The following is a 72,089-nucleotide window of genomic DNA, read 5'->3' as shown; positions in this document are numbered from 1 at the left end:
TCATAGGTTTCTGTATTTTCCTTTTTTGTCATCCTCATGAGCATTTTATCTATGGGAATCTTTCCCCTTTTTTTTCCCTTTTAACATTGCACAAGACAGATGTTAGTGTTATTGGTATTTCAGCAAGGCTACGTTATAGATGGCATGCAGCATGGATCAGGATTGCTCTTTTAGCCTGTAAAAGACTGGGCCTGTGTACATAATGAAGTTGCTGAAGCATGAATGATAATGGAGTTCTTAACCATTTCACATTTTCAAGCTATGCTTAGGGAATTTGCTTCCAACTAAAAAAATGCAAGGGAAAATGTGTTGGACTTTTTTTTTTTTCTCATGAGGATTTTACATATATAGAATGCCAGGTTTTACTTTGTTTCCTTTAAATCTGGCTGCTGTCCTTTTTTAAAGACATTTCTTTGGATGAATGTAGATATCAAATCCCAGATTTTCTCCCTCCAGTCATCTGAATTTAATAAAGTGCATATTGTATGCCAAAGCAATTTACTTTAATCTCTGAAAAGCCTCTGAGGACTCAGAAAACTTCTAAACTTCACATCAAATTTGCTTAATTCTGCCATTTCCTTCAGGTGGGACAATTTTCTCTCACTCTACCTTATTAAGAGATTGCTTAGTTCATAAAAAATAATTTGTTTATTCATCATACTGCAGGTGAGAACATGCTGCTTTCCCTAATGTCTCTGAAGCCATACCTTAAAAAATTTAACAGAGGATCACCCAAATTCAGTATGGATTGGTACATGGTCTCCAAATGGATTGATGAGTCTTGAAACTAGGTGGTCTTCATAGCTTGCTTTGCTGTTCTCGTCACAGGATGATCGTAATGGAAGTGAGCAAAGGAGACCTGGAGAGCAGATATGGGGAAAGGACTGTTGCTTCTGGGTGTGTACAATGCCTACAGAAATGTTTTAGAGTCAGTAAGCACCATCACAGACATAAAAACAAATTATTAGAACTGGTTGAAGTCTTTCAATGTGACTTTGGTCAAAAATTGGATTTAGAGTGAAAAGTTTGGCAAAAGTAGCCCAATTCTGACCAGAAAATTTTGGCAGTCAAATCAATGGAAACAATGACTTGAAAACAAAACAAAACAAAAGAAAATTTAGATAGTATTAAAAGCTTCCCATTTTCTTGAGTGGAAGTCTGAGTTTTTCCTTTCATTAAGCAATTATTGATCTCAAATTGGATCACAAACATAAAAATTGAAATTTTAGTGACATGGAATTTTTTGTTTAAATTTCAGAGCTTCAACAGGATTTGTAGACAGTGATACAATGAATTGTCACCTCGAATATTTTATCAGAGTCCATTCAAGATATCTGAGAAGAAGACCTGATCTCCATGGGTAAAACAGTATTGTGTGATCCCATTTTTAGAAATAGTCTGGTACAGAAGGAGAAAAGGACAAGTCAACAATTATATATTAGGCACCACAATACATGAAAGGTATTAAGCTGTTAGAGAGCATTCAAAGGAGGGCTATGAGGATGGTGAAGGGTCTTGAGGGGAAGTTGTACGAGAAACGTCTGAGGCCCCTTGGTCTGTTGAGCCTGGAGGAGACTGAGGGGAGACCTCATTGCAGTCTACAACTTCCTTGTGAGGGGAAGAGGAGGGGCAGGCACTGATCTCTTCTCTGTAGTGACCAGTGACAGGACCCGAGAGAATGGCCTGAAGCTGTGTCAGGGGAGGTTTAGATTGGACATTAGAAAAAGCTTTTTCACCCAGAGGGTGTTTGGGCACTGGAACAGGCTCCCCAGGGAAGCAATCACAGCACCAAGCCTGACAGAGTTCAAGAAGTGTTTGGATGATACTCTCAAGCACATGGTGTGACTCTTGGGAATGGTCCTGTGCAGGACAGGAGTTGGACTTCAATGATCCTTATGGGTCCCTTCCAACTCAGGGTATTCTACAATTCTATTCTATGATTCTTAGTAATTGCCCTCCACCATCCCCCTAATTTCTGTGGAAGTGCTTTGATTCCTCCGGCTGTTGCTGCTGTTGTTTTGGGGCAGATTTCTTCTCAACTTCTAAAGACTCCTTACCAAGCCCTAACCTGGTTGGTTTTTTTTTTTTTGACATGGAATTAGCAAGAGAAATCCAAAGTAATGAATCAGCTTGCTTAGAAATAATGACTTTGGCTTAAAAAGGTAAGGGGCTGGATGAAAGAAGAATCCAGCGTTTATCTGCACTCTAGTTTTGGAAATTTTAGGGTGAACTGAGGACAGATTTTGTTCATTTTCCCACAGGATGAGGTATAGAAATATACTTGTTTAAAGTTAAGGCTGAGATTCTCACAGTGCTCCAGCCTGGACTATGATGCTTCTGCATTGGGTTGAGGCCTCAAAAAGTCTCCTGGGCCAACTTCTCCTCTGATTTGTTCATACGTCTACAAGCAGGGTAGACATAATGACAGCAAGTTATGCAGAAATTCAACCTGAAGGTCAGAAAAAGAACACTAAAGTGCCCAGCTTTCTGTGGCTTCTGGGAGTTACTGTCCTGTTTATTTGCAAATTCAAATCCCTCTAACACACACACCTTGTTTATGTTGCTTTGGAGGCAAACATCACGTAAGTATTGGGACAACTGTTCTGTGAAGTAACATCATGCTCAGGGGACTTCAGTATTTCCTTATGGCCTTCAAGTAGATCTTACAGATTTTTGATGTTGACCATTTCAGACTCCTGGCCCAAGCTTAGACTAAGAGGCTTCTTTTATTTCTAAATACTTTCTTGACGTTGCTACTGCTTGCTTCCTTTTTGTGTACTGTAGATGGAGGTCCTAATAGGACAGTTTCTAGGAGAAGTAACCCGTTCCGGAAAGCATTTCTAGTTCAGAACAGTCTTATTTGTCTCGGAAGAAACATGGAATTCACTCCTCAATCTACTTACCATGACATCACCAAAATGCAGAGGAGGGATAGGAGATCCTCTGAAGTCACCTGGAGTCACAAGGACGAACCTCTGCTACCCGTTCTCCCAGTCACGCTCCTTTGAGTAGCAAGATATCTTTATATATGTATATATGTATATATTTATATCTTTACCTTGTTGATACTATCAAGCTCTTCACTGAGTGGCATTTTTTCAATATTTTGTAGCCAAAATATTGAAAAAAATGGATTTAATTACATTAACTTATTTCAAAAAGATCTTCCCTACACTGAATTGTGCAGTTGCAAAGAAGGTCTCTTGCAAACATTGGAAATGTGCAGACTTCTCAAGAAAAGGTTTTGAATATTCTTTAAAGGGAAGTCATAAGTATGAAGGTAATATCCACACCCCTAATAATACATGTGCAGGGAACCTTAGAGGATTTCTGTCTTAATTGGACTGTTTCACTTCAGTAAGTTCATAGTATGAGCAGGAAGTACACAGAGGACAATGCGCACAAAACATTTAGAATGATAGCTTGAATGCTCAAGACTGAGAGGTCCATAGATGGATATAATGAATTCATTCAGCCCTAGAATTGCCAGAAGAAATATGACAGAAAGAATATGAACTTGTTTGTATTGTAAGGACTGTACTGTGCAAGACTTTCCTTTTATTCTTTGGCAAAGATAAAATTTACGCCTTTGTAATTGGACAGAAATTACTTTTTTGCTTGAGCTTTTTGGCAGGAGGAGGGGGCTGTTGTTTATGTTTTGAATATGTATTAGTGAGAAAAGGATTTTTTGTAAAATTTCTGGAAACATCTGCTCTGTACTTAGCTGTTATCAAAAGGCAAGTAGATTAGTAGGAACTGTTGGGACAGAAATAGAGAACAACATAAAAAGCATTATCATGTCATTATATGAAACACTGGTGTGCCCAGGGATAGCACGTGCAGTTCTGGCCCTCTTCATCATCATCAAAAAAAAAAGGATATTATAAAACTAGTAAATGTGCAGAGAACAGTGACAGGAAGGGGATCTGAAGGAATGATTTCTGTACAAGTAGAGATTAAATAGCCGTGTTCTGCAAATTGTTGGAAGCTGGATGAGATACTGTAGGGATATACTACCCAATGCTTTTCTTTGATGTTTTCTCTCTAAGCATCCATTCATGGCCACAGCTAGATGCACAATACAGAGTGAAATGGACCTTTGGTCTGAAATTGCAGATATTCTTATGAGTAGAATGTCTCCTGGCACAGCGTTCCTTACCTATGAGGAGCAATGTGTGTGTGCACGTTCATATAATGTAAGAGATCAGATCAAAATGTGGATGCTGTGAAAGGGGAATATTCAGTTATGGGAACTTAAAAATATTCCTGCAAATTCTGAGTATTTGGTAGCTGTTGAGGATACTGTGAACAATGACACTGGGCCTCCTTCCAGGATTAATTTTCATAATGCTGCATAAGTGCAACTGTCTGTCAGTGCACTCTGCTCTGTACAGGAAAGTGGTAAAGCAAACTGCCAGCACCAGGGCTGGCAGAACTATTTACAATATACTGTGACTAGTAACCTCAGTTCCTAACATGGGGCTCTTTCCCCCACCCCCTCTGCTAGCTGGGTAAATGATAGAAACTGAAAGTATTAGATGGGACTCCTCTGGAGAGCAGGGCTGCCATGAGTCAGCTGTGGAGAAGGCAGATGCTGTCTGTTAGAGGCCTCCAGCAATACAAAAGCATTGTCAGACCACAAGACAATGTGGTCTTTCGTGAGCCCTATGAGCTCCCATGCACTCCCGAAACAGTGGCGTTTTTCACAGGAAAATGCTGAATGACACTTGTGTCAGCAAATGTCAGCAGTGAACTTGACTGGCTGCTAGATACCATGACAGAGAACAGTCAGGCTAGAGGGCTGCGAATCACGGGTGGTCCTGAAGTTGAAAGGAACAGAGTAGAAGTGATCAAATAGACAGCAGTTAACACCAGCACTGGCTGAGTAGTTTTAATCTGGGAAAGTCAGAGGTATCAGGCCATAAGGATGTTATACTTTAGGGGACAAAGAGAAGAAATTGAATTGGCATAACCAGAAGTGTCTAGGCCATGTAGAGCTGACTCTCAGAGTATGGCACCTCAGCCTGCCCACCTCTGTCTTGTTCTGTTAGCTGGTTCATGAAGCCAGCCTACTGCCTATGGGGGCAGGCCTCTGTTTGGAGATACAGTACATCCCTGCAGTGCACCCTGTGAGGTCCTCTCCCTTCAGGCAGACAGACCTTTCCTGCCAGGAGGCTGCCAGCTCTCTAGGTGAGTCCTCCTTCTGGCTGAGATCAAGTGACATGAAAAAGTCACAGAAGATCATTTTCAGAGGCATTTTTGTGGGAGATTGTCTCTCAGGATGGGTAAAGATGAAGGATGGAGTGTCAGTGAGTATCTTCCTGGGAGTGGCACAGGGCATGTGGGTGAAGCAGGCTGTGAGGCAGAGCTGTGGGCACTGAGCACAGCAGCAAGAAAGCACGAGCATGCTCAAAATGAATGTCCTGAAATCCGTGCTAGCATCCTCATCCCTGCACAGCTCACCCCCATCCTCACAGACCTTTGGCATCTTTCTCCCTTCAGGAAGGAAATATAGTCTGTCTGCCCCTCCTGAAACCACTGCACAGCCATGGCAGGATGCCACACTTTTCACATCCTTCCTCTGTATTGAGAGGGGTAGGAAAAGACAGAAAGATCTGGTGTGGTGCTAAAAATGGTTTGTTTTTAGCAGGGCTGTGTTTCCTACAAAGAATGTGTCAATAAATTTTAAATGTAATAAATGTTCTCTCTCACTGAGATGGATCATCTTCTGAATAAAAATCTAGGATAAAAAAATTGAGTATTTGTTTATACTAAAAGATTGAGGAGTTGCTCTTTAGTTGCTAACAACAATAGACCAAAACAACCCAAATACCACCTCTTCCACACAAAGCATATGAAGGCTGCCTATAAGCAAGTCAAATCATAAAATAAAACTTTCTTGTACCTTTACATGCACAGGTACAGTAATCATTGATTTTTATGAGATGCAATTAATAAAACAAGTGATATTTCTGTTGAACAAGGAACTATGTGCAAACCATGTAGACAGCCATGTCATATTTTGAACTAAAGCAAAACCCAACAATTAGATTGTAGATATAATTGTCCTAGGAAGAGCCAAAGAGGGATTTTTTCCTATGAGCTGTTGTTAGGAGATTGGGATCTTCCCTTTCTCTACAAGATGCATTAACCTCTGCTGCAACTCGTTGTGCAAGTACAATTCTTCTTTTGATCCATTAGCAGAATATGCAGCAAGTAGGTCTATCTCACTGCCAGGCTTAGTCGCATTAATCCTGGCACTTGTCATTAGACATTTACATGCAATGTTATCCATTCTCTGCGTGTTTTGCTAGACAACAGAGGGTCAGAATACATATTTATCACTAAGGATAAGCAAATTCTTCCTCTGTTGAGCACTCCTGCAATTGAACTGAATCTCATGAGCCACATGCCTAATTTGATTGCAATGTGGGTAGACACTGTAAATATTTCGTTGAACAAATCACACTGGTTTCTCTAGGCAAATTCTACTTCTGTTAATATTTGTAATATTGTTTTAAAATTTCTGTTAGCAGTAAGGAAGAGAGATGGTCAAAACTTTTGGATTTAGAGGCATAACTCACCAGGCACAAAAGATACCTGCCTAGAGCAACCTAGTACCAGTGGCAGCAGTGAGATGAAATTTTTACAGTTGTTTTCCTTCTTTTCATTATTTCTGTAATCTAATAATTCTGTAGTATTTTCAGTTTTCCACCACAAAAGAAAACATTTTTCCACTACTTCTGAATAATATGATTACATTTTAAGGCAGCTTAATACTTCTTTTAGCTCAAATAAAAACAACATTACAAGAGCAAGTGTTGCAAAGGAACGTATTAATCTCATTTGGAAAGTATATTTTATGTATAAGCATCACAGATGCAGAAATAGGTAAAATTCAGGTACAACACCCCAGTGCATCACTTTTCACTGCCTTTTGCCTATTTGAAAGAAGAGCATCTTTGGAAGTGTTTACAGCTCAAATCCTTCCCTTTGTAAGAACAGCTACGATGCAATCAGTTGTTAGAAATCAGAGGAGGAAAAGTGGAGAACCTTAGTAGAAATGTTAGATATTACCGAATAGCTGGAGACCCAACTATGCAACTATGTTCTGTGCCTGTGATATTTAATCAGAAGCTTTCATTTCTAGTAGTTTAATGTGTCTTAAAAAAAAATACAAAAACAAAAACAAAGAAACAAACCAAAGAAGCTCTTAACTTGCAAATTGAATATTTTTGCTTACTTTGGTATGTAATTTGCTTTATGTTGTTACTACACCTCCATCGACCAACCATTGACCATTAGCCTGATCGTTACACTTCCCTTTGAAAATAATCACAAAACAGTGTCTTTACCTCCATTCCCAGCACTTTCATTACAGTTTTAGTTCCTATTAAACCTATTAAAACAGTGTCAGCTATTGCTGTCAAGGCAGTGCCTTGGAATTCTATGTGAAAATCATGCAGACTTGCTGATTTAATGATTAAGTTCAGTAGATACTCTTTTTAAATGTTGTTCTACATAATGTTAAAAATAAAGACATAAACTCAAAAATTTGACTAGTATTTCTCTTCTGCTTTTAAAACAAAACCCCCGAGTGTTACACTTCTGACTTTTCATCAGCTTTTCCAAATTCTGTTATCTGATAGAAATAGATTTGTAACAGTTACTGGGATTTGTTTTGTCACTGCTGGGTAGTTAAAATTGTAAGCTTCTGACCTGAAACCAGATTGCAATAAAACCTTAATTGATACATTCTTAGTATATGTGTATTCCTTGGCAATTAAGTTCCTTAGTATAAACCCTACATTATTAATTAAATAGCTCTTTTTTAACTAATTGTTTATTAGTTTTTTCTTGTATTTCATTACTGATTTTGTCATTTAAAAGAGCAGATCTATTTCATTACTGATTAATTATGGCTTTTTGATTGCATTTTGGACTTTATGGTATCAATTTTCTTTCATACTATCTTGCTGGAATTCTTGATTCCAAGTCTTTCTGTTCAAAATTAATTCTAGCATTAGGATTCTAGCCTTTTTCACTAGTTGCCTAATTAAAGTCCCAGGTGATTTAGACATGTGCTTAATGCTTAATCTGAGTTACATAATCTGACATGTAAGTGAATTTGAGTGTGTATGTGCTTTATAGACAAGAAGAGGGACTGCTGAATTAGGCCAGGCTGAGAAATAGGAATTAGTCTGATGAATTCTCTGGTGGATAATGAGTACCTTCTGTGGCAAGATGGCACTTCAAGATCTGCAAGATTTTTGCTGTGTGGTATATGATAAATCACAAACTTTTTGTTTCTTGTTATTTCCATCTCACAAACATACGATGAAAAAGGCCTGAACCTTTCTGGATTCCCTTTTGTGTGTTTGGAAAGTAGTTATGCTTTGTTTTACTCTTGGTAAAAGAAAAAATATTCTTTTATATATTGCCTTCCCTAGTACATTTATTGAGAGAAAATCTACCAAGTTTTAAAATAAGAGACAAACATGATGCTACAAAAACATCCTGAGAAGTGCCTTAAACTGCAAAATTTTAAATTACACTTAGCTCAGTTGACAGGGTAAGATTTATAAGTAAGATCATTTATTAGAACAGTGGGTCAATATTAGCTGGTCTGTATTACTTCTACAAACCTTGTCCTGCCTAACAGCTGTTAGGCTGTTAGGGTTAAAGAAAATTATCATTTGGATTTAAATAGTATTTTTGGTTGTCAAAGAACATTAAATACTTATTAAACTATCAATTTTATTTCATTAAATATAAAAAAATAAGAACATTTTTTGAGCTGAGAGTAAATGGGTCTTGGTCATGATGTAGAAAGAGAAACTACTCAGTTTTCAAACGAATACTGCAAATACTGGGCAGATGTAGAGATTTGTTGAACCGATTGCCACATAGTGTAAATGGATGGATGTTGTGAATGTCAACATTTTGCACAGGTTCAAAAAGGTTTCAGACAAAGTCATGGAGGAAAAATCTGAGAGAGGCTACTAAATAAAAAAAAAGTATCACCTCTAGCTCATGTAACTACTGATCTGCAAATTTTAGGATAATGGGGAAATACTTAGTGGAAGCACACATCACCAACTTAGGTTGGCAGCCACTAGCAGGATGCCAAGATAATGTGACTCCATTGTTACAGAGCTAATGCAGACACTCCTGTGGGTGATTCAGTACTGTGAACTGGGCTCACTCCCTGTTTCACTCACCAGCGCTGCTTCCATCATCATCTGTGCTGTTCTCTTTGTTCCTGGGATCCCTTTTGGAGTGAGGCAATGGTATTCTCACAGTACCACAGGCAGCTGGCTGGAAAAACAGCACCCAAACCCAGAAACAACCTGAGTAAGGTAGCTCCAGGATTTATGGTGGGAGGAAGTTAGGAGTCAGGAGAAAGGAATGGAGATGTTGACTTTTGGAGATGCATGGCAGAGGACCACAATCCTACTCTGGGAGTGGAATGAGACTCTGATTAGGGGCACCTTACATATGTCTTTTGTGACTAATATTTTTCTATGGACACACATTGCCTGCCCAGATAATGTGCAGGGAAAGAAGAAGAGACTGTCATTACCTATGCAAAGTGCGTGCAGGAAAAGCGGAGAAAAGCAGATGTAAACCAGATATTTTTTTATTTTGTAGATGCAAGTGGCTGCTGAAATTCTGCTCTGATGGCCCTTCCTGGCCTCATGTGTTTGTTTGACATCTTTCCTTCCTGATCCAGAGCCAATGATGGTGCCATACTGGGCACACAGAAACCAGCAGGCTGCAGCCTCTGGCCTTCTCAAGTTTCTGGCAGGAGTATTCTCCTACCAGGGGCCAATGGTTCTACCTCCCAGACACATGCCTTCATTGAATGATGTGCCACGATGGAGAAAGAAGCAGGCTGCTGGTAGGATGGAAAGTGTGAGAATATGTCAAGCATGGCCACAGCAGCAAACGCAGGGTCAGCAAATGCAGCAGCAACGGACAGGGTATTGACAGCGTGAACATTAAATAAATAATTCTATACTCTTTGTTGAACTAGAATTCTTCTACATGCCATTGACATGTGAAATCTGGAAGAAATATGAAAGAAAGCTCTAATTGTAATTTATATTAAAAGTTCAGAAAATTATTAATGAGAAATTTTATGAGTAAATTTCCTCCAAGAAACACAGATATGACAAGTTTTTAAATGAGTTTCATTTAAAAATGACCAGGATACTGTGTCTTAATTTCTTTTTAAAATATGCAAAACTCCTGCTTTTGCCTTCTGATTAAGAAATAACAAAATTCAACTAAAATAAATAGTCACAGACAATATTGCGAAGAAGTATACATACAGCTTTATAATGAAAAGTGACTGTGATGTAAATAATATTTCTGACTTTCTTTAATCTTAAACAGAGAATATTATGTTTATATTAAAAACCAGAATTAAGAGTTGTGCATCTTCTCAATTAATTTATGTCCCTTTAAATGATGCACCTCCTTCCTGCCTCTATTTTGTTTCAATGTTCATCCAAACCCTCAAAATTAGTCATTAACTTGAAAAATAACTAAGAAAAAGTAACTACTACAAAGAGCTGCGTCAAGCTACTAAGGACAAGTTTTTAACTGTTCTCAACTTCTCTAAAGGTCTAAGTTGAATATGATGAAGTCTTGCACAAGTAACAAGTGTTCTTGAAAACTTTTACTTTACTTATTTCCTTGTCTCCTAGAATGAAAATAAAGACCCCAAACCAATTTTAACACAAACCCACATTCGTGAAAAGTTGAAGGTGAGAGTACAGTTAACATATTAAAAGATACAATAATGAAAACAAACATTATAAACGTACAACACATAATTGCTACTATCATACGTGAAATCAATTCAAATGGGTGAAGGCATGGAAAAGTACACAAATGCTTTGCTGGACTCTAAATTACAATATCATGGCTGAACTGAGATTAATCTTTAATGTTATGATGGATATCACTAGAGTCTAGACACTTTCCCAAATTCTTTTTCAAAGCGTCAAAAACACAGAAGGAAACTGTATACTATCAAACATGGGACTCTGGGTTTTGCAAAAGGCAAGTATCAGGAACACCTTCTCTATGCTAGTTTAACTAAAATCAATGTATAAGGTGCAGCTATTTCCTCTGAACTTGCTCTGATGTTGGAGCTGATATTTCTGTGTTAAAAAAAAAAAAAAAGAAGTTGTTTGTAAGACTTCGCAAATAAGAATATTAAAAAAGAAAAATGTCTGACCCCTCTTTGAGGAGAAATATAGACCAAACCCAACTGAAAAAAATAGAAGTCTCTAAAGTGTAGCCTCAGCAGGCCTCTTCTACATGTGTTGCAATTCTCCCCCCACCCTGCCATTTCTCCACAGTGGTGTCTCATCTTGTGCTGAGATTAGGAAAAGTGATCAGATGGAGAAAAGAATAGTGTGAACATAGCAAAATAGTGATGAAGTTAGTGTATGACAATCACTTGTACACTACAAATATTTTTAAAAGTTTAGGAAGCTAATAAAACCATATGCTGAAGCTGATTCAGTCTTATACAACTATCTGGAAGAAAATTTTAACTGTAAAGAAATATTATTAGTCATATTTATAATACAAGATAATAGTAATTTTATGTTCTTCACATGGAATTTTACTATATTTGTATTCTTCAGTCACAGATAAATGTACTCCATTTTACAGGTGAAATAGGGTTTCATATAATAGATACATTATAATTATGATAAAACATAGAATAAGACCATAGAATCATGCAATAACGTAGGCCAGAAAGGAAGTCCGGTGGCATCTGGCCCAAACTGCTGCTCAGAGTGGGGCTGACTTTGAAATGAGATGTAGCTCTCTTTGACCATGTTGTATGTGGGCTTTTCTGGTTGAGTTTGGAACATTCCCCAAAGAAGAAAATCCCACGGCCTCCCTGGGCAACCCCTTTTTATGTTAGTTCACCTCACTGTGAAATAGTTTTCCTAATATAAAAATGGAACTTTCCTTCTCTCAAATCTGTTACCATCATTCTTTTGCTGACTAATTCTGGTTCTGCCTTCTCTATAATGTCCCACTAACTAGCTGAAGTCAGCAATAGTTCCCCTCAGCCCTCTCTTCTTTAGAGATCCCTTGATGCCTTACACATGTGAAGAGAGAATGATTGTTTCCAACTTCTTTCAAGTGCATGTTTCTAAACTCACATTTTGCAAACCTTCCTCCTTTAAATACCAGGTAACACAGACCATTCTACTGAACTTGTGAGTCCCTAAAAGTGTGTAGAGCTAAGTAAATTCCCTTTAGCCCCATATTGGTATTCTAATGATGGTGCACTCAGTAGCATGCTAAACTTTGATGGCTGTACCTCATTTTGTGTTCAATAAAAGATAACATGAGAGATCATTAGAGTAACTATGTCAGATTAAATGTATTTTCTTGTACAAAAGTCAAGTCCCTTCAGGAATCATTGCAATTTACTTTGTCTCATGGAGAACAATATTTTCCCGCTAGACCTCAACACAAAGGGCCATTACAAAATGTAATTCATATTTCATATGTTCAGAAACGTTCAGCACAAATTACAAATGGAGACTTTAGTGAAGTATTTATGTTCTGTTACCAACAAGATATGTATAAGTAATATGTGTCCCAGGGCTTCAGCCTACACCGCTTACATTTATTTGTTACAGACTGCACTTATACTTTGCAGTTAAACATAAGGTAAGTCATGTTGCTTCTTAGGAAACATAGAAAAGTGCAGCGGACAAAAACATTACTGTTTCTGAGATTTTCCAACAGCTGCAAAATGAAGAAGGTGCTGTACATCACTTAACTGCCAGAAAAGCGATATTCTACCCAAACTTCGAAGGACTCTTCAGTGAACTTCACCTCTTTCCCCTGAAAAACTTGAGGCTGAGTGAGTGCATTTAGAGACTAAAATGAAGCCCTTGGAGAGAATTCTGTAGTGTCCAGAATGTGCAAATACAATATTTTTAGTACTTAAAAGGTATACAGAGCTTGTGGTCTTCTAAACAAAAAACACAGGTCAATAAAAAATCCATGTAGCAAATGGTTTAAACACTGTTGCATATATGGATGAATGTACCGTGTTAAACCTGTCAGAGGGCCCAGAGTGCTATCTTCTCATAAAGCAGTAGTTTATTTTGGTTTTTTAAAGTTTTGATTTGATGAAAACTTGTACATCCAGAAGTAATATTCTGCTAGACAGAATCGTTAGACAAATATTTCTGCTAGGATTATTCTGCTATTCTTTTTATAGTGCTTTCTTAAAATCACAGTTTATATAGTGTTAGTAACAGGACAGTTTAAAAGTCCATAGACATTTGAGTTTTGCAGTTCTTGAATTTCAATTTGAAACAAATTGTAAGTACTGAAAATTATAGCAAGACCAAGTCAGTAAAAGTAGAGTATCTGACAATTATAATCTCATATTTTCATTGCTAAGCAATTATAAATTCAAGAAAGTAGACATCTCATCCTGCAATATTAATTTGGGCTCACACTCACTAGCTATTACTGTCACAGCATTTTTCCTTCATTCAGGTGAGTCACCTATCAGAGACCATATTAATGTTTCTCTTCGAAGGTTATGATAGTCAGTAGTGCAGCCAAGCAGTAAGGTGCTTTAGTTTCTAATTCTTTAATCTAATTTTTAACTTTACTCTCAGATTGCACAACACAGAGAGACAATCCCTCCCTATTTACCGTCCCACTCTGCTCCTTCCTCCCCCAAGGCAGCAGTAGTGTCTGTGCACGTGTGCACGTGAAATTACATGTGGATGTGAGTGTGCATGCACCATTTTGAAAATAATTCTCAGAGAGTCCATATCAGCATGGAGGTACAGCACATCAGCACCATTTGTGACTGATATTTTGTGTTTTGTCAGAGGACAAGGCCAAAATAATATCACTCTTTTTATCTGGGTATGGTGACAACTCTAGCACTCCCCTGTGACACACATGCCAATAATGGTAATGACTTGCTAATCTCCTATGAATCACTCAGGAAAAAAAAAACAACTAATAAGGCTGTTTGGTATAAGTGAATAGGAGAAGAGCAAGTTGCATTAGAAATGGAAGTAGCACTAAGACTCATTTCATATTATTATCTTCACTGCCCATATTTTTGAAAGGATGTATGGAAACTGAAGAAAACAATCAAATGCAAGGGCAGGAAAAAATACTGTAAAATATGAAATTTGAACTGCTCAATTAGTTTATCAAAAGGAAGACTGAAAAATTACATGAGGGCATTACGATAAAAGGGAGAAAATATCCAATAGTTGACGATTTTTAAAACTCCAGTGTATAATCTTGTAATTAAAAATGCAAATTAAAAATATGCAAATGGGAAGCAATGGATTCTCCGTCCTCACATCCAAAATTTATAGATTACTTAAAAATATTTTGTTGTTACACAGGAAACATCTTGGGAGAGAGTTCAGTGGATCAAATTTCAGCACCTTATGTTGTAGGTGAAGGGAGAACAACATGATCATCATGTAGTCCCCCATAATCTTATAATATCTGAGACAGGGTTGAGAAAGCTGAAGAGGATCTCGGTTGTTTGTACACAACGGAAGTTGTGTACAATATTTTAAAAAACATTAGTGGTTACATTTGTAAATTAAACATGTGCTTACATTTTAATAAGATTTTCTTACTGAAGCACGGTATCCATTCGCCTCTGCTGTAGTGTTAATCCTGATGCGACATAACAGTGGTGATTTCTGTCAGGAGCAAGAACATGATACAGATGTGAGATGAAATAGAGGTTTCAACAGTTTTGCAGAAGACAACAAAAACATAGAAATTGCTAAATAAACAGTCATAAGTATGGTATGATACAGACATTCCATGTTACATAGAAGCAAACAATTTCTTCCACTGAAGTATCACTGCTAAAACAGCAGATGATACCACTTTAGGCTTCATTTTTGGTTAGTGATAAGGACATTTATGTGAAATGGAAAACAGAAAGAAAACTTAGTTTACTGATCACAGGTCAATTCAGCTTTAGCTAAACGTAAGGCTAAATATAAACAGACCTGTAGCTAAGTAAGAGGGTAAACCTGAATAAACATGGGAACTGGATAGTGAATTCAGGTAGAATGAAGTCTCAGGGCCTTCAACATCAAACCCAAGGTGCTGATGTTATTAAAATTTGTCTCAAAAGAATTGGAAAATAATTATGGGAAAGGACTCCAGAGCTAACTGGATATGTAGTCATTTCAAGAAGGATGTCAGCAATAAGCAGAGACTCAACATGAAGTAGACCTTGCAGAGAACAGCAAGACAAATGACAAAGAACTAAAGAAGAAGTAAATCTGCTAGACCTTCTTCCTCTAGATGGAAGGCATTTTCAGTTTAGCCTCAAAACTAAGTAAATACTTTGATTCGGTCTCAAATAATGTGATGTTTTAGTGAGAGCAAAAGGATGGAAAATGTTAATAAGATTATTGAAACATAAATAGCTTCAACTGAGACAGGAATAACACTCAAGAAATATTATTGCATTCAAGCTGGGGAAATCAAATAATCTCAAAGAACTAGTAAAGGAATTTCCAGTTAAAACATCGCAAGAAAGATTTTTCAATAGTCTTGCAATCAGATGAGGAGAACAATATTGGGGTATGAACTAGTGTTTTAAAAGATTGAGAATATGATTAAAATTATTGCAGGCCTTGGAACCTCATCTCAAGGTGAAAAGAAAGAACAGATGAAAGAACAGATGAAAAAATTTCAAAAACAAAGAGAAAATTAGAGAAAGTGCGATCAGAACAAATCAAAACAAAGTCTCATGGGACTGACAGAGGGAGTAGATTTTGTCAGTTTGATTTACATCTGTGGGCCTGAGGAAGTGCCATGTGGGAAACCTCAAGCAAAATTGAGAAAATGAGATTTATTGGAAAAAGTGTGAGGAAGGTAGGAAGGGAGGAAAATAGATGAGCAAAGTCTGGAACAAGTAGTGTTGAAAGGGGCAGGTTGAAGTATAAGGTTGAAATGTTACTAGTTAGGCTCATGAACTTTCAAGTCAACCTTTGTTAATATTTTCTTCATTGAACATCAAAACTCTGTTGGAGTTATTTTGAGTTTATTGGTGCAGAGCCAAAAGCTCCATCAATACTGAAGACTTCTGGACTACTACAGGGATAGGCAGTAGACATGGAGAAGGGCTATCGACATTGCATTTTGGTATTGCAAGGCTTTACAATGGAGGTGATTCTTCTCACCCATGTCCAGAAGCAATGAACTGTAACTGGATCTGATGCACAGAGAGGCTAAGAAGACTAGAAGAACAGAGAACCCATCTTTATGGAAAGGACACTGCAGAAGGCTGACGTGTTTATCTAAGTAGATTGAAGTATGGAGGAGGCTATGATTGCAATCTCTTAATATATCAAGTGTGTAAACACAGTGAAGGGAAATAACTTTTTTAATTAAAAGGCAATGTTGGCGTAAGAAGAAATAGACATAAAAATATTATAGATGCATTTAGATCTGAAATTATGAGGTTCCTAAGCATTACCCTAGTTCTTCTAGAGAAGTCATTGCAGTTAAAAAGGCCTAACTTTGAAGGTAAACCAAATATATTTATGAAATCAGTTTTAGGATACTATTGTCTGTGATATCAAGGGCCAGGACACAAGGAAGATCCTAGTCCTATGTTTCGGTGAACCGTATTTAAGGTCTTCATTAGTTAAAGGAATAGACTTATGTCTACAGAACAGCATTTATATGCACTTTTCTCTGTGTTTCTAGGAGTACAAGCATCTGCAATTATTGAGGGAAAAAAAATAGATTTTTTTTTTCCCCAGCTAGGAATAAGGATAAACGGAGTGCATTTATTACCAAAGACATGTAGTCCCTGCTATGCTTTCTGCCACTGTAGCTTATGAATGTATTTCTTTACTTTCGGAGTTATTTGCAGTAGAAGAAATTTGTTCCATATGAAGAAAGAGCTGTGAAGTTAAGACTGCACTGGAGAGCACAAGAGTGATATCAGATGGAGACATTTAGTACAGACATACATTGGGTAGAAAGTAGAATCTCTGGGGCCAGGTCTAGGTGATGATGCTGTTTCTGAATTTAGTATAGCCAGACCTGTGACACATGTAGTGCTGCAGCCTATGAAAAAGCACCAGAGCAAACTACAGACGCAGGATTATTCGTAGGAGTCTGTGTTTGCCTTTCACACAGTGAAGGTATTGTGAGAAGTTGTGAGGATTATGAAGTTAATATCAGCTGTGAAGGACTACTGAGGTGGATAACCGGTGCATCCTCTGGGTTCCAAAGAATAATGGAACAAGAAATGTTAGAGGTAGATTATATCTGTTATCTGAGTGGCCCTAATTACAGGGAAGAATTCAGAAAGGTCCTTAAAGAAAGGCTGAAGAACGTTCTGAGAAGATTTCAAAATTTACAGGGGAGAATGTATAAATTCAGAATGAGAGGATGCTAGCTCAACAGAATATCTCACAACCATGACAGTCTCTAAGGGGCTATTTTAAACTGCTTTTGAAAAATTAATATCAAATATATGAGTTTTAATCACTCCAAGATCTGTCTTAACTCCAATACCACTGGTGCAGACTCACAGGGAATGCAGCATGTGCCGTTGTCTCCAGAGATACAGCTTCTACATGCACCTCCTGTGCTGGGGATCCACGGGGAAAAAATTTCAGTTAGTACTTTGGTTTCCTCTTTGGCACAGCAGTCAGGATGGTGTTGTGCCCTTAGCAGTTTTGTGTGAAGAATTCATCCAATTTTCAGAATTGACTGTAGATTAACTGGAGCAATCTTGTGCTGCATCACAGAAGAAACACCATATCTTTAATCCTTACCTGACTACAATGTTATGTAGCAAAAGCAAGAAATTGGGAGTCTAGGGAAAAAATTGCATGGACCCTTTTCTTTTTTAATTTAGCTTTATGGATGTCTGTTGAAATGAATACACTCACACATGCACACACACAAATTGAGTGTTCTTGTCCACCAGAGCTTAAATACAATCATACCTTTACAATGGTTTGTTTAGACATCTCATATGCTATGATTCTTCCTTTCTCACACTGTGAGGATTTAGGATTGGAAATAAGATTTTTTTTTTCAATAGTTAAATTGATAACCAGAGATGGAGTGGAATTTGTTTGTCAATCAAAAACACTGAAAAGCAATTTCTTTCCAAAAGAGGTAAAACAGTTCTTACATATGTAATTGTTGTCAGAGGGAGAGGATGAATTTGATAATGCCAAAAGAAACTTGTTTGGTTAAGTGAAGGGTATTGTGGAAGGAGAAAATAAGTAGAAGAAAGTAAGTTTTGGCAGGGTAAATAATTGAGATTCTATTGCTCATGTTCAAGTTATTTTCCTTTTCATATATCTCCTTCCTGAAGACATAGTTAAACCAAATATAATTAATCACAGAATCATAGAATCAAATAGGTCAGAAAAGACCTCCAAGATCATCAAGTCCAACCCTTGATCAAACACTGTCATGGTTACTAGACCATGGCACTAAGTGCCACATCCAGTCTCATCTTAAAAATCTCCAGGGACGGTGAATCCACCACTTCCCTGGGCAGCCCATTCCAATGTCTGATTACCCTCTCTGTAAAAAATTTCTTCCTGATATCCAACCTAAACCTCCCCTGGCACAGCTTAAGACCATGCCCTCTTGTCCTACTGCTGGTTGTCTGGGAGAAGAGACTGACACCTACATGGCTACAACCTTCTTTCAGGTAGTTGTAGAGAGTGATGAGGTCTCCCCTGAGCCTCCTCTTCTCCAGGCTGAACAACCCCAGGCTCCCTCAGCCTCTCCTCATAGGACTTGTGCTCGAGTCCCTTCACCAGCCTCGTTGCTCTTCTCTGGACCTGCTCCAGCACCTCAATATCCTTTCTGAACTGAGGGGCCCAGAACTGGACACAGTACTCGAGGTGTGGCCTTACCAGCGCTGAGTACAGGGGAAGAATCACTTCTCTGGTCCTGCTGTCCACACTGTTCCTGATACAGACAAGGATGCCATTGGCCTTCTTGGCCAGCTGGGCACACTGCTGGCTCGTGTTCAGCTTCCTGGTCCCTTTCTGCCTGGCTGCTCTCCAGCCACTCTGTCTCCAGCCTGTAGCGCTGCAGGGGGTTGTTGTGGCCAAAGTGCAGGACCTGGCACTTGGCCTTGTTGAACCTCATCCCGTTGGAATCAGACCATCTCTCCAGCTTGTCCAGGTCCCTCTGCAGAGCCCTCCCGCCTTCCAGCAGGTCAACACCCCCCCCCACTTGGTATCATCTGCAAATTTGCTAATGGTGCACTCAATCCCCTCATCCAGACCATCAATAAAGATATTAAACAGAACTGGGCCCAACACTGATCCCTGGGGGACACCACTAGTGACCTGCTGCCAACTGGATGCAGCACTGTTCCCCACCACTCTCTGGGCCCAGCCATCCAGCCATTTCTTAACCCAGCATAGAGTGCACCTGTCCAAGCCATGGGCCTCTAGCTTTTTCAGGAGTATTCTATGGGAGATGTTGTCAAAACCTTTGCTGAAGTCCAGATAGACCACATCCACAGCCTTCCCCTCATCCACCAGGCAGGTCACCTGATCATAAAAGGAGATCAGGTTGGTCAGACAGGACCTGCACTTCCTAAACCCTTGCTGGCTGGGTCTAATCCCTTGTCCATCCTGTAGGTGTTGTGTGATTGCACTTAGGATGATTTGCTCCTTGAAAAGCGTATGGGGAAGTAATTAGAACATGGGGGAATGTGTGATGTTCCCATTTGAAAACTTTTTGGTGCTATTTCTTCACAGGTAGCACATTTGCAGTCTAATTTCTAGCTGAACTTTCTGGTTAAATTGTCAATGTAGTCTAAGTGTGTCTTTGAAGACATTGGAATAGTCAGTACTTTTAGAGGCAAATTACTTATTTCAGCTTTGAAATATGGGATTAAAAAACTTGTCTATGGGAAAATATTCTGAAGAAGAAGAAGACCAGGAACTAGATCTCCTCTTATACCAAACACAGGCTATTGATTCTGCTGAAAATATTTTCAGGCACTACCCACTGGAGCTATCATCTCTCAGTGCTACTGTACCTCCCTCCACCTCAACCACACACCATGCATTCCCTTCCACTCCTTTGCATGCGCAGAGGTGATCCTTTTCTGCAAGCTGATCTGCCCAAAACTTAATCACTGGTTTTGTAAGGCTTCAGTTGGACCTGGCTGTTCATTTGTTTGCATTAATGCCAGTGCAAGGGAGAGCATAGACGCGTGCTCTCAGTTCGGCATCAGCACCACAGCACATGAAAGGGTTCATGGACACCCTGCTGCAGTGGTTCAGTTGTTCATTTTGGAACATTCTCTCCTCTTACTGTGGGGAGTACAGACAAATCTAAGTCTTAAAAACTATTCTAATCACTAAGAGAAGGAATATTTGGGAAAAAGAGAAAGGACAAATTCCTGATTTATTGTCTTTCCAGCATTTCCTTCTATAGCATAATCATACATTTTTGAGGAATATGAGAATGTTATAAACACTGTATATACTTCCATTATGCAGAAAAACAACATCAGTACCAAGCAGTGGATTCATTCTCACAAGCTCGCTCTTTATCGTAGTGGTTTCAGACAAAGTGGAACGACTCCAACTGGGGACACTTTGAAAGTGGTGCCTTGAAGTAAATTGTAGGCTAATGGTTACAATGCTCTTCAGTCAAGTGCAAAGCTCTAGTTCTCATCCTTCATGCATGTATTATAGCAGGTGGTTATATAAAATGCCTCTTATCTTTCTAAACAGCGCAAATATAACAACTCTTTTGTTTAGCACCCAAATCCAATGAATTATCCATTATTTCTGAAATCATGGTTGTAATAAGGCTAGGTGAGGAAAAATGTTTTACGTGACTCAGATAAATCAGTAGTAAGGTTTTTTTTCTTAAAATGCCTCTTTTATCTCTCTTTCTGTTTTAGTGAAAAAGTGGCCTAATAGTGAAAAATATCAGCCTGAAGGCAACAAAATTAGAGGATTTAAAAAAATCAATACTCCCTAAAAGATAGAAACATATCTTGATGTTAGGAATGACTGCAAGTATTTCCAAGGCATAGACAGAAAAACAGGATCCAAATATAAAGAATAATAGGAAACCTATTACAATGTAAAAGAGATAATGAGAAATGCAGACTAATTTCCAATTATTGCCAAGGGAAATAGTGAAGAAAGTGATATCAAAAGTGGTTTCCTGAAACAGTAGAGAAATGTCTGAGGCTTTTGTATTCTTCATCCAGTGTCCTGTGATCATTAGATTGTGTAGATGTGTTTAGGAGATGGTCTAAATTGATTCCTGCCATCTCAAGTATACAGAGGATAAGAAAGGATGAGTAAGAAGCCAGCTCATCTCAATGACAAGACTTCCATTGACTGCAGTGGGCTTCAGATTAAACTCCAATAATTTCTTTTAGATGAAGCAAAAAGTTTATTTGGTAGGTGTTTTTGTCAGTTTAGATCTATGATATGTAGCATAATGTTTGTAAGTTTTTGCATTGTTATACTATGGAAATATTTCCCAGATCACCTGCAAAGTAAAGACTTGTATATTCTGTGTGTGTAGTGTTTCTTCTTCATGCTTTGCCCTCAGTACGTGAAATTGGTCCTAACAATTGGCTGTAACTTTTCACATGGCAGTCACAATGACCAAGAATAACTCCACAGATCCTCAAGAGAAAATGGTCTTCAGGAAAATGGTCTTGGATCTCCCTGGTAAGACAAATACAGGTGCAGTTACATTACTAGAACTTGGAACCATACAACACAGAATGATGAAGTAACTGAGGTTTATTCTCAACAAAACTACAGTTAAAAAAAAAATTACTGGTTCAGTGCCATTTATTGTGATCCAGATTTATTTTTTTGTTACTTGCTATAGAATGATGAGAATAAAGAAAAACTTTACTGAATGAGTGCAGATTCCAGTAAATATCAATGTAGGGCCAAATCCTTTTGGCTTTATCTAAGTCAAGCCAATTTCAGTTACCTTGATGGGACTATTTATCGTGGATTTGCCTCAGAATATATAAAAAATGCAAAGTGCAACCTGATTTGAACAAGCCAGTCCTACTTGGAGCAGGGAAACAGGAAAAAAAGTGAAAATTCAAGTATTCGAGGGAAGAAAAATGAAATCATATATTATGTTCTTTGATTTAAATTACAGAGTTGTAATTGAGAGTTAGATTCTTTTTATCTGAAAATGAGCATCTCAGTAATATGAGGTGTTATGTGGTTGAAAGTATGTGCTAAAAGTTTGTTTCTTTGCATTGTATATTTTAAAACCATATTATGTGAGTCTGTTTACTTTTAATTTGTACTCTTTCCCCTGTCTTTTCTGCATAATATATTAGTAAGTAATAAGAAGCAGCACTGCAGCTACAATTTAATGGGAAACACAACTGTTTATTGAACCAGATAGCCATTATTAATTTAACAACTGAATACAAACGCTTCTGGCAATCAGTGCAATAATTCTGTTTCCTTGATTACTTAAGGCTTGCCATTGGCTCCAGTGGAAGCTTAATCCAACCCTCAGAGGGGAGAAGTGCTGCCTTTTAAGACTTGTAAAGAAAGAACAAGTATGAGCCTAATTCAGCTACCATGCATACAATCCCTCTGTCGTCTTTTATAGACATAGACATCTCTCATGTGTTTTTAGGAAGAGATTTAAACTAGTCTCTTTTTCATCATTTTTCTAATATTTTATGATTCAATTGGAGTGTGAAATATCTGCAGCAAAGAGGCTGCAAGTATTTTGTTGCAATGAGTTGTCAGAGCTCATAGTAAGTGAAAAAATATTCCCATCTTTGTCTTGAAATTGTATTACCTACTTTTTCAAGCAAGTATGGTATCACTCAAATTGCAGCACTGCATAATGAGGCCTGTAAAGATATGTACATTTCAAAGATAATCTGGAGAGGTTACACCAGCGATTAATTTGGCCCAGTGAGACTCTAGAGGGCAGTCTTGGTATAGTAAAAGAAATATTTATTTTTCTGTCATTAGAAACCTCGGTCATGTAGAGTCAGTACAAAATGTTACAGTTAAAAAAACATAACTATTTTTAGAGACAATTTTTACAAAGTTGGTTAATTTTAGCTGAAATATGAATACCTTTTGATGTAAGATTATAATTCACAATAATACAGTGTAATTAAAAATTCTGCATATTTTTTATACTGTTAAATTGGGTAGTCATAGGGTATAATGAAAGTATTGGAACCAAGAGTTTGCTTCTCGGTTTCAGCTTGTTGAAGCACTAGTCAATTCAGATAATGCATTTCCATCAGCAGTCTAAAACTTTACTAAAAGTCCACCAGAAGTCCTTTGCTTAAAGAGAGTACAATAAAATCCATCCTACAGTGCAGATGCAATTTTAATGTCAGTTTTTAAAATATGTGTTTTACTTTATAAGTAATTAATCTTTATACACAAGTTTTGACTATTGTCGGCAGAAATCAAAATTGCGTGCCTTGTAAATATTTAATCGAGCAGTTCTTAGATTAAAAAAATGCATTAGTCACTTTGACTGTGTTTAATATTTTAAAAGAAGTTGTTCTGCAAGAAAACAAATCATTGGTAATGAAAAACAATGTGCAGCTTGTAAGTACTTACTGTGCAAACTTTTGAAACATGTAACCTTTGTTTCATTGCAGGCAAACAATATTGCAGGCTTGTTTTAAAATGGGAACTTACTTCCTGTGCGAGACTTTCATCTGTGTATTTCAAAACATCTAGAAGGGAAAATAAAATCGTTATTCCCATTCGATAGAGGGGCATTGCCTTCTCTGTTGGCTACAGCAATCATACTGCAAGCTAGTTGGTGTAACGGGATTAGTCCAAGCGACCATAAGTTTGCTGGTTTGGGTCATGCACACAAGGAGAATGGGAAGAAGTGCCAGGCAGACAGCAAGCCAAGCTGCAACCCCAAAAATTCTGCTCTGCCGTCCCTCGTTCCTGAAGCGATGAAACTGCCTAGATGTCTCAGTCTTTGACCTAGAGAATTTTGAGGAGCAGAGGGTCTTCCTTCTGCTGATTCTCCAGGCAGGAGGGACTTTTCTACTCCAGCTCATGCTTGAGCAAGACTATGAAACTATCTGCTTCTCTGCCCATGTCACATGGTTGACCAGCTGCAGTCTTGGGGCCTCTCTGTAGACTGGATTTGGCAACCAAAAATACAGCTACATCCATTTTAAACACAGTCAAACAAAAAGAAGCCACATTTAAGAAAAATTACAGGTTACAGACCTTTTTTTAATATCTGGCAAGTGGAGCATTCACCCAGACTATGGAAATTGGATTCAGCATTCACTCTGGCCCAGGAGGCTTTAAATTAACATTTTGTGCAAATTTGTTCTCCATATCTCCTTATTTTTGTGGGCTGACAACCCACACTCAAAAAAAAATATTTATAGGACTAGTGGGAAAATAGGGAGGAGCTTAAAGAAGGACACATTGTAGGGATCTCCAAGCTAACCGTAGGCAGGCTGGGGTACTCTACCTGTTAAAGCAGGTAACAAATATTTGCTGAAAATTCTACCTTTTTTTATGGTGTTATCACCATTTTTAACATTGTAAATATTTTCTTGTCTTTTGCTGATGCAATGCATTAAAATTAGAGTAATAATGATTTGATCTATTGGAAGACCCAATTTTTTTCTGCTTGAGGATGTGTCTTTCACCTCTCCCTGAATACAAATCTTAAGCGATGAGTATTTTTGGTTTGATATTTGAATTTCGAAACAATCCAGAGTTCCTAGTGATAGGTACTCATGCTTTTTGCAGTCTCTCTGAAACTAGGATTTTTTTTCTAATAAATAAAAAATACATTTAAAAAAAACCCCACCAACAACCAAGCAACAACTCTGTTATTCTTTGCTTACCAGAAAATGCCTTTAGATTTCCTATTTGTGAAAAAGGTCCTTACAGAGATTTTGTTCTAATATCCAAGTTCTTAATTCAAATTGTTGTTGATTTTGTGCAATGCTTGATTAATATTAATACAAAAGACAATAATGTTTAAAACAAAGACAAACTTGCAGTCTTCTTGGTTCTCAATTTCCTGCAAAGTTTGCTAAGGCATAAACTGTTAAGTGTAAGCAACTTAATATACGTTTATGGTTTTGATATACATATATCACATGAAGAAACTAATGCTTTTGTCAATTTTGTTCTTTTTGAGGGATAAGTGTTTAAAGACTGAATTCTTTTAAAATGTAAGGATATAAAAATAATGCAAATAAGCCTTTTATGTACAAGTCTCCTCCAGCGACTAAACAAAAAGATCTGTAGGAACATATTATAATTTCCACTTAGACAATCAATTGAATAAGAAAAAATACAATCCAAGAAAGCAATGTGTATTTCATGAAAATTTACTTTTCTGTTACAATTTGTAGAATTATAAATACTGCTAGTAAGCCTAGCTCTCAGAGAAACTTAAATAGTCAAATACTAAACAACTCTTATTCTAGATAAATATAGCAGATAATAGAGTACATGGAAAGCAGTTTCCTTTCAACAAATGCTACATTCTCATTATCTAATTCTGTACTTTTAAAGAATATTAAAACAGAGCAACTTCCTTCAAAGAATAAAAACTAGTACTTTAAAGGAATAATGCCTGTATCCAAACCAGAGCTCTTTGCATTATTCTCAGTTCCCATATAATTTTTGTGGACTACACCATGAATTTTTATCTGACAGTCTCAGTAGTAACACTATCCAAATTTCACTGTTGTGAAAACTCAAGTGGAAAAAATATAAAACTCAGAAGTACTTTAATTTTCTTTTGTGGAGAAATTGTCAACATAACAAAATAACTGCATTCATCATTTTCAGTCTTAACATAGAGACTTGGAAGTATAGACAACTGTTGCCTCTTACAAGCTTCCTGTTGATCTTTTCCCATCAAAGGGAGCTCACATACCACAAGATAAACCAGCTGGGCTAGCACAGCACAAATGAGATGGCAGGACAGGATATGGCAAGGGAGATAAGAGGGGAATATCCCAAGGCCAGTACCACCGCTGGACACTTCCAATGGAGGTACCAGAGCAGAACAGCAGTTGTGTCTCATCTGGAGTTTGTGGGACTTTGTTGCTTCTTGCCAGACCTGGTTAGAGGGTTTGAGGTAGATGTTGGTTTTCTTCAATTGTTTCTGCCAGCACTTTTCTTTAGTGATCTTGGTGGTAGATCTATAAGAGCAACTTACACATCCAAAAAAATCCCTAGATATACATGTAGTTTGCCTTAGATATACATATAATATTGAAGTTCATAAAAAAATTATTTGACCCCGATGCATCCTCAGTTCTTGCCCATGGAAACATTTGGTAGGACACACTAATTTCTAAGGACAAACCTCATGGAATTCTACAGGTCTCTAGGTGCCATAAATTCCTATAGATGGAAACTGAAATGCTAAAATCCTTATCATCCACAGCTGGGACCTCTCCAGATGTTCTCTTACCACCTGTCAAAGTACATGGAAAGAGAAAGTGTGTACCCCAATAGTCCCTTAAAGTGAAAAAAAATGCATTTAGATTCACCGGATGAAGGATAAAAAATGTGAATGTGCTTAATCATATCTAAAGGAATAGTAGAATTTCTTGAAATTTGTCCATGTTGTCGTAGATCACATCATCTAACAAGCTTAAATTGCTTAGAATAAAAGCATGTTAAAGATATGACAGGGTTTGGCTATCTAATCCTAAAGCAGCAGATGATGTGACAAATTTGTTGTTTTGGTGGGGGTCTTTTGGGTGAGGGGTTGTACTGCATTCCAAACCTTTTGTAGATTAATTAGCTGTTTGTAGCAACAGCTAGACACAATTTCCAGTAAGAAGATTAATATCAAATGAAATCAATATAACAGTAGTAAAAGAAATTATTACAGTCTGTTGATCTCAAACAGTAATTGTAAATGACAATGCAATCAAATGGATATATTGTCTACAGCACAGTTTACCTCAGTATCGATGGAAATGTAAATAATAAGCTGCCTATATGGAACAACTGGATTTCTTGGTTGTTTATTTAGGTGCCAATTATCATTTTATGTTTTTGGTCCAGAGAAGCAAAATATACATCACATGACATACACTATGATAGGGAGGGTATGGTGTCATTGTAAGGGAAAGGAAAATATTGTGTATTAGGAAGCAGCAACTGAGAAGCATTTATATTCGTCTATGAATAACCAATTGAACTCTTCCATTCAATGCTGAAGGTAAGAGTATGTTTTTGTAGTCTTTCACAGACAGATATTATCCATATCACTTAGCCTATGTTTCATATAAATGAAAATCAGTTAGCAACATTAATACACTGTTGAGACAAAGTCCATGCATTTTGTCTTGCTCAAGGCTTTTTTTCTGCTCTTAACAAGCTACTAACTAGAGCCACATGGCCACAAGATGCATTGGAAAGGAGCTGAGCTTGCTCATCCTTGCTTAAAGAAATAGAATACCCTACAGACAGCTTATCTGATCTTGGAGGGAGATCTACTTTTTCAGTGTGTGTAAAAAAGGAAGAGGTAAGAAGTAGTCAGTAAGTTTAAGAGGTGCAATATTGAGACTACCCTCCAGCTGACAGCATCTCCACTCTAGTGCTCCATTGTCTCAAAAGCTATGTTGATAAGTGTCCTGATTCTGGCTGGGACAGGGTTAATTTTTGCAGAAGCCTGCAGGGAGCATGGCCAGGACCCGGAGGTTATTCTATACCACCTCGTGTCATTTTTGGGGGATGGGGAAAGGGCTCTCTTCCAGGTCAGGGCAGCGTGGTGGAGGGAACAGTCAGGTATTGTAGGGGATTTCTGCGGTGAGCTATAAAATTTCTTTCCTTATACCCTCTGTCATTAGTATAGTTACTGTCACTCTTTGTTTTCTTATCTCATTGCTGTTTCCAGTAAATTATTCCTATCTCAATCCATGATCTTTACTTTTGTGCCTCACAGGGTAGGGGCAGGGGGGAGCATGCGAGCAGTGTGCTGTTTGGAGTGGCTTGAGTGGAAAGGCTAAACTGGAGAATACCATTCCTAAACCATGACAATAAGCCTAACAATAGAAATTTCCTCAAACATCACTTCTGCAAAGTCAGTGGTGTCCCATGAGGCAGTCAGTCCCTGCTTTAGCCTCTTCTCCAATATGAAATACAGTTCAGCAAAGTTTGCAGCAGTTGCAGATGTTTCTGCAGCTTGCTGGGTTAGAAGCCAGAGACACTGTTGGTATCTCCAGGTAAGGGCAAGTACATCTTTGCAGAATTGAGATGCTGAATGCTGTTTGTGTATGCTGTCAGAGTACATGGAATAATTTTAACCACAGGTGTAACTGTGTCAGTCTTTGCAAGAATTTCATTAGGCATAACCTTGAACTCCCAACTTTTTTTCTAGTCATTATACGAAAAACCACATGAATATAGATATAAACACTGTTGACTGTCTCATCTGATTGTACGTATATGCTTCTCTATGAAGGGCAATCCTGTTTCTTCTTTCAGGGAGGAAGAGAAAGATTTTAGAGACCTAGCTCTAAGTGAGAAATGGAAACCGAATAAACAATGCACCTGACCTATTATATACACACTTGGGTATCAATATGGGTCGAAAAAAATGGGTGCTCTTAGTCAAGGTCATTTACGCAGCTGGATGTGTTGAGAGCTTGTGCTGTGGCAATGAGTCCAGGATTTCCCCTCCTGAGTAGAGTAACTAACAAATAGCTACATCTGAAGAAATTCCAGTATGAATTAAGAGAGATGTAAATCACTGTCAAATTAAAAAGGTTGACAAAGTGGTTCAGAAGTTCAGCAATGCTCTCTGAAAGTCTGAGAGCATAGCGTGGAGAATACAAATGAAATCTGCAGGACTCCTCTAAAGGGTCATTAATCTTTATACCATGCTAAAGCTCTACCCAAAGTGTGTTTACAAAAACTGCAAATAAACATTAGTTTTGATCAACAGAAAACCTCAATAAAATTTAGATATGCTTTTCTTTAAGATATTGGGGCAAGGGCATCCCACAGGCATTTAAGGGGTATTTGAGCCTGGGCCAATGTGACATGCTAGATCTCAAATGCAAGGGGTTTTGCTGGACCAAAGTTTAGAGAACTCTAGCTGGCTCCTCTCTGTACAAGGGAAGTTTTAGCTGGCAAAGGGCTAAAGAATGATCTTTTTGAGTATAAGGGAACTGTCTCAGGTAATGATTAATTGGGAAGGAGTGGCAATTCTTCTATCATGAACATGCTAGAGGATTAGGTGTCTTGCTCTTCCCTGCCAAGATGGAAGATTATTTGCGGTTGAAAAGACTTGAGCACTAGCAAGGTCAGCATTATTACTTTTGTTAATCTTGATGTGGTGTGATGTTTCTTATTTAATGCTTGTTATTTGTATATCTTTATGCTGTGTAAAAAAGAGCTGCTGCCTTAACTTCCAATTATGGTGTGTGACTGAGATAATGTGAATGGGACGATGGGAGTGGGAGTATGGCAGTACTGATGAGTTCTTTCTTTCTGCCTTTTGCTGCTAAGCAGTTGTCATCTTGTTTATTGTCTAAAATTACTAATTGCCACACTGCAATCACATAAAAGCCAAATGAAAACACCATCTAAGCACTTCTACAATTTTCTTTTGCTGGTGCATTCAACAGAAGCATAAGTTAGGGCTTAAGGTATTTTAGGGTTCTGAACTCCATGGCTCCCCAACAGAGATTACTGTGCCTCCAGAAGAAGGGGTATTCTTAGGGCCACCAATGTATGATTCTCATCAGTAGTCATTTCTCTGCATCCATCACTTCTGGAAAGTCTGTGACACCCCATGGTTATTTCCTCACAGAAACCATAAAGCTTACCATTTAGTTCATTTTACAAACAACAGAAACACCATAACAAGGCTTAAAGCCCTTTTATTAGGGGCTCTTATTTCATCACCAAAATGGGTGACATATTTCCTCTCAAAGTGAACTAAAATGTCTGCACCACAAACAATGTTGTAGCCCACACAAAACAGTAGATCTGTGAAGAAATTCCATTTATACATTCTATTTTTCTAAGGGCAGCCATAATTATAAGTAGCAATTTCCTTCAATTTTGTAGTTGCTGTGCCAAAATAATGGAAAGCCATTGTCAATCTAAATAAACTCTAATCTTTTTATTTATAAGAATTTTTAAGAATGTGTACAGGAAAGTAAGTGTGCTAAAATGTTTAAGTGTGGCTTTAAATCATTAATATATTACATGGAGAAGTTCTGACCTATATGTGTAAATATTATATAAATATATAATTTTTGAACCTGCCCAGAAATCATATATGATCGTTGACAAATTAATCATACTTTTAATGCACATTCAAATGCAACTGTTGAACAGTAGGAAAGATACCTATGGGTATTCCTCATGATGGTGCCACAGAGAAGCTGGAGTCCTCTAATATGCAGCAATAAGCACTTCAAGCCTAATGACTGGAAGTGGGAGCACAACCTGTTTGATATTCCATTAAAGCAAAGAAGGAGTAGCTGATATGTTAATGAGGTCCACTATTATAAACAGAAAAATCTTTCCTTTCCTCTTTGTTTTTAATGACTACTATGGGATGGTGATCAGGGAGAACACATGTGCTTCTTTCTGTTTTATCCTGGTACCATCAGTATGATAATATCTTCTTTTAATTCAGAAGTAATTAGTTGACAAGGCAAAGGAAAGATAAAATCTACATTTTCAACAGTCCTGTTCAAGGCATTTCAACTGACAACTAGGATCTATATAGCTGGTTGGCTTGCTTTTTTTATTCTGCTGTATTAAAATTATTTTATTTTTTAAATGCTGTTTCTATTTTTGGCTTCATTTCTGTTAGTATCAACTTTTCTCTATTTTTAAGTTGTTGCCTCCTGGGATTCTTGGTTTTTCTTTGTTTCATTGTTTTGTCGTTGTTTTCTGGCATGTTCTCCAAAACTCAGTTGAACCCAAGACTTAGACAGTATTTCAATAATACCTGCTAGAATTTTACATTTAATTATAATATACCTATGTCAAATACATTCAGAAATTTCTTGGGATTCTACTCCAGGCAGCAAATATGCAGAATGCTTTGCAATTTCCCTGACAAGCTCCCCTTACAGCTGCCTTTAGCTTAGCTGCAGGAGGCTTCCCAGCTCCAGGTAAGTCCATGGAGATGCCACAATGAACAGCGCAGAGGGATGCACCTTCTTCTCGGCACCTCCTTGGCTAGGAGCAGCACAGAGGAGTGCTTAGCTCTCAAAAACATGCAGCAAGGCACTGGCCCATGCCTGGCCTACTAACACCAGGGTGCCAGCGATGGCTGGAAGAGGCAGTAAAAAATTGTGACAGCAAGTTGTCTGTAGGTGAAAGACCACTTTGCCCTGCATGCTGTTACTGACTGCTTCCAGACCTTTGGATAACAAATGCAGAGAGTTCATCTTCCAGACAAAGAAAGGAAAGCACAGACCAGGGCCCAGTTCCCCTCCATTTCGGAGAAAAATTATCCTGCACAACAGCTGCAGCTACTACTGTGCCCTCTGCCACACACTGTGGTATGTGGTGAGATCCACCAGGCCAAGGTGGCCAAGCTATTGCTTGGAGTCCTGTGAAGAGGAAGCTTTGAAGGACTCTCACTGCTGGCTCTTGGTTCCCCACTGTCTCAATGTGACCAGGTCTACCTGATGGGACTATTTCCCTCTCATGCCAAACCCTTGGAGATTCTCTCTTGGGTGCTCACTGATAAATCCCTGGGTACTGATCCTGGCTGTCCAGTCCAGGGCAGCTCATGCCCTGACCAAGTCCTCAGGATACTGCCCATTCCTTGGAGGTGGTGGGCTGTGGTCACCCTGCAATTGAAGGCCAACCTTCATGAGCTGATTGGATGCCACATGTGACTTCTCGGCATGACTTCTAAATGCATAGAGAAGTCATATCACTACTATCTAGATCCAGTTTGGGGAATGTGATCCATTCAGGTCAAACTTGTACTGTCTTTGATCACCACTATTTTGATGATCTGTTGCTGCTTCCAAGATCTTCTCAGATTGACTTACCAGGACCATTTGTCATCTGGCCATCTAGCCTTTGACCAAAAAAAGTGATGGACAGGCTGATCCATGACAAGGGCTCTGCTATAATTAGTATTTCTTTTACACCCACCACAGGGTGTTCACAACTTCCTGTCAGAGGAAATGGAGGATCCCACAAGGAATGGTGTGCTGCTCAGCCTTATACTAATAAACAGGGAAGGCCTTGTTGAAGATGTGAAAGCTGGGGGCAGCCTTGGCTGTAGTGACCATGAGACTGTGGAGTTCAGTGTTGGGCAAGGAGGAAGCAGGGCAGCGAGTAATATTACAACCATGGACATCAGGGGAGCTCTAGTTTCTTCATGGATCTTCTTGGAAAAATCCCATGGGAACAGGCCCTGCAGGAAAGTGGGGTCCAAGAAACTTGGTTGATATTCAAGGATCACTTTCTCCGGGGTCAAGGATGATGCATCGTGATGAGCAAGATATCAGTCAAAGGCTTACTCAAGCATAAGCAGGATACACACAGGAGATGGAAGCAGGGTCAGACCACTTGGAATGAATACAGAGAGGTTGTCAGAGTAAGTAGAAATGAGACAAGGAAGGCCAAGGTCCGCCTGGAATTAAATCTGGCCAAGGATCTGAAGGACAACAAGAAGGGCTTCTTCAAATACATCAGTAACAAAGGGAAAACAAAGGATAATGTGGGCCTGTTGCTAAATGAAGGGAGGAGCCTGGTAACAGAGGACACAGAGAAGCCAGAGTTACTGAACATTTGTTTGCATAGGTCTTCACTGACAAGATCAGCCCTTAGAATTTCTGACCTGGAAGACCAGGGTAAAGGAATCTTGTAAGGAGGACTTTCCTTTGGTCAAGGAAGATTAAATTAGAGAACATCTAGGCAAACTTGACATTCATAAGTCCATGGGTCCTGATGGGCCGTGAATGCTGAGAGAGCTGGTGGACACCATAGCAAGGCCACTCACGATCATCTTTAAGAGGTCATGGTAATCAGGAGAGATGCCTGAGGACTAGAAGACACCAAGTGTCACCCCAGTCTTCAAAAAGAGCAAGGAGGACCACAGGAACTGCTGGCCAGTCAGCTTCACCTCAATCCCTAGAAAGATGATGGAGTATCTTATTCCGGAGGCAATCTCTATCCACATGGATGACAAGAAGGTGATCAGGAGTAGTCAGCATGGATTCACTAAATCATGTTGACCAACATGATTGCCTTCTACAATGAAACACCCATCTGGATGGATGAGGGGAATGGATATTGTCTGCCTTGACTTCAGCAAGGCTTTTGACACTGTCTCTCACAGAAATCTGTCCAACCTGCCCCACTTTTATTAGGAATTCTTCAATCTTGGATATCGTTTTCTAAGGTTGGGTTCACAATGACAACTGGGCCAGGAAATCGAGGATTTTAAACAAAAAGTAGCCTTCAGTGTAGTGAAGTAACACATTTTTTTTAATCACAAACAAAAATACATAAAATGCCTAACAATATGTAGACTTAAGCAAAAATCATACAGCTAACCTTCTACTTCTTTTTTTCATTTTAATTTTAATGTATAGGTTTTGTCTTTATTTCAAGGGGAAGGGGTAGGAAATAGGGAGAAAAGAGACAATTTCTACTATATTAACTTCAGAGAAGTGCTACTGAGATACTTTTTGCCTTGAATGAGTTTTATTTTTCTTGACTGTGGAGTCATAAGATTTGGGGTCAATCAAGTTTCTGAAGGAAGAGAATTCCACATTAAGAACACTCATCTTTCTCTTTGCTTGAGAAAGGCTTTTAACGCTTCTGTACTGTCGACTATAAAATATGGAGCAAAAGGGTGGGAACATTTAATACACTGGAGCAGAAACTAAAACCTGGACAATGAAGCATGAAATGAAGTATGCCTGATGTCACAGAGAAACAGAATTAACAAATAGGTAAGACAGAGAAAGTACGTAAAAGAACAATCTTTATGAATAAAAGGACACTAGGATTATTGTAACTCAAAGAGGCCAAAATTAAAAGCAGAATGCATTTATGAAGAAATGGGTTACAGCATGTGTAATCATCAGAACACTTAGAATGTATCATAAAAATATCTTTTCTCCTCTGACCTATTTCAAAATGGATATGTGACTGGATTGCAGGAAGAACAATGAGCGCTTCAGAAGTGTAGGAATTTGAAGTTTTATAAAGCAATTAAAAATTACATTCATTACACCGTGCTGCTTGATAGTACTATATACTTGCCTCTTTTGAAGGAAGGATGCTCTTCTGTTTCCAGTGACAAGTTTTCTTAAGGGGAAACCATAACAACAACAGAACCATAAAGAGTTTCTATAACCTTGTAATCACACATGTCATACACAGTGTACTATTTCCCTCTTTATAACAGAAATGCTCAGAAATAATATATAGTAGATGCTTCAAATTATGTTTTCTGTGACAGAAGTTAATTCTAAACTAAGTATTCCATGAAAGAGAAACAGAGAAAACATTTTTACATGTCTATCATTTGTCCTTAGAGGACACAAAACAAATATGTTTTTTAAAGCTTGACACTGGTATTATTCTGTGTGGCCTCCGGCTATATGCTTTTTCCAGTTTGTAGAATTGAAGGATAAGAAAACAGCTTTGCATTAAGAGGAACACATTGTACAGGTTAATCATAACCATGCAGAAATCAAAATGCTGCCAACAAAATAATGGCGTACTAGTGCCAAGGGAGTCACCAGGATGACTGTGAGGGAAGCTGTGGGAGAATAACAACTCCTTTGCATGTGGGGAAGTATTTCAGGCATGTGCTTCTAAATTAATTATTGATGCTGCTGAAACAGAAGTTTTTACTACTGTCGACAATAGCAAATACTCGTAAAAATTTAATTGGCTAAAAGTTAATTTCAGTGTTCCTCAATCATGAAATGCATTAATTGAGATGAGCCTTTTTTAAGATGTTTAAATTTTAAAAGGAAATAAAGCAGGAAAGCAGAATCAGGCAGGGGAATTTAACAAATGTAAAAATGTTGACAGAAGTGAGAGTCATTACTTAGTCAATATTGTATCAATTAACCAAACTAACTGTAGTCCCTGATGAGAACTAAGTAAAATGGCATGATTTTCTAGTTTGTCTGACTCATTCCCATTATCCATTATGTGTGTACATTAGTGTATACAAATCTGACAAACTAAAAAGCAGTGCCACATAAAATGTGGAAGAATTAGACAAAATAGTGTTTTTAAGGATTTTAAATGCTCTAAATCCATTAAGTAATAAATAAATCATGATTTGTACTGGTGACAGTTGCTACTTTTGAAGGAAAGTGGCTAGTCTGCTCCCAGCTACCAGTTCTCCTTAGGCTGCCATGGGAACATCTGAGAATCACTTACCTATATTCTAAACAAATGGAATTCCAAGCCACTGGTAAAAGTACTTACAGTTTTCAGTGTAGCTAGTTAAAATGTAACTATAACAAAAAAAGAGAAAAGTTAACATGAACAGATCTTTTGTTAAGATGTGTGACATCAGGCTGAGACTGACCTGCAACCATAGTCTTTTTAGGTAGTACTGACACTGAGTTTTTAATTCAGCATAGTTGATAGCTTAATATAGCCATATTTAAGTAATTATATAAATGGAAAACTACATATATGATTGGAGGGCTAAGCTTGCAAAATATTTTCTTTTCACTTACTGAGTTTATATTTATAGCCCTAAGTGTCTCTATACCTCTGAGAAGCTGTTGAAAAGAATCTGTTCAGAAGGTACAATATAAAAGGTAAGAGCATGCAATTTTATCACTGGAGTAACAGGACAGCCTCTAGTTCCCTTTGAGGGACTTGTGGGTAACCCAGAATAAAACTCATATATTTGCTATGCCTGTCAAGTGTCTGAACATAGCAATAAATTCACAGAAATACCTGAGAAGGCCACTTCCTCTCCAAATTCCCCATATGAGAAACTGTGTGCTGAAACTTCCTTTGACATCAGTATGGAAACCGTGGAGGACCTTGAGAGAAAGTGTTCACAACACTGTGAGTTTCACTATAAATTCTGTATTTTCTGCTTCTGGGCAGCAGTGAGACTGCAACATTTCAGTGAGAAACACTTCTGGCATGCAGGCTCATTTGATGTTGCCATGTCACCACTGTTTATTAGACAAAGAAGCACCCTACAGAAAATGATGTAAAACTTATTTTATTTAGTTATTTTAATATAATGGTCATATGTATGGGGTGTTTCTTAAAAAGAAACAATTCCTTTCTTATCAAACTTTCTCTGTTAAAATAAAAAATGTTAATTGGTAAGGTCTAGCTTTTAGCTCTGAGCTACAATTACACATGAAAAAATTATTTGGATTAAACTGTACAGGAGACTGTCCTGAGATCATTTCAGCTATGATGTTTACATAAATAAAAGACACCCATCTCTAATGCTTTTGTGACAACAGTGGTCATCTAACAGGTGCCACAAAGCTCCTTCCCATTGTGGTTTATTCAAATGATTACCACAATGTACTACACTAAATTTTCCAAAAATATTTCTAGATCACAGATGGGTAAAAGTCTCATTCACTTTCATCCCACAGTTTGAAAACCTGCACATATACTCATTTGTAAAAGAGTTTAAAAAAGTTCAAAGAATGCAGTAAACTACAAAAGAAGAAGAATCAATGGACAATCTTTTGTTTGTATAGTTTTACCAATACTGATAATACAATATCACTATAACTAGATCTAACTAGTAAGATTATCCATTAAAAATACATAACATACAGTGTGACGTTTGAATTTTTTAGGAGTAAATTTTTCTACTGTTCTTATGAAAGGGCTACAATACATATAGCCAATGGCAAAAGCATTAAGCAGTATGTGTTCCTGTTTAACTGAGGCTGGGATACTTATTAAAAGTCTTCTGAAGCAGCTGATTTGCACAGAAGCTCAAGATTTCATCTGAAAAGACTGCTTCATGGGTTAATGTATTCATCTATAAATAAAAGCAGTGACAGCTCTCCTGTCAGTACATGCTGATGGACGGTTCCTTTTTCCACCATTACAGCCTTGTGAATGTGGGAAAATTAATTTAAGTGGTAGTTAATTTCTAATGAATTCCATTCAAGCGGTTAATATGGTCCCTTGATGTTATGGTAACCTTCATGGATCATTGGATTATGTAAATAAATTCTACTTTATGCTGGTTTATTAAAAAAAAGAGGAAGATTGGTGAGTCCAGTCAAACCTTCATGTATACAAACATGCAAAAAATTTCTTAAGAAATCACTAAAAATAGACTGTTTGAGGGGAATGCACTTGATATCCTTCAAAGCATACCATTCATCTTTATAAGACATCTAATTTTTATATAAGGTTGGCAGGATCATCTATTATTTGGAGCTGAGAATAAGACTTTTGGAAAGGAAATCCTCTTCACTCGAAATGGTATTACAAATGCAGCTCGTGTGTCCTTGAGGAACTCTCCAAGCCCTTAGATCAGCTGTTTTGCACAAGCATGAATCACTGGACAGGTTTCACACATTCCAGCTCCCCCCTTATTCCCTCTTCTGGGGGGAGACCTCTGACAGGGCGTGCTCTGACAGGAGAGCGTATACATGGCATCTTACTCCTTGAGGTCACTCAGATGGCCAAATGAGTTGCTTAAAGGCAATCCAAAAACATGTAGACTGAGGCAAATTTCCAAGAAACATGAGGTAGATATTCATCTGTCAGACCAGCAAACCCAAAAATATTTGGGAGGACAGAATTAGGTAAAATATTTCAGGAAAGATTAACTCAAAAGGTGTATGGCACAGCCAACAATGTCTAAGAATGTATGAGAGGGAATGCTTGTAGGCAGTAGTAATATCTTTTATAAGACAATTGAGACAGTTGGAAAAAAAGCTGGTAAACTTTGGGCATATGTGAGAATGACTTGTGTGCTCAAAAGCTTTCGTACTGCGAGTGATCTCATAAAATATATTATCTCTCCTTACAAACCTTATCTCACAAATTCAAAAGTTACACAAAAGAGTTATTAGGATGATAAGAGGAGCAGAAAGTCTGCTTCATGAAGAAGCTTAAAAGGGCTTGTTTAGCTTAGGAAAACAAAGATTGACAAAGGACATAGTAGCTACCTAGAAACAAACATCAAGTAGGTAAATTCCCATGAACAGAAGTGCTGTTTAACAGAAAAGATAATGTTGGCATAAGTATAAACAAGTTGTGAAAAAATGTAGCCCTGGAGTGAGAAGAAGATTAGGAAGAGGAGGGAAGTTGACTGGCTGAAGAGTGGTGTTAGCAAAAGACACTTAATTTTCAATGCAGAACTTAATGTATTTATTTAAATAATACTAAATAGTTGCCAGAATAGCAGGGAGTTTGAGTTTGTGTATATACATTGCCTTCATGACTTTTTCCATTGGTCACCATTCTGCGGACAAAGTGTCCTAGAGCTGACTGTGACCATACTCCTCATGGGCAGCACCTTTACATGCCCGGAGACAATATAACATGCTTAAGGAGACTCTATATACTGAATGTTTCACAGGCCTTAACACCAATGACCTCCACCTTCGCCCCTATCAACAGCCCAGCCACCACAGCTCTCCGCCCTGTTGCTCATGGCATACACAGACATTGCCTAATCCACACTTAGCACCCAACTACGTTACCTCTCCCTGTGAGCCTTAATGTGAGATGCACTTAGTTTCACTCTTTACTTTCTCAAGCAGTATCAAGGGATGCCCCCAAAACTCACCAAAAAGGATCTTCCATAAAAATATTTTTGCCTTTCCTTGCCTGTTTTTCCTTCTGATTGCTCTTTGAACATCACTCATTATAAATCTTAAGTTCCTTTAAAAACAGCATTATTTTCTAGGTAGCCAAGAAAACAAGATGGGTAATTTTCAGCTTTCCATGTTTGTGCTTTTGTTGGATAATGCTGAGGATGTATGCTGTGTGCAGAAGGCCATGGAATGAAGTAATATGAGACATCAAGGCCAGCTGGAGCAGTACCAGCGACCTGGGATGGGCTGTATATGAGACTATGACTAGCTACACTAGTCTAGACACAACTGTTTCTAGATCTGGGTTTTGTCTGAAGAAAGGATCCTGGAAACTGTCATGGATGCAGGGCAGAGGATCAAGTGAAGAAGATGCAGGAGCAAAAGCAGAGTGATTCAAACTGACTCATGAGATGTCTTATGTTTTAAAACTCCAAAAAAGCCATCCTAATATATGTATATCAATTCACAACAACTTGAGTGACATGTCAAAATACAACTGCAAATGGGAACCACCATGAAATTTGAATGTCTTTCACTGTGGTTTCAGGGGAATTAGGGCAAGTGATACATAACTTTGCTTTTTTTATTAGCGACTCAGGAGTGATATAGATCAAACACTGATATATTCAAGGTAATAAAAATCAGCAAAGTCGTAATAATGATAATGAAGTAACGAGGAAAATTTTATGCTGCTTAACACACTGAACCTACCGAAAACAGGTTCGTTTTGTTACATTTAAATGCAAAGTCATACATCTAGCAATCAGACATTGCAGCTACACCTGCAGAAGAGAGGGCTATGAAGTGTTAAGCAATGTAAAGCCTTTAATGGTCATAAGAAACTGACAGTAAATAAACTCTTTACAGAAAGCCATAGCAATAATTCGATCTTCAAATGAAGGAAGCAGAAGATTAGTGAGTACAAAATTCAGGAGCATTTTAACCTCAGTGTTCAGCATCACTGAGGTTGATTCTACCTATAGTTCTTGTGTCCATATTTTTAAAAAGAAATGGCAGGAAGGTATAGAAAACAGAAGTATCCAAAGGCTAGAAAAAAACATTTTATACTGAGAAAAATAAGGTGATTAATCTGATTAGCTTAACAAAAGACTAAAAGAGTGACTCAAATTTAGTGAGTCTACCTTCTGAAGGGAAAAATAGAGGACTTTAACAAAGAAAGGCTCAACAAAATTCAGTAACTGCAAATTAAAGAAAACAAAGTCACCTCTTCAACAGTGAAGTGACATTATTTGGAAACACAATCATAGTTGCATGGCTGCTCATCTATCCACTACATGGTCTCTGGTGGCAGCCCTGTTTTAAGTTTCATGTCATTACCTCTGGTAGAGTAAAATTCTTGAGCCTACAGATGAAGCCTCATGTTACCATTTAATATTCACTGTATTATCATTCACTTAAATACATCAAATAAGTTCCTTTTTTGCTACTAAGTAATTGGTGATCAGAATGAATGACCAGACAACATAAAACCGACTTGTTAATAATTTAATAGCTAGATAAACAGTCAAAACAAAACTAAAGTACTTGGCGCACAATCTACATGCAATAGTTCTTACCTAAAGCCTGAAGTTCCTGTGAAAGGGATCTATTTTAGATATCTCAGCTTTTATAAATAGTAGCCTCCTAAGTTATTTCCTTCATAGTCATGAGTCTCTTTATAAACTGTAAAGAATCTGAGACTGCTTACTCCCAGTCTTTTCCTCATTTAGGCACTGTTCATTACCAAGCTTCAATCACATACAACAGAGAGGCTTACATTACTCCCTGCCTGTTCCTTTGCTTACTTTCAACCACTAAATGGAATCAATCTATTTTTAGATCAAATGACTTCACAAATTTCACTTTTTATACCTTTTTTGCACAATGTGGCACATAAGAACAGGTGGCTTCTTGAAAAATACTGCTCATTTTCAAAACTGTATTCACATTTACAGATAATAGATTTCAAAGTCTGATGCACAAACTTCTAGATGAAATGGTGAATTTTTCATTTCTGGAGGCAGGTAGATAACTCCAGCAAATGACAGCTTCATCTTGGGTGCCAATATTCTCTCTGTACCGACTTTCATCATTTTTAGATCAGGTTCGATGTCTTCACTGTGATGAAGCTCTTATAAAGATTGCTGCCTCCACTACAAGTGGGATACGGAGCAATAACGAAACTGCTGCAGTTTATCTCCCAGAGGTATAGAAGTAAAACACCACCACTTACCTAAATAAACTGGGCTGTAAAGTGTGACAGTTCAATAACAGCTTCATGGGCAGTTCAGCTATTCCTACAGGAAGACAAATTCAGTCCTAGAGAGCAGAGGAGACTGGACAGGTGAGGGCATGACCCTTCAGAGGTCTGGTGAGTTAAACTATCCCAGCTAGTTGGAAAAAATCCAGCTCGTTCTCAGCCTCTGGGACTAACATGTTTATGCCCCCAGCTGATTTCAGCTACCGGTACAGATTTCAAACTTCAGGTCAATAATCTGATGAGTTGCAATAGAAGGAATGCAACTATTTAAATTTATAATCAGCTTTATTAAACTGAATGGGATTACTGTGTCCCTAACTTGCATTTTAAAAGTAATTTGATAGTTTTCAGCAGTGTATATCAGGGTATGTCCACCCTTGCTGATTCAGAACTTTAGAATATGGCGATGCTGCAGATAAACGTAAACTAGCTTTGGTAACAAAACCTCTGTAGTGTCAGGTGCATGGAGCTCGTTGAAACCACAGAAAGACCTTGGCTTTGCAGAGAAGATATTCTGAACAGTGCCTGCAACAGCATCTTGTATCTATTTGCACTGTTAAACAAAGAGGAGAAAGCATCTCTGCTTCTGGCTTTCTTTTTCCTTGTTTAAGAGTATTTATATTTTTATTTTAATTTTTCTAGCAAACCAATACTTCCAACTTTTAGTTTTTCCTTGCGTAGTCATAGACTCGTGGATTTTAAAGAAGAGGTACTTACTTCACCTCTACATATAAAGTTTCCAATTGCTAATACTTGGAAAAAGCATTAGCAATTGCTAAAAATTCGAGATTCTGGAACAGTCACCTGCCAGGCAGCTAACCTCAGGGTGTACTGCCTTGATCTGAGCAGGCACAGCTTCCCAATACTACAGTTCCTAAAGACTTCTCCCTCACCTGTCATTATTGAAGAGCTATGGTCCTGAATTCAGCAACCAATACTGTAATTCCCATACACAACCATGAAGTCTGACAGTCATTAATATACATGAGCTCTAAGATTTATCCTCCAGTTGACCTAAACACATCTCTACCTGTTGCGCATCAGGAATCTGACAGTCTCATTCCCTAGAAGAGTTCTGAGGAGTTAAACAAGTTCACTCACAGCTGCAAATGATTTTCATAATTGTACAATGGAGACAGTCACAGGAGACATCAGTTGTCACGTTCCCACTCCACTGCGGGGATTTAAAGAAGAATGAAGAATTTCTAGAAGGGGCAACCTAGACACAAAACCAGCAGGAAGCCAAAAACTGAAAATGTAATTGGAGCCTGAGTCTTATTTCAGTTTTCAGTGTATGGATTTGTCTTCCTGTGTTATTGGGTCCCATTTCCCCCCTTAAACTGTTTCACATTCTAGCTGCACTCTCCTTATCATTCCCCTCCCTTTCATCTTCACGGGGGAGAAATAAAAAAGAAAATGCATACAATTGTGGAACTAATATAGATTGGTATTTTTAGTATTCCAGGACTAAAGTTTTGGCCTGTGTAGCTTAAGTAGCTGTTGTGTACCCCACTCTTTGCAAACAGTTGTTTAAATAGCACAGCATTCAGAAGGTCTGTAATGAAGGCTGTGAACCCTTAGATATCAACAGCTAGGCTACTGGCTGACATTATTTCAGCTACTCATTTTGCAGTTGCTGTAAACAAACCTAAAACAAACACATATCACCACCAGCTCTAGTCACCTTCCTCATGTTATTCAAATGACAGAAAGCTATAGAATCTGATTTTTTTTAGAACACCTCTGTAACAGTTTGTACACATCAACTAAAAAAATGGTACTTACAAGTGTGAGATTCAGTACTCCCACCTAACATTTGGTAAAATTGAGACAAAGGCAAAATTACTTTTTCAAGATAATAGAGCAAGTCAATGGCAGAGTACAATTACAATTCAGAGCCTTCTAGTTTCTAATCCTATAATCCTCTTTCCAAAATCTATTAAGCACAACCAAATATGCTGTTTCAGTGATGGCCATGAATGCTCCATTCTTTTGAATGCTCCAAGTATCACAAACTGACCATCCAGATGACAACACATGATTTTTTTACAGCCATAATAAACACGTGAATTCAAATTACTTCACATCTCAAGTTTCAGACCAGTAGTGCTACAGTCAAAGGCTTTAATTAGGAAACAAACTTTTCTCATTCTAAGTTGTTGAGACAGGCTGCCCAGCCAGCACTGTATAAAAGCTTGTCTTAGGCTAAATGAGATGAAAACATAGTAATTTGTGCCTCCCTATGCTGTACAGTAACCCTACCCCTAAATTTCACTCCCTGTTTCTGAATATAGACCATCTTTGACTGCGTGAATCTGTCCCAGAGTCCCACATACTCCTGAATTCAGAATGTCTGGTCAGAAAACAACTGCTGTTCCTTGCCCTGGCAATTCGTAAATGCAAGTCTCTTTTCACCATCTAATGCTGCTCTTGGCAAATGGAGCCCTGGTTTGAACATCACCCCAGTGACCCACCAGCAAAATTTGTCTTGTACCAGTGAGCTGCCTTTTTCTGACAGCACCAAGGGGCTGGATGAACTTTTTGGGAGGCAGTAAAACCAGCTGCCAATTATCTTTCCTATAGAAACCAACCTGCAGACCTTCACTTGATCTGATGGCCAATCCACAGCTCAGTCCTTGCACAGTTCTTACCATCCTCCAGAAAAGTGGATAGGCCTGGGTTTTCTGGACATACACAGACTCTTTACTTTAAAGGTGTATTAATATCTAAATTCACAAGGTATCACGGGGGTTCACAGCACATAGGCCTTTTCTTCTGCTAGAACAGCACACACTTAGAAATGTGCAGCATTAACACCGAGAATCAGAGCTTTTAAAATCTCTAGTTGCTAAGACTGCTTAACCGAAAAAGCATGTTAAAGGTGTAAGATTTTTCCATTAAATTTCTCTGCTTATATTTTATTTTCATGCACAAGCAATGGGTATTCAGAAAGTAATTCTTTTTCATGACTGTTTGAATTTCAATAAAACCTTCTGAAGTACAGCAAGATTTCTGCTACATCAAGTTTCTTTCATTTTGAGAAGGCTTTTACATTTTGAATCAGTCTGTCTCTCTCCAGTTAGATGAAGCTAGCCATTTCTCTCTCCCTTCATTGCCATGAACTTGTTCGATGCCCCCCAAAGATGGATGTGTATGTTAATTAACATGCTCCTCTTTCACCAAACCCACATTTCTGGTGATCAGATAGATAAGTGAAAAGACAAGCCACTCAACATATGGAAAACCAGTCAATAACTATTGCCTCTGGGATGCTTAGCCACAGCTTTCCAGGCTTAGCTTCTCCTTGTCTATGAAGCACCTAGTAAAAAAAGATGTAATTATAAAAGTTACTGCAATTGTAAAGTTATGGAATTATAACTGGGCAGAAAAGGTCTTCAAGTCATCATACTGTCCAACGTTACAGCAACTTCAAAAACAGTGTTCAACTCATTTCACCTCTTCTAAATCTGGGACACTTTCTCACAATACTCTGGCAAACCTGTAGCAGTGACTTGATAGTTGTCCAAAAGTTTACTTTGGTACCTTTTGCTAACAACTTGCAGTTCACAGGAAGATCAAACACTCCTGCCTCAAGCATAGCCATATTCTGAAGCACAAGGAATACCTTCGGGGATTGCAGCAATTCTGGCTAATTAATTCATGGGTACCAATCCATCAGTTTGCATTCAACATTATGCTTGCTTATGTGACCTCTGAGGCATTATTGCTCTTAGTTATTCTCTCCAACCTCTATTAGGAGAGAGTTGCTTCAAGTTACACATGAAAAAAAGAATACTTCTAAAGCCTAAAGCTTTGCAGAAGCTTAAAGCAAATTAAGTGGAATCTGAAATTGCTATTTTTACCTTCTTTGCTGTAGAGACCTGCACCGAATGGTTTACAATACCCACCCAAAAGGCAATGATTCCTAGGTATTGCCTTTTTATTTGTGTTATGGTTTGGGAAACTGTAGAATAGCAGGTACAGCAGAAACCGTCAGAGGACTTGTTTGAGGGAGGCTGTAAACACTTCTGAATACACTGTGAATGGTCAATATATCATTAAATTACTTAAGACAATAAAACTTTAAAAAGTGTTTATTACTGTATACTGACTAAAATACCACCATCTACCTTCAAAATCCAGTGATAAGCAGCAAGGGTTACTTACATTGGCATTACTTAAGCTACACAGGATTATGTCTGCTGTAACTCAACAGTTAAAAGAAATTTCTACCTCACCTATGAACCAAGGCAAAAGCTAGAACATTATCTTCCAATGGGACATATTTCATATCATCTGCTACTTAAGAGCCCATCTGAGTTTGAAATTATTGGTTCTGTTATCACAGTTTTCAACATTTCAGTTTTTTTTTTAAAGAAAAGAAAACTGTATATTGTAAGAATTGAGTTTATTTTTATTTTGCTTTAATTAAACAGAAATGCATCTCAGATTCCAATGATTCAGCTTCATCCTTACTAATTTAACAGCAAGGCGATTTTAAGTAAGGCTTCACGACTAAGATGACGAGAGTTGTGGCTTTCCATTTCAGTTCCCAGTATCCACGGTCTGAAGTTACAGCAAGGACCGTCCAGGACCTAACTCACTCTACATCCGGGTTAGGATGAAACATTGTCCCCCGCACCGTTTTGCGGTCCGTGTCTCCGGCAGTCGGCTCTCTGAAGCCAGGGGGCAGCCGGGTGGCAGCCCGCGGTCCGGGGGCAGGGACAGCGGGGGGGCTCCAGGCCTGGCCGGCGAACGCCGCGCTGGTTCCGTGCTCGCCGGGACGGTTCCGGGCCCGGTTCTACCCCTTGCGCTGCTTGTGCCGGGGGTTGGTCTTGCAGTACACGTAGAGCCGCCCGCGCCGCCGCACGATGTAGCAATCCTTGCAGCGCCTCTTCAGCACCGTCTTCGTCTTCAGCCCCGCCACCAGCGCCGGCAGCGGCGGCCCGGGCGGCGGGGGCACGGCCAGCAGCCCACGGGGGGCCCAGCACGACGTTTGGGCCCCGCTGCCCGCCGCCCGCCCCCACGGGGCCAGCGAGCAGAAGGGCGAGCGGCACAGCGAGCGCAGCGGGCCCGCGGAGGCGGCCCGGGCCAGGAGGGACAGCATGTTCCGTGCCCTGCGGGGACAGCGCGACGGTGAGGACACCCGCCCCATTACCCTCTCCCCTCCGCGGTGCAGGCGGACACCCACCCCACCCCGCTGCTCTCCCCGCACTCACCACCACCACGAGTCCGCCCCGCAGCCGGAAGCGCGCGCGGGGTCCGGGAGGGGCGGGGCCAGGGCCGCGCCCCGCCCGCCCACCCGGGACTCACGTGGCCGGCGCGAAGATGGCGGCGCCCGCCCCGACCTTCCGCTGGCTGGTTTCGCGGGGCCGCCCGCTGCTGTCCCGGCCCGGGGCGGCCACCGCCGCCGCTGCCGTTCGGCCCTACGGTGTGCGGGTCTCTGAGACCGGCGAGCTGGTGACGCACACGGGGCAGGTAAGCGCGCCGGGCCCGGTGCTGCTGCCCCTCCCCTGCCCGGGAAGGGCGGCGGGCGCGCCGCGGGGAAATAGCGCCGGGGCTGCGAGCAGCGCGCTGGCGTGCTGTGATGTAAAGGGGAGGCTTAGGTTGGACATTAGGAGGAATTCCTCAGGGAAAGGGTGATTAGACATTGGAATGAGCTGCCCAGGGAGGTGGTGGAGTCACTGTCCCTGGAGGTGTTTAAGGAAAGACTGGACTTGGTGCCACGGTCTGGTTGACGTGCTGGTGTTGGGTCAGTGGTTGGACTCGATGGTCTCAGAAGTCCTTTCCGACCTGTGATTGATTCTGTGTGATTCTCCGTTTAGTAGGCGCTGTGGAAATTAGTGTTCTTGGATGATACGTACGCAGGTCTCAGAAATAAAAAAAACCCAACCCTGTTAATTAGTACAGGGTCATTGGCAATTACCGGGCGTTCCGGTCTGAACCCAGCATTTGACCCAGCCGAGGAGCTGACAGGTGGGAGGTACCCTTGTGTCAGTGCTTTGTAGCTCCATTTTATCTCTTCTCTAATGGAGAAACTGAGCGTGCGATAGAGGGAGGCTCTTGTGTTGCCCTGTGGAAATGCGAGAGGGGCACGACTGGTGGATATAACGTGCGAAGGCTCTCACTGTGGTTAGCTAACGGAACATAAATAAATACAAAACTTGAATTTCCTAGTTTGGTTCGCTTTCTAGATGACAGTGAGAGATCAAGGAAAGGCATTCTGAGTAATAAATCTGTGTTCACCTTTATGATCAGAACTAAAGCTTCTGTTTACTGGCTTTCATGCCACACCCCCATACCAGCAGTTTCCTTTTCTTTTCTGCTTTATAACGTGGAATTTATTTTCTTGTGTGTGAGAAATGGAAACCACTTTTCCTTTATAAGATGATGATAATACTTGAAACCAAGGAAGCAGTTCAAACTGTTTATTCTGTAAACCTTTGTGTTCTTTGTTTATAGTTGTTGCTATTTAAATAAGATCAAGTTTATTTTATGTTCTAGGTTTACGATGAGAAGGATTATAGAAGAGTTAGATTTGTTGGACGACAAAAGGAGGTAACTCATTCTTCTTTTTCTTATGGAGGACGGGGTAGTTTGTGGGGTTTTTTCTTTGTACCTGATAGTGATATCCTCAACCTGATTGTCATTGAAACAAACCAAAAACCAAAAAATTGCCAAAATAACCAAGAACTAAGAAACCAACCAAACCCAAAAAACCCAGCCAAAATGAAACAAACTGGTTTGGATTTTGAGTTTCAGTGTTTGGGGTTTTTTTCACTACAATGAAAATTCTTTTTAAGACAGCTTATAATGTCTTCTGTCTACCTTCCTACTTTTGACAAACTTGGAAAACTCAAGACTTGCTCTACACCTGTTAAGTGCTTGTAGGCATTTGAGCATCTTAAACTTGGAACCGTTTTTGTTTAAAAAAACTTTTCGTATGTTTTTAGTGTTATTGATAAGTCCTTTAGCTCTGAGTTTTCTCAAATGATCAAGCAGTACAGCTTCATCAGGGATCTGCTGGCCTTTGGGAGAGAAATAGAGATTGTTTCATCTAAATTGTATTTCTCAATTTCTGAGCCTCTGATTAGTGCTTTAGTGTTAATGCTGTAAATGTTTATGTATAGTGGAGGCATTAAATATGAGGTGTGGTAGATTTTTAATGTAGTTGCATGTAATTATTTTCTTCTTAAATCAACCTGAACTAATTATACTGATTTCCAAGTTTTCATATTCTGTTCACCTCATTATGTCATGGATACAATTTAACTCATGCTGTGTGACAAAAATGGGGATTCTACATGTGAAATAATTAAATGAAAATGTCACTTAAAATGCTGAATTAGCTTACTTCTGGAAGGGTAGTTGGCAAAGGAGGTCTCTTCCAAGTGTACTGCCTGTTTCTGTGCTACTTCTGTAAGTTTGTAGGAAATGCTCCTTAAGCCTAATTCTCCACAGGGCAGGGTCCCTCTAATGTGTCTGGCCATCAGGTGATTTCAGACTGTGGTGTGGAACACCTAGGGTTTTCAGTTCAATCCAGTTCTTGCTTCTCCAGCAAAAGTCAAGCTTTAAGTCTGCTGAGCAAGGTTTAGTGCTAAGTTTTAATTGTGAAATTGGGACAAAATTGACACCTTAAATACTTAAAACAATCCTTATCTTTGCTTATTAATGGGATCTCTCTGTAGGGGCTTTGTCATTGTCCCAGTGTGTTTCAGCTGCTGGTATTAGGGTTTGACATCCGTGTCTGTAGTCTGAGCATTGTCTTGTTTCTGAAGCAAAAGCTCACCTGTGATGCTGGTGACTGTTCCTTCTCGTCACTTCTTCTGTTTGCCTTCAGTACGAACCAGGTGGTTGTGTCTGGCTTGTGATCGGCCCAGTCCAGCCACGGCAGCTTTCTCATCTGGGGACGTGGCCACTGGGCACCCCCAGTGAGGGGGTCTGTGCCTGTGCTGTGGTGCTTCAGGTGGCCAGGCCCAGGGGCACGGCCTACCATATGTGGTTATTGTCCCCTCAGTTCTGCCAGCCTAATTGTTTAGGAAACCCACATGTTTTAGCTGACATCATTGCTCTCTGTGCTGGATGTGCAGAACTGGGGGATTAGTGCTTTCTGGCAAGGACCTAAAGCAAGTAGCTTTGACAAAACCGAGCATGGAAACTGCTAAACTGCACCTGCTGGAGTCCAACTAGGTCATCCTGTCCTTCTATAACCCCTGCGGTAGCACAGGACCCAATTCAACACTGCCATCCTCACTTCGGCTTACCCTTTCTGTTGGGCTAGTGCAGCAGCTGAAGATGTGAGGAGAACTGACCTCAGTATTGGTCTGTTTTAAATACTCTCCTGCTTTCCCTCTAGATCTTTGGATTTGGGTCAAATCTAAGTTTGGTTTTATCTCTTTGGTCTCCTAGATCGTGTTCTGGCACAGGCAAGTAGGTGGAAAGAAGCAGCAATGGAATTGTCAAACTGGCACTGTGGCCAGGAAGAAAACTGCCCACTGAATTATGCATTGGGCAAGGCACATCTGGATGTGCTGAGGCAAACATCTCCTTCCTGCTAAGTACTGCTGTGCTTTAGTTGAAGGGACTTGATGTAACTGAAACCACTTTTTTCTTGTGTGTGTTTTCCCTGTGAATTCCTGGACTGTCTTTTGTTTAGTAGGCTGAACCACAAACAAATCAGCTATAGAGTGGTTTAGTTCTTGCTTTCCCCTCTCCTCACAAATACCTTTGTGGTTAAAAAATGTTGGCAGGAGTGGAGTTCTTGCTTCTGAGCTTGAAGCAAAGGGATATCGTGGTGCTATCTCCCTCCTTCTTTAGCATGAAATCAAAGATGCACATTTTTGAGCGTTATTAAAAGCAGCAGTAAAAGCCCTTGCAGTTTGGCAAAAATTACATATGACTTGTTGACACAGGCCCCAGGCAGCGAGGTTCTTGATGTTGTGAATTGCTTCAATACCAAAACTTAATTTTTTGTTAACTTTTTTCAACTATGATCTTCTTTTGGTAAAGATAAATTTGTTGTTGGCAAAAGTGACTTTTCCACGTGTGTACCAAAAATGCAGGTTTTGGGGAGACTTAATTGGAGACTTGGTAAAAGATACTATATAAGAATACCATTGTAGTTCTTAAGGATTCATATAATGGATGTGTAGCTACCTGTGTCCCAAGAATTTCATCCTCATTCAAATACCAGCATGTTTATGAGCCTTATACACAGACCAATGGATAGTGCCTTCTTTGGGTGTACATATTATTTGATATTCATGTGTGTATAACGTCGCCTTTGAAAAGGCTGTCCCCTCCTGGAGTATTTTTACCTGAGCTGTGGTAGTAGTTTTCTGCTCAGTGCTTACTTGGAGTCTATTGGAGTGCTGTAGTTCCTGCTGAGGCAAAAGTTGCCAGCCTGTCCAGAGATGGATATGTTCGCCAGGCCATGCTGGTGTCCTCTAGGAAAAAGCCCTACTTGTCAGTGGTGTGCATATTCAGGAAGTGAATATGATGAATTTACAGAGTGGCGTAGTGACATTTAGAGGCTTTTCTTTTTTCTAATGATGAACAATTTGTCTTTCTGACTTGTTTTAATGCACCCCATTCAGGTTTTTGTGAGATTCCTGTGTGTGATAAAATAAAGTGTGCGGTTAGAGACTCTAAATTACTGGCAATTGTTTTATCTCATGCCTGACCTTATTTGTCTCACTATTATTTTTGAGTTTATCAGCAGTGGTTCTTTTGCAGTTTTATCATGTAGTCACTAAAGCAGAATACAGAGGCAGTGTTTGTTAAATATCTTCTGTTCTTGTCTGCTTGTTCCTGCTCACCTCTCTGCTGAATCTGCTTGGGTCACGTAAACCCAAGCACTGATGCGGCCTGTCTTATCAGGGGAAGGGGATTACTATTTTAGAGTTTAGCATGTAGTTCATTGATCTGGCTTATGGCACAGAGTTGGTGGAGAAGATGGGAGAAAGCCCGTGCAGTAACTTCTCACAGTGGCTGTAGTGGAACTGCTTGGGAGGCAGCAAATAGCAATTGCTTTCTGTTTGAGTGGGGAAGCTATCTGAAAGTTTCCCTCTTTTTCTTACAGGTGAACAAGAACTTTGCAATTGATTTGATAGCAGAGCAGCCTGTGAGTGAAGTTGAAAGCAGAGTGATATCATGTGATGGTGGTGGTGGAGCTTTGGGACATCCTAAAGTATACATCAACTTGGTAATATCGTTATTCTACCTATAGCATATTTTGCTTGTAAATTGTTTGTAAGATTATCTACTTTTTGTCATGTTAGTTTAACCAAGTAAAAGTTTAACCAAGTAAAAGGAGTAACCACTTGAAGTGCTCATTTTATTTGTTGCCTAATATAAAATAGGAAGAATTAGAAGGCTCTTATTTGAAGTCACAGAAATTTCTTTTTGAAATTTTGGTTAATAGGACAATATTTTTTAAAAAAAGAAATTAGGTGAAGTAGTAAGAACAAGCAGTGCCTTGAGACCAAAGAAAAATATTCTTGCTGTGTTTTGAGATTCTAATTATTTAAATGCCACCATGTAGACTGACAATGCATTTGCAGTATTCTTAGGAATATGCAGTTTATTTTGAATTTTGAGAGTTTAAGGGGAAAAAAAGAGAAAACCAACCAAATAAACTCCTCTTTCAGCCTTTGGGAATCTTGGTAGTTTTGAAGGTTGAATGTTTCAATCATAGACAGAGAGTCAATGAAAAATAATTGTTGTATTATCCTCCTATTGACTGTAGTGATTATTTCCAGTGTATTCTTGTTCTAGAGAGTAAAAATATTGAGGCTACTGTTATATGACCTTAGTGGAATCAGCAATGATGACCTGTTTCTTAAGTACTGTTCTCAGGCAGACCCTGATTGCAGATGTCTTAAAATCTCTGCTTGCTTTGACATTTGCTTATTGCCCAAAAGAGTGATAGGGGAGAGCTGGTGTCCTTTAGTGTTGTTGTGACTCGTAACTATAACCACAAGCAATTCTATTTTGAAAAAAGAACTTTGTAATCATTCATTTGACATTATTCAAAGTCAAATGCTGGGAGGTTCTGATTCATAACACTTAGGAAGATTCAGCCTTAACTTGTGAAATGTTCTCCTGCCTTAACTTGTGTATTACACTAATGTTGAGTTGCATTTATGTTGATTTGTTTGACCTGTACCACACTTCTTGAAGAATGCTTTAGTTTGTTGTGAATTTTGAGGTCTTTTTTGTGTTAATAATCAAATTACAAAATGTCTGATTTAGATCTTGAAAGCTAAAGTCTGCAAACAGAGAGAATGGTATTAGATCAGCTTGTTTCCCCTACTCCTAGGGGAATTTCCTACTGAAATCTAGGCTTTTGAGCATGGAGGGTAGTTTGGATTATTGGCTTTGAATCTTCTAATAAGTAATAATAATGAATCTTGTAATTGACTGCAAGTAGTTATGTTGCTAAATAACAGAAGATTCCTGAGTATTTAACTGTCTTGTATTGTATCTTTTGTAGAAAATAATAAAATTTTATACAGCAGTAACTACTCCTTTTCTCTAAAATATTTTCTTTCAGCATTTCTCATGGATTCCTACTGAAATTTCCTCCTTCCTGTAGCGAACAATAACTCTATTACTGACCAAAATTCCTGTCTTGGAAATGCCAAATCCTATTCTGTATTAAAATAATTATAAAGTTATCTTTTCAAAACATTGAAACAGATATAACTGAACTAGCTTAAGGTGTCCAGTTTGGAAAGAGAATCCTTTATTGCTGAAGAGGTATCACTTGGCTTGACTTCGAAATTATATTGTCAAAATTAGGCCTGGTAGTTGAAAGTGTGGCAGAAGGGGAGCTGCATAGGATATAGAAATAAAGCATGAACCTCATACCATCATTTTTTCTTCCAGTGTTTCAAATAAGATTAAACTCAGTACTTCAGCTATACTGATCAGTTTTAAGATAGCACAAATAAATAAAAGAAAAATTGTAATTTCTAAAAGTTTTATAAAGTGAAAATAGCAGCTGTTTTATTTTTATATTTTTGCAGGACAAAGATACAAAGACCGGAACATGTGGCTACTGTGGACTTCAGTTTAAACAGAAACATCACTGAAAGATTATCCCTGCATGATTGCCGATTTCTGTTCAGATGTTAATGTTCAACTATAAATAAACAATATATTTAGAAAGCCAAGATTAGCATTTGTGTTTATCTTAGCTATGGAAAGTCCAGTCTGTACCTTTTTAAAACCCAGGCTTGTCAAGTATTCCAGAACTGAATGGTATTACAGTATCTGCTTTGTACTTAATTTGGTCTTTGTGTTTGGCAGACTTCTTGCAGGCTTGGAAGTGGTGTTTAGCTGCAGCATAGGTTTGGTTTGTACTGGGTAGATATGTATTCTTTGCAATAGTGAATTGGATGTAACCGTTTACTAGGTGATTAATTATCATAGGTGTTTGTCTTTTGGCATTGTGTGAACTGTAGTGGGTTGACCTTGGCTGGATGCCAGGCACCCACCAAAGCTTCTCTATCACTCCCCTCCACAAGTGGACAGGGGAGAGAAAATATAACCAAGAGTTCATGGTTCAAGATAAGGTTTGGGAGAGATCACTCACCAAATACCATCAAGGGCAAAACAGACTCGATTGGGGATATTAATTGAATTTATTGCTAACAAAATCAGAGCAGAATAATGAGAAGTAAAATAAATCTTGAAAACACCTTTTCCCCCACCCCTCCCTCCTTCCCAAGCTCTATGTCCTCCTCCATTGTGGCACAGGGAGATGGGGAATTGGGCTGTGGTCAGTTCATCAAAGGTTATTCCTGGCACTGCTCAGGGAGAAGAGTCCCCTGCTTCAGCGTGGGGTGCCTCCCATGGGAGACAGTCCTCCATGAACTTCTCCAGTGTGAGTCTATCCTACAGGCAACAGTTCTCCATAAACAGCTTCAATGTGGGTCACTACCATGGGGTGCAGTCCTTCAGGCACAGGCTGCTCCAATGTGGGTCCCCCAGAGGGTCACAAGTCCCACCAGTAAACCTGCTCCAGTGTGGGCTCCTCTCTCCATGGGTCTGGAGGTCTCTGCCAGGACCTTGCTCCAGCATGGGTTTCCCATGGGTTCACAGCCCTCTCTCAGGCATCCACCTGCTCTGGCGTGGGTCTCCTCCACAGGCTGCAAGTGGATCTCTGCACCCCTGTACACCTCCATGGGTACGGCTGCCTCACCATGGTCTGCACCACAAGCTGCAGGGGAATCTCAGCTGTGGCACCTGGAGCACCTTCTCCCCTTCCTCCTCCACTGATCTTGATGTCTGCAGAGCTGTTCCTCTCAATCTGCTGTTTGGCCACAGTTACATCTGCACAATAACTTTTTTTTTCCCTTCTTAAATATGTTATCACAGAGGCACTACCACCATTTCTGATTCGTTCAGCCTTGGCTAGCAGCATATCCATCTTGGAGCTGGCTGGCATCGGCTCTATCAGACATGGAGGAAGCTTCTAGCAGCTTCTCACAGAAGCCACCCCTGTAGCCCCATCCTCTCTACCAAAACCTGGCCATGCAAACCCAGTACAGTGACACTCTTTTAATTTGTTTGTGGCCTAGTAGCTATAGCTAGATTCACAAATGGAAGTGCAAAGATCCTATCTTCAGCATTACAACACGCACTCCTGGAAGCAAGATTGTCATCCCTGAATTAAATAGTTGCACTTGCTACTTGTTTAAAAGAAACCACCAGTGCCTAGAATGGTAATCAGTGTGAGCTGGAGAATTAGCAAAGCTGGCGCATGTGAAGGTGAGGACATAAGCATTTGCCCTTTAGCTGAGAGGATGAAGGTGTATCTGATTCTGCTTGGGATTTACACCCTTGCAACCTCTTTAGGAACTGGGTCTTGTCAAACTCAAAGTAGGCATTGGTCCATTACAGGTAGCAATTTATGCTCCTTTAATACAGATAAACTGACACTGAGAGCATCCACCTATGGGTAACACCACCCAGGCTGTGTAAGGCTGGTTGTGGGATATCATTTACCTACTTGCTTAATTTCACTTGGATAGTATTCCATCATGTAAACATGACTTTCAAACAAGGCCTCTACCTGAAGAGTCCAAGTTTTGTTTGGTCTTTGCTCCAGAGACCACTTTAATCTGTTGTGAGTAAATTACTTGTCTTTTAAATGCTGATGATGGAACATGGTCCCACATAGTAATTGTGGCTTGGCTAAAGTTTAACAGGCCAGGATTCTAAACATGCTGTTCATATCACTGTAGTTAAATTCGTGTGGTAGTATCAAGTTGAGGCATGTGGGCCTAAAGTTGTTTAACTTGCTTATGTCAATTTATAGATGAAGTTGAACCAATTCAGACTTAAAGCTTAAAGCAAGGTCTGAACTATTCTGTCTGTAGAAGTCATGTGTTTGGAGGCTATATTGCATGTGAGTAATTGCACGGACACCCTTCCTCTTTTTTCATTCACTCCACCTACAAGAGCTTAACCTCCCTTTCTGTCTCTTCCCCTTCTTCCTCCTTTCTTCTGTTTTTCACCTTTCCATTGCTGCTGATTTCAGTGATCATCTCTCTGGCCTTCAATTCGTACTTTGTAATGACCTAGATTTAGGAAGTAATAGAGTTATGCATTGTAATGCCTTGCTATGCAGTGTAGATTACTGAGCACTGACCTTTCTATAAGACCTGGGTCTGTTATGATGGTTATAATTTTGTGATGTTAGTGCAGTGGCTAAGTTAATGTCTGTTATATTTTGAGTAGCACCTGAGCATGTACAAAGATGGCAAAGGATCGTTCTATGAAACCCAGTAACTTGCATTCAGCCTATCTGACCTTATGCAAATTATCTGTCAACTGAGCATAAATATGATGTTATGAATGGTCTTCTGATATGTCCATCTCATGCTCTAAATATAAAATAATTACTTGGAGTAGCCTTGTCTGTTTTTAAGCATAAATCTGGTTGTATTTTAGTCTGGCTCTCTACCAGTTTATAGAACATCTTGGCTTGCAGAGTTCTCTCATGGTGCAGTCATCTCTGCAAAGAGACCTGAAACAAGTAATTTTATGTGGTCCTCTTCCTTGGATCTTTGATGTTCTTATGAATAATATATCTACTTGGATCATTGCTGCTCATAATAAATTAACAATGTTTAAATTGGCATGGCATCTGCTGAGGACCCAGACAAATCCCATCCCACTGGTCTGAACTATGGAATGCTGTTCTTGGATGTTCTCCCTAAAGTACTTGTGGTATGTGAAGCTGTTGACACCAGTGATACAAAGAAGGTCCAGTGATCTTCATAGGAAGACTTTAGATTTTGCTTCTTATAATTTTCTGTGGGCTAAGTTCATGTACCTACTTGGGAATAGCTGTTTATATGAAGTCTGGCACTTTCAGCTACACCATCCACATACCTATGGAAAAACCAACCTTGATTTGCAGGAAAAAGGAGTAGGTAAAAGCAGAAACCTTTATTGTTGTTACCACAAGCAGCTGCACATGGAAATGGATCTATGAGGACAGACTAACACATCAGTATCAAAGTAAGATAGACTAAACCAGATAAGTAGCAAAGCAGCATTACAGTTCTCAGGCCACAAATTCAGACTTGAAACCAGTGTGAAATAAAACTTTCAGACTTAGATTCTATCAGTCGCTGTTTTGTTCCTCATAGATAATTCATCCCAGGCTGAAACTATAGTCTCTTGGAGTACAAACCATAGTTCACACTCTGTCACTATGAAAATGTGAAGTATTCTACACTTATATGTAGACTGTCTTAAAAACTTTATCTTGCCTTTACCTAGTAAAACCAGATAGACTTTCTTCCCCTTACTGCTGCATACATTAAGCTTCATGAAAATCACTATGTGTTTATACTTCCAGAATAAATAAGGATCATCCATCCTTTCTCACATTACTTGTTAAGTCTGTCATCTGAGTAAAAAGTAACTAAAATGAATTCACAAGGCAAGTTCTGTTTGTTCACAACAGCACAAATCATTACTATGACTATGGCACAATATGCAAAGGCACCTTTTCTAAAACTTTTCAGTCGTATGGCGTCTGATTGTGCTCTGGAAGTTGATCTTATAACAGACTTCTCCAAATCAGGAAGTAGCATCTCTGAACTTCTTACTCTCTGACCTACCAGTAATACTTGCCCTTTTTAATTAATGGTCTTGGAAGTATCAGACAAAATACAGCATACTGTAAATAGCAATAGAAATGTTTGGTTCTGTAATATCCACGTTGTTGGCATTGTATAGTGTGTTCCCTGTCAGTGGTATACATTGTTTTGAGAGGCAATGCAATCTTTCCATGGTGGTTTCCAACTGTGTAATCTAAGTTTAAAGCCAGGAATCCTTGAGAAGCACATCTGACAAATTCAATCTTGCCAATGGAATATATAGATTGGGGGAAAATGACCCTGAATTCACCTTGTCATAAAATTTGTGGCACAAATTATCATGAGTTTTCCTCTCCAGGTCTCCATCAGGACTTGTGTAACTAGGGGAAAATGGCAGTTTCAGTTTTCATTATCGGAGGCAATACAGTAGACCAAAAAAAGTAGAATTACCTACATAACAGGTATTGTTGCTGTAAATGCCACTGTGATGCAGATGATCATCTTTTCACATGCTTTTATTTTTGTCAAGCACTGTCCAATTTTAACAGCAACAAGATATGCCTTGAAGACCTTGCATGCCCATGCCTTCAGTCCATGCTTTCCAGATCCCAAAGTATTTTCTGCTGACTAATTGCAGTGGAGGGGTTTAAATGGAACGTAATTATCAGTTTTTTCATGTACAAAGCAGCTCATGGAGCTCAGGTATGTTTGAGATATGGTGAATTTAACTAACATTACAGGAACTTATTTTCTACACATGGAAGTTAGGCAGTCATTATTGATTATTCCAGATTCACATTGCTATCCATCACCATCCCACAGTATTCAGGTGTCAAAAGTTGAACTGAGAAAGCAAATACTGCCATGTGAAAGAACAGATCATGGAATTGCTACAGAGGAACCAGGAATGTAATCTGTGCAATATGGGAAGGATGTGATGGAGCACTGGAAACATTGCCTTAAAAGCATCTCTCATTTATTTAAAGGGTCTGTTAGTGTCCCTTGGTGTGATACAAATGCTGTGAGAATATGCATCACGGCAGTTATCCATGCATATTCTGCTGAGACAACATCCTCCATAGGAAGTCTTCCCCATCAGCCTGCTGTGCACACATTTTTGTTGATGTACTGGCAACTGTATGCCAGGACAAATGCTATCAATGGCATTTTCTAGTGGAGATGTCATTTTAGTGAGCTCTAGAATTCAAGCAAAAAGGCAGTGTAAGCAGTGTGAATCCAGTCATGCAATGAAAATATATTTAAATAGCATGGAATTTATAAAACTAATTGCAGATTTGTAGGTGTTTTCCCACGTATTTTAAATGTTCAGCTTTGGATGTGTTTTATCCTCCACATTTTTTTAACTTTCCTCCTGTTTTCGTTCATGTCCTCTTCCATGTTTCTCCATTCCCTCTGCCCTCCCCACGCATTCCTTTATTAAGGACTAGGTTTTGACATAGCAATGGCTATCCTACAATAAAGCTGTCTTTTTGGGACAGTGCATAATGCTTATCTCCAGCTTCAGTAAAAGAGCACCTAACTCAAAACCCTGTTTCTTTCTGAAACTCTTACTTGGTCTAGAGCATAAGTTAAAGTGATCTACGTAGGCAGGCATTTGGCTAAATTTTCTCTTAATGTTGCATGGATTGAGAAATCTAGACTGCTTTTACTAGTCGTTAATTATTAAAACGGAATCCTTTTGTTTTGTACTAATTAAAAACATAGGAGAAAGATCTAAGGAAATTTGAGACTTTAGAGTTGCTATACTATATGGTAAAATAGTGCAGAAACTACTAATCACTTATTGGTTTTAATGGCAGGTTATTTCCATCTGTGTTAACTTTGTGTGAATATTGAAGTCACTGATTTAATTTGTAAGAATAACTTTCTAAGACTGGATTTTTTTTTCTCTATTAGGGATATAAAGAAGAGGGGGAAATTAGCATAGAAGCCTGGTGTAGTATATTTTCTTGGGACAGAATGGTTTGAGTTTGGTGTTTGGTTGGTTTCAGGGGTTTATTGTTGTTGGGGTTGGTTCTGTTTGCTTGTTGTTTTTTTCTTCTCCCAAAAGACATAATTAGGAACACATACATTAATTAAAGATTTTTCTGACCATATACATTCTTTTACTGAACTTTGATATGTGGAAGGAAAGAGTCAGTTTCAAGAAAATTTCGAGTAAATTGGATTTTGTTTCTAGGAAGGAATCATTGATTAAGGGAAAGAGAAAAGATGAATCTTTACCCTCCTCTTTAAATAGTCTGCAACTGGTAGCAGAGCTATGATTTAGTACCTAATTAGACTTAGGGAAGTATCTTAACCTTAAGATTAAGGAGATTACATTAAAAGATTACATCTTTTGGAGTGTGTTGTGCTCTATGGAAGCTTTCCCTTTTATGAAATATAAAACATGGTCCTTGGGCATCAGCTGCTGAAAGGAATTCTCAAATGTGTTTTAGATACTATAAATGGATTTACAAACAAATTGGGGTAACAGCAACTGTAACAAAAGTGCTCAAATGGTGCTATGAAACTATTATTAGCCCTAAGGATCTGTTCATTATCTGTAGTGAAAAAGGCAATGCTGTATTGGAGAATTCTGATGTGTACTGCAGATTCGGTGTTAACAGTCTGAAATCTTAACCTAACCTATTAATTTATGTCCTGAACTCTGACTTGAAATAGTAAAGATGGGGACTTTCTTTCAGTGCCTTTTGGTAAACAACTGTGAGATGTTGAGTTGGGTTGGGGTTTTTTGAGCGCTTTGCATGAGTAGTGAGACTGTACAAAAAATAACTTCTTAGTCAGCATATGAGTAAATAGGGAAAGCATATCAGGTAGGTGCTAAGGATAGACATCTTGATTAATAGAAAGTTGCTTTCAACTTTAAATTTTAAGAAAACAGAATGCCATTATCCCTTTTGTGTAATGAAGGCATACTGGAAGTACAGCACTGTTATTCAAGAATGGGATCTGCCTGACCTAATTGTTACCTGAGTGCCTGGATATAAAGGAGATTGGATATAGAAATAAAGATTGTCAGAGGGAAAAAGGTTTTCTTCCATAAACATATTCCACATTCCATGTGGCAAGGATTCCACTCCCAACAGATCATGTCCTTCTCTGAGGGTACAGGTGGAACGGGACCTGCTCCCAGTTCAGTTTGTTTCAACTCTGAAAAACAAGCTGAGTGACATGCAGAGGGGAGTGCAGGGACTGTGTGTGATTGTACCAGTGACTCATAACCATGAGGATCAGGAATGAGGCTATTGCCTGGCTACACGCAGGAGAGGTTTCTTACCTAATATTGTTAAATTATTAATTGATTTATAAACTTTCTTGACTTTATTTTGATTCCTGTTCCTTTTGCACAGGTATGTTTCTGGAGATTTAAAGTAATTGGATTCAGTGCCTATGAAGTGGATGTGGTAAAACCTAAGATTTTCAGATTTGGCAACTGAGTTTCCTAGATTTCTGGATCGGAGTTCAAGTTGGCTGTGTTTATACTTGAGGGGGATGTGTTGCTTGGTTTTTGGGAAGGAACAGTAAAGTATTTGAGCTGGATTTTTTTACTGCTAGCAGCCCTTGGCAGAAGGGTTGCTGACATTATCTGTACACATGCATCTTGCAATGTAATCCACAGTTCTTGTCTCCAGTGATGAACACTGGATGTCAAGCCAGAACACATGCTTGGGTTTATTTTTTTTGGCTTATGCTCCTCAGTGACCTTCCTATAACCAAATCAAAGAAGTATAGTGTAGGACGAAAGAATGGGACTAACGTTCAGCTGGGTATGCAATGATTTGTGGCTAGGGCTTTGGAGTTTGGAAACCCAAGTCCTATGGCTGAGAAGCAGCCCTGCAGGCCTGGTTCCTGAATCACAGCATCACCTACTGGTAGCATAGCCAGAAATAATGGTGATTTGTTTGTGTATAATAAAGCTGTGCCAGTAAAACGCTGTTCAACTTACTCGTAGAAGGCCTGAAAAAAAGGTCTGGAAAGTGAAATGGCTAATCTTCTACATCAGTTTGTTTGGGAGAGAGAAAGTTATTCTGAAGAATTACCAAAGGAGCACTTTAGACTGACTGGGCAACATCCTCCACCCCCACGAGCAACTGAAATGTGAAGTGTAGGTAGATGTAAAGTGTTGCATGTGAGCTTGGTTTCACCTATAACATTATGAATCTGAGCTATTATCAACTATTATCTGAGCTGGGTCAGGCAGGAGTGAGATTCTAGGATTATCATATTTCCATTAAAAAAAATCATCCTAAATCTCAGTAGCAGTCACAAAAATCAAGTCTATATTACAAATTTTTGTGAAAGGAATAGTGTGAGACAGAAAACATCTATGCTGCTGACTAATTTTTTGCCCACACCTTGTATTTTCCATACAGTTCTGATCCTCCTATTAAAAAAATGTTATATTAGAATGGGAAAAAGGTTAGAGAACAACAAACAAGATAAAGGTTTCTACAGAAGGAAGGACAGGTCAAGTAGTCTTGGACTCTCTTAGTCTGTTTAGGGTTATGATAGTGGTTTAAAAAGTCCTGAATATTAGGGAAAATGTGGATTGACTGTTTGAAAGGCCAAATCACTGATATTTGTAAAAGCCAGAAATTAATGATGAGCTGATACTTTTGGGGGTATTTGTTCAGGTTAAAAAAGAAAAGGGTTTTTTTCTTTGATTGTTTGTTTGTTTCTTTGTTTAAAAAAAGTGTATGTGCTTTATGGAAATTTTGCTGGTTGGTTTACAGCTAGGACTAAAAGAAGTCACGTGGGTTAAAAACTTATCCCCATGTTCAGTGGTCAACTAGTAGAGCTATAAAATTAAGTAATACATACATTGTAAACGATTGAAGGAAAATGAAAACAGAAGGGAAATAAGACCAATAGTAAGCATAACTAAGGCCAATATGAAGCACTGAATTACTTTAGAGTCAAGCAGATGTATTGGTCTAATGTGAGAGAGATGTGGTGAAATTGTTAAGTGATGTAAAAAGATAGGAAAATTAAAAGATGTATCTGTTATATTATGTAATTGTATAATAGGAAGTCGATGAAATAATTTCCAGTAATAGGCACTCAAGGGGTTGCTCTTTAATAGTGGTAAATTTAAACATTTTTAAATTGGCATGCCCAGATAATGAGTTTCAACATGGCTGTCCAATGAGCTTCCTGGATCATTAATGTTGATTTTTCTTGTAAGCTTTGAAATATTGGAAAAAGAGCACAAAAATGGCTAATGTGCCAACATTCAAAGAGGGTAAAAGGCATGACCTGGATAATTACATGTCTGTCAGCTTGACATCACTTCTGGGCAAAATAATAAGGGACCTAATTAATAATGAATTAAGGAAGTGTTGTATAATTAGTGCCAATCAACATGAGTTATAGGAAAGCCAGACCATGTCAAGCTAGCATGATGTATTTTTGATGAAATTAGAAGTAGTGGTCGATAAAGCTAAAAGTGTTAATGTAATATTCTCTGATTTCTGTGAAGATTAGAGTTACTAGTCCATATTTTGATTCAGAAAGTCTTGCGAAATTAAGCAGCAACACTTCACATATTTTATATGTATTAAAGGGTAGCTAATTCTTAGGTGTGAAAATGCCAGTGTAAAATGAGACTCACTGCTGAAAAGATGCATTCTTCTTGGACTCTTCATGGCATCCTTTCTCAGTCCTGTGGCACTTCTTATCAGTGTCCTATGTAATAGCTACTGATGGTTTGCTGAGGACTGAAAGATTGAGGCATTGTTAAGTAAGGTAGAGGATTCAGCAGTGATTCTATTCACTGTCACTTACCTAGCCAAGGCTGGCACAAAGCTAAATGTGTTTCAATGCAATGAACTGTACAGGAAAAATAAAATGCCGTCCATATTTATTGTAAAAAAAAATATTTCTGTGAAATGGTAACTATAACATCCTGAGTTGCAGTTTACTCTGTGTGAGTAGCAGCTTTAATAACTTCAGGTAACAGGAAATACTGACTCCTACATTTGACTGGGGGAGGTTATTGATCATCAGATCGATATGAGTTTCCAGTCCAATTCCATGTCTCAGATAAATTTTATGAACTTTGGAGAAATAAGTAGAGATGTATTCCACAGGCATATCTTTCTGAATTGGATATGAGTGTATTTGTTACTTGAATACTGTGTCCAGTTTGAGGTCTGTGGTTCTTTAATTAATATGGCTAAATTAGAGAAAGTTCAGAGACAGCCATGGCACTAATTACAAGAGTAGAAAACGTATTGTGTAGTGAAAGATCTAACAAGCTTCATCTTTGCACTTCCTCATAAATGAGGTTAAGGGATGACTTGGTCGGGGTCTACCAGTACAAATGCAGGGAACAAAACCTTGATAATGGGATCTTTAGTCTGGCTAAAAATCATGAGCTCTAGGGGCTGGAAGCTATAGACAAGCAGATTCAGAGCAGGGGAAAGGAGGCTTCACAGTGTGAGGGATTTACCAAGCATTGAAGTAAATTCTGCAGCATTCCTGACTCTATTTTTAAGGCTGGTACTTTCAAAAATGTGTATTAATTGAAACAAGACTGAAATCTGAAAACCATTATGGACTCTGTTACAAAGGTAATTATATCATTGCAGTGGTCCATTCTCAGTGTGTGAAATGGAATATGTATCAGGCCAGAGACAGTGTTCCATTGAACAATGGTGCTGTTAAAAATGCCTTCCAGACCTTTTTCTGAATAAGGCTCAGAAAGGACTTGAACTTTGTTTTCCCACAAAAAAATACTCTAGTAGTCTGAGTGATGAGGACTTGAACTCTGCTGTTGCAAAAGAATATTTGGCTCTGTAGCAATGTGAAAAAAGACCAAACCTCAAATCCTGACACTAATGATGATGAGGAATTGTCATCATCTGCTCAGTGTCTAACAAAGCCAGACAAACTAAAATTTTTTTAAAAATCAGTGCTTTGGGACACAGACAATTAGAGGACTTCAGATTTGTTCTCACTTTCTCATTTAAGAGAACATATGTGAAATCTGCACTGCCTTTTGGGATGAAAGCATAAAAGGATTGTTTCCATTCAAACTGAAGTCCCAGCTTCCAAAGGTTACTCTAATTTTATTTTTGTCAGTATTGCTTTTGTGGTGCTCTTGATGCTGTACCAGATTCTGGAATGAAGAGGCTTGTACCTTTCTAAGCTTTGCTTACCCTCTTAAATGCCACTCCTTATGCCAGTGGTTTCTCGCATTTTCCACAGCTTTGATGAAGTAGCTAGCATTCAGCATCTCCTGTGTTGGGTAATAGCATATTTCTTAAGAACAGGAATAAAGTGTTTATTGTTTTATCATTAAATGTCCAATGTTTATGCCAATTAGCATAAATTAGAAATCAGATTCAGACATATTTGGGGACCCTAAGGCTATATTAGGGGAACTTGTACGTATCAGTAAAACATCTGTCTTTATTAATGCTAAGGGCAATTGCAAGGATTTTTAAAATCTATTAAAAAAAACCAAAACCCCCCAACAAAAGTCCAAATAAACAAAAAAATCCCATCCCTAACAATAATCTTTGATAGTAGTTACATTAAAGAAATACAAACCCCAGGAATATTCAAAAGAGAGAAAATATTTAATAAATTATGTCCAGTGTAATTGGAAAACAGCTGATACTTACATTAAACAATGGTGAATTATCTTTTATTTCAACAGTAAATGGAAAGGGTGTTAGGTATATACTCCCAGTAAAGACCTTTAGACCTGTGGGACTGGATAACACTGAAAACAATTGGCTAAAGAGCTTTCACTACCACCTATATGGACAGATCAAACCTGAAACACAGATAAGCCTCCAGAAAACTACAAGAAAGTAAATATGGCAATATTTAAAGATGTTGTTGATGACAACATCTTGCTGCTCATTCTGGCTGTTTTCTTCTCTGTTAAAAGAGTAATTAGTGTCTGTTATTTTACCCCCATCAAGGATTTTATATACTGTACCCTATAACCTTTGTTTTCTTTTGCTAAGATGCACAGAACAAGGTTTTATCTTTTGTGACTCAACACTCAGCAATTTTTCAGCACATTAAAATATTGTTAGCTACAGTGGATATGATAACTTAGCATTGAGCACAATGATGCTGCATGCAGAAATAAAATAGTGGGAAGGGAATCCCCTTTTTATGCAAGGGAACACATTCACCTGCTTGGATAGCATAGTGCTGGAAGCTTATGCAGACTTGGTTGTCCGCTATGCCCTCTAGATCCTTACTCATTGCATTTCCTAAGCTACAAATTTGTTCTGTATGCTAGTTCTGTTCCTGACTGTGTGACCCTGCACCTGATTGTTTGAAATTTCATTAAGCTTAGATGCGCTCAGATGAGTGGTTCAAATCACTTTGTAAGAAGTTCTCTCTGTTTTTTATACTCCTCTGCAAATATTTGCATAACCAGGCATGGTCTTGTATTTCTTTCTAATTCTGGATAACAGTTTTGCTTGGTGTCAGGCCTTGCCTAATGAGAAACATCCTTGTTTGAGAAGGATTTCCTCATTTGGAACAACTTTTTGTAATCTGCCACCTAGCTATTTCTAACTTAATCTAATCTTAGAAATATAACAATAGAGTAAAACTTTTCCTAACACACCCAAACATTTACTGGCCTTACATCTTTTACAATATGGATTTTTCCTAGTGTCCTCTGTTCTATAAATTTTGATTAATTTATGTAGAACATTTTCTGTATTCCCTATTTTTTACTGGTTTTAAGCTTTTATTTCAGTTGTTTTGGTATGATTGTATGCATCAATAGTTTATGTAGTTATTTGTGACTATGATCTGCTATTCCCTCTTAAAGCAGGCTGTTATCTAAGGTTGTTAACTCACTGAAAAGTGCTGAAAACTTCAGAATAATAGTAATTTTTTTCTGACGTTTTTTCTTTTTTGCGAATATTGGGATGGGTGTGTTGTTTGTGGTGGAGTGAGGAATACCCAAACCAGGAATTATTTATTTATTCAATTAATGAAAAGTAACCCCCCTCATTTTCCAGCTTGTGATTTAGTTTTTCAGTTCTCAAGTTCTACCTGAATACTTGGAAAATATGTTGCAAAGCAGAAGCATTTGGGGGAAAATAAGCCCCATTCCATTAGGAATTTTTTTCAACCTTTCATGTGTATTTTAAAAGGGTTTTATCAACAGTTCTAGTAACTTTTCTGTTTATTATTTAATAAACAAAAAAAATGGGTTTCTTGAGGTTACTACTGTTATTCACTTTATTTGGTGAAGTTGTTCACTTCCACATTTGAAGTTGCTGTTATGAACTCTGCAGCTTACTGTGTTGCTGTTGGAATAGGAAAAAAAAGTACTTGGAAGTAAAATGTGTGAATCAAGAAACCTGGTGTGCTGTGCTGTATCTATTCAAGTCAGAGAGGAATAAGCACATCAGACTTTCTGTCTTGAAATTGCTTCTGCTTCATCTAAGGTCAGAATTATGAATAACCTGACTTCTGATGACCTGTGTGGTCATAATCTATGAACTGTTTTCTTCTCCTTTCAGAAAGGATAGAAACCTTCATACTCCATACTCAAATTCTTCTGTTGCTCAAACAGATCATCCTACTAGCCAATGACAGTTCCTTGGCAGGTAGCTTATCAGTGTTTTAGGGAATTTCCATTTTGTTCTCCCAATTATTAATTTTATAGATGTCCCCTTTTTGAATTTTCACATAACCTGATAGAAGCGTAGTTGGAAGCTGAAAAGAAGCTGATATTATAAAATTGTTACAATCTGAATTCTTTTCTACATTTCTGTATTTCACCAAGTACATCTGCTTACTCACCTCCGCTTGGACCATTCCATACAATTACACATATGCAGGTAATATGCCATGGTTTGCCTTTCACCTCTCAAATTTATTTGTAATAACCCAGGGCTTTGTCTGTGGTTGGTGCCCTTGTTCTGGGTGAGTGAGCAGCACATTGGTTCAGGCATCACCAACGAAGCAGCCTGTCTGAAACCAGCCCTGCCCTCCTCTTTTCAGGGAGTCCAGGCCACCCCTTATTGGCACCTAACAGTGGCAGCCTGAGCTGGGACTAGACAAAACTAAAGCTGCTACACTTGCACATGCACATACACCAAAGGAGGACCTGGACTACAAGTCAATCACTTTATGCTGTAAAAATTCATCATCCCTCTGGGCTCACTGAACTCTCCTTTGAATTAACCCCATAATGATGACTTTTCTTTAAAATTCACAGAGATCCTTAAGCAAATTACTGCTAAATTTGAACCTATGCCCACAGTCAAGGGAAAATGGTGTGGGAACACATGCTGTGTAGAAATATTTTAGTCTAAAGCCTTCATGGGTTTTGGTAATGATAGACTAGTTAAGGTTCTGTATATCTGAACCTCTGAAGAAGTGACCATTTCTATGAGTCATATTTGTGGAGATAGGAAAAAAACCCATAATTTGTAGGAAATGCCCATTTTATTTCATTTTACCCTCTATCATCCGTAGATTATTCTGCTCTCCAGACCATCTGGAGAGGTGGAGGGGATTTTTCTGATCCATGAATCATCTAAAACAATGTAAGGAAGCATTAACTAGGATTCTAATCCATTTGGCATCTAACTGAGTGTCACAGTCTCAAAACTAACATCTGCTTTCTTCTTGCATGTTTTTTTCCTGAGGGCATGAATTTCTTCTGAGTTGATAGGATGATGGCAAAATGTGAGCAGAAGGATGGGCATGGCTGCTTTCTTACAGTAAGAGTTCTCTGTTGTGTAGGATGTGCGTAGTAACACAACGACTGACGGTGCAAACTTTCTAATAATGAGCACAGGCATCAGAGCTTTGGCTAAAAAAAAAGTATAGAATGAAATTCCTTTCTTCCTTTCCTTTATGACTACATGATATCATCTAAGAGGTAGAGCTGGAGTGTATGCAACAAAACCAAATTGGTCAGTATGGGACTATAAGCTTAGATTATTTCCTATTTGTCCCTACTTTTTACTTTCCGTACAGTCTTCACTGGGTCATAATCGTTGTATAAAGATTTCACTATATGGATCTTTAAAATATTTTTGCAAATAAATGGATAGCCTTTCATGCTGGTATATCTTAACTTAGTTACAAAGCAAACATGATGCTGTACTTACTTTATTATGAAAGGTGAGAGAACAGAACCTTACGTAATTCGAATAAAAATATGTATGTGTGTACTTGGCAGTTGGAAAATGTTGGTGGGGAAAGAAACCCATAATGATTTAATACTTCTTTTTGATGGCTTGCCAGTGAAGCCAAGGAAAGTCACATTGTCAGCTCATCACTCTGAACCCCATGGTACTATCTGAAGTGCTTCATGTATCATTCATTACAGCAGGTAGAGGGACAGTGAAATGTGGTTCACTTTAGCAGTAAAGTCCTTTAGGACTGTTTGGTTAAGTGACTTAATGGCTTATTCTTAATGTTCTTTTCTTTTATCTTGAGACCTTATAACTCAAAATGACCGAAAATAATTCAAATTCTTCTTGGCAGCAGGTCACCTGTGAAATATTTTCTGTCCAACTTTATTACTTTTGAATACAAAATGCCAAGAAAAACGTGTGCATGTCTGGGTATATGAAAAACTTACAAATATATGCATCTTCTATGTACATCTATGTCTCCTTTTTCTCATCTGTATACTTCTGTGGGCATTTACAATGGCAACGAAGAAAAAGTATTTTAAATCAGATAGTCTGTACCTCATTATAATCTGCTCCATCTTAAAAGCACTTTAGTCTTGACATAAGCCACTGATAAGTGACATAAAAGCAGAAACAAAGGGGAATTAGAAGCAGTGGGACTTAATGGGATAGGGAAAGATATAGCAAAGAAAAGATGAAAGCTAGTGAGTATTTGGGGAAAAGAGGGGAATTCAGAGGCAGAAAACTTTGGTCTAAATTTTTGTCTTTTTTTTTTTGTAATACAGAAAATATCTATACCTGTTACACAGAGGAATTTTTAGAAATCATTCAATTGCAGGTACAAATAGAAGAACTTGGAAACATTATTTAAAAATAAAATGCTGTCGGGACTTCTTAGAAGGATAATTGTATTATTTCTCCATACATCTTTTAAATTAAGTTATCAGAAAAAATAAATGAACAGTCAAAATGAAGATTTTATGTAAATAGAATTTGCCGAGGAAAAAAAATCCTTTCTTAGATATCTCTTTTGCACAGATATATAAAAAGTGGCAAGTTCAAGGGTAGTGGTGTCCTGGTCTGTGATCAAGGAAATCAGATTTAATAGTCCCTCTCTGTAAGACTGATTTAACTGTAAGTAGAGCAAAACAGATTAAATACAAATCTGACAAAAGGAAGTAAATCCAAGCAAAACATACATAAGGTGACAAATAGCAAATATCTGATAGGTAACTCTTTTCTGGCTTATGTTTTATGTTTAGCTAAGCAAAATGGAACCTATTTATTAGCATTTTGTGATCTACCTATTAAGCAGTGAATGGGAGAGGTACCAGGCAGCTGCTAGAGACAGAACAGGAGGTACTGCGACACTTTTCAAACTTGACCCAGAGCCTGACTATAAGACTGTTGTTCTCTTCTTGCACTCCTCTCCCTGAAGATATGAAACAGCCTCACAAGTACTAAAGGAACCCTCCTATTTACATTTAAAAAACCTGACCAAAATAAAAACACAATCAATTTTGGTTTGAAGTAGGTCCTCTTGGAGCCTATACATTTCTAACCTTCTATTTAAAAGCGATTAACTAATTTTGATATTAAAAACTTGAACAGAAAGTCTAACAGTGACTCCACAAATGAGTTGAAACATCCTTTTACCTTCTAATTTTTTTCAGTATAGCTATAGAACTGCTTCGGTCTACCTTTAATGGTCATTGTTTACCAAATCTCATTTTGTGTCTTACCTTTCTGGCTTTCTGATACTCTCCTCATGTGTTTATGCTGTTTGCTTTATATTAATTTTTCATTATGTATCCCTAACATTACTTCCTGTATAAATCCTTTCATGGGACAGATTGTTCATTGCAGATTTCAGGAGCTGGTGTACTAGTACCAAAATCTCTTACTGAGAGCTTCATACAATGTAGCCATGTCTGCTCAGGTAAAATATTTCTTGAAAACTTCTTCCAATGTTTTCTTATCCTTAAAGCATCTTTAAACCAGTATTTGTTCTAACCTTGCATTATAACTGCTCCTATGTAAGTTTACTTGGTTTAAGTGAAATAAAACGAAATGTATTGTCATGGCCTCTTATACACATGCACATCCAAAGATGTATCCTTTGAACAGACTGTGGGAACAGGTTTGTGGCACTGTAGTGATGTAGAATGTTAACATGGGGGAGGATTATTTTCTTATTTCTAGGAAAATTGGTGTGACAGGTGATTTCATTTTCTTGGCAGGCAGTTCCTTAGTTATTGTTGAGGCAGTCGCAGAATAATCTTGAATATTTGCTCTTCAGCCAGAGAAGAAAAAAAGGAAGTTGGGCAGAGCAGTCACATTCTCATACACTTCAGGCAAGAGAGATAAATGCCAAGAAAATGGTAAAGTACATAAAGTTAGGGCAGAGTACATAAAGTTAGCCCATAAGAATGAGCACAGAGGTAAGGTTCACAATTAGATACTTTCAAAGTGGAGGTCCATTCCAGGCCAAAGGAAAGTTCTGTACCTCTTGGTTTTAAACCTCCTCTTTGCCAGTGCTCTTTGCAGCCAATCTGGCTGCTTAAACTCAGGCTTTGGGTAGTCCATCGGAAACTCAAGGAGTTTTACTGTTCAGATGCATCTTGTGTGCTTCAATTCTTTGTACCATATGCAACTTCTGTCAAAGGAATCTAGGTGATCAAGGAGAAGAAATGACATTAAAATTATTATTACTATTATTTTTAGCAATATATCCTTATTTTTGATGGCATTAACCACTGTTTCCGTTAATATCATAGTAGCTTCCAGTTTAGTTTTGTCATCTGCCTACAAAGCTGTCTCTTAGTTCATTTATAATGTTGTTGTGTTAGTATAGTCCTTAGGATAACAAATCATAAAATATAGTAGAGTTTGAGTAAAAACGTGTTTGAAGAATCTCTGGAGCTTTTATTAGGGTGTATTAGGTTTGCATGGCAAGGTTTTGGTAGGGGAGGGGTAACGTGTGACTTCTGTGAGAAGCTGGAGGCAATCTCTATCCACGTGGTAGACAAGAATGTGATCAGGAGTAGTCAGCATTGATTCACTAAAGGTAAATCATACTTGACCAATCTAATTGCCTTTTACAATGAAACGACTACGTGGATGGATGAAGGCAGTGAAAATTCATAGCTGTTCAAAGACTTAAATCCTCTCCAGCACTGTGGTCACTTGCGGATGTCAACCCAGCTACTTTTGCAATATCTACTAAAACTGCCCAGAACCTTATCTTCCTGAGCATTTTGCACAGCCTAAAAGAACAAAAAAACCCCAAACCCAAAGCACAAAACCCACAGTGATTTCCCTTGTTGTGACCTTTTCATAGAAATAATCCCAATGAGTAGTTGAGATTGAAGCTGTGAAACTATTTAGATGCTGTGTAGAGATAATCAGTGCCCCTCACCCCACAAGATTTTCTTAATCATGATTTACATCCATGTTTAAAAAACAAAGAATAAGTTTATCTTATACCTAATATATTTTTTTAACTAACATTTAAAGTTCTATGTCCTCTTGTTATTTCTGTATTCTTCCTGGAAACTCGCTAAGGCCTTAAGAGTCTTCAAAAAATTGAATGCAGTAGTTATTTCCCCAATTGACACACATTTTATGGGGAAAGATGTATTTTGGGGGGATTGTGTTTTCCACTTTTATATTTCTTGACTTCCTTGTTGGGA

The 72,089-nt window shown here is 38.5% G+C and overlaps 2 protein-coding genes and 1 long non-coding RNA gene across 3 annotated transcripts; 2 read left to right on the top strand and 1 right to left on the bottom strand.

Moving 5' to 3' along the window:
- Positions 1 to 45,508: 45,508 nt before the first annotated feature.
- MRPL36 (mitochondrial ribosomal protein L36) lies at positions 45,509 to 46,295 on the bottom strand. Its single transcript, XM_027679612.1, has one exon. The coding sequence runs from the start codon at positions 46,267 to 46,269 to the stop codon at positions 45,916 to 45,918; it is 354 nt and encodes a 117-aa protein (XP_027535413.1). The 5' UTR covers positions 46,270 to 46,295; the 3' UTR covers positions 45,509 to 45,915.
- A 126-nt stretch (positions 46,296 to 46,421) lies between these two features.
- NDUFS6 (NADH:ubiquinone oxidoreductase subunit S6) lies at positions 46,422 to 53,290 on the top strand. The gene is made up of 4 exons (XM_027679601.1): positions 46,422 to 46,592; positions 47,619 to 47,672; positions 51,196 to 51,318; positions 53,144 to 53,290. Exons 1-4 carry the CDS (start codon positions 46,443 to 46,445, stop codon positions 53,207 to 53,209), a joined length of 393 nt encoding a protein of 130 aa, XP_027535402.1. The 5' UTR covers positions 46,422 to 46,442; the 3' UTR covers positions 53,210 to 53,290.
- Positions 53,291 to 54,435: 1,145 nt separating this feature from the next.
- LOC113965746 lies at positions 54,436 to 70,081 on the top strand. The gene is made up of 3 exons (XR_003533626.1): positions 54,436 to 55,723; positions 60,987 to 60,992; positions 70,071 to 70,081. It is a non-coding gene; the product is annotated as an uncharacterized LOC113965746 (long non-coding RNA).
- Positions 70,082 to 72,089: the final 2,008 nt, after the last annotated feature.

The sequence above is a fragment of the Neopelma chrysocephalum genome, unplaced genomic scaffold, assembly GCF_003984885.1.
Source record: "Neopelma chrysocephalum unplaced genomic scaffold, ASM398488v2 Primary Assembly neopelma1_22b, whole genome shotgun sequence".
Classification (NCBI taxonomy): Eukaryota; Metazoa; Chordata; class Aves; order Passeriformes; family Pipridae; genus Neopelma; species Neopelma chrysocephalum.
The sequence above is the reverse complement of the archived record's forward strand: the minus strand, read 5'-3'. Positions and strand labels throughout refer to the sequence as shown.

Excerpts from the sequence above, each read along its gene's own strand:
- NDUFS6 (XM_027679601.1), top strand. The coding sequence starts at position 46,443 with ATGGCGGCGCCCGCCCCGACCTTCCGCTGGCTGGTTTCGCGGGGCCGC. Across the intron at positions 46,593-47,618 it reads TGGTGACGCACACGGGGCAG|GTTTACGATGAGAAGGATTA; the intron begins GTAAGCGCGCCG and ends TTTATGTTCTAG. Across the intron at positions 47,673-51,195 it reads TTGTTGGACGACAAAAGGAG|GTGAACAAGAACTTTGCAAT; the intron begins GTAACTCATTCT and ends TTTTTCTTACAG.
- MRPL36 (XM_027679612.1), bottom strand. The coding sequence starts at position 46,269 with ATGGGGCGGGTGTCCTCACCGTCGCGCTGTCCCCGCAGGGCACGGAAC.